This window comes from Rhodamnia argentea, chromosome 11, assembly GCF_020921035.1.
Source record: "Rhodamnia argentea isolate NSW1041297 chromosome 11, ASM2092103v1, whole genome shotgun sequence".
Lineage (NCBI taxonomy): Eukaryota > Viridiplantae > Streptophyta > Magnoliopsida > Myrtales > Myrtaceae > Rhodamnia > Rhodamnia argentea.
In genome coordinates this window covers 3,000,346-3,051,432 of record NC_063160.1, presented here as the reverse complement: position 1 = coordinate 3,051,432, position 51,087 = coordinate 3,000,346, and the positions used below count along the sequence as shown (strand labels likewise).

The 51,087-nt window shown below is 38.3% G+C and overlaps 4 protein-coding genes across 5 annotated transcripts; 2 read left to right on the top strand and 2 right to left on the bottom strand.

Annotated features, from left to right (window-relative positions):
* Positions 1–7,736: 7,736 nt before the first annotated feature.
* On the top strand, positions 7,737–10,537 carry LOC115744068 (L-ascorbate oxidase-like). The gene is made up of 5 exons (XM_030679160.2): positions 7,737–8,142; positions 8,260–8,352; positions 8,460–8,672; positions 8,772–8,960; positions 9,504–10,537. Exons 1-5 carry the CDS (start codon positions 7,888–7,890, stop codon positions 10,467–10,469), a joined length of 1,716 nt encoding a protein of 571 aa, XP_030535020.2. The 5' UTR covers positions 7,737–7,887; the 3' UTR covers positions 10,470–10,537.
* Positions 10,538–27,721: 17,184 nt separating this feature from the next.
* Positions 27,722–33,274, top strand: LOC115744128 (photosynthetic NDH subunit of lumenal location 4, chloroplastic). The gene is made up of 6 exons (XM_030679229.2): positions 27,722–28,170; positions 29,213–29,305; positions 30,557–30,617; positions 30,704–30,772; positions 31,171–31,309; positions 32,848–33,274. Exons 1-5 carry the CDS (start codon positions 27,790–27,792, stop codon positions 31,248–31,250), a joined length of 684 nt encoding a protein of 227 aa, XP_030535089.1. The 5' UTR covers positions 27,722–27,789; the 3' UTR covers positions 31,251–31,309; positions 32,848–33,274.
* A 1,310-nt stretch (positions 33,275–34,584) lies between these two features.
* Positions 34,585–35,890, bottom strand: LOC115744127 (heavy metal-associated isoprenylated plant protein 23). Of its 2 annotated transcripts, XM_030679228.2 has the most exons (3): positions 35,665–35,890; positions 35,457–35,634; positions 34,585–35,323 (listed from the first exon to the last, which is right to left on the bottom strand). In XM_030679228.2, exons 2-3 carry the CDS (start codon positions 35,611–35,613, stop codon positions 35,004–35,006), a joined length of 477 nt encoding a protein of 158 aa, XP_030535088.1. In that variant the 5' UTR covers positions 35,614–35,634; positions 35,665–35,890; the 3' UTR covers positions 34,585–35,003. The 2 variants fall into 2 exon arrangements, with proteins under 2 accessions (XP_030535088.1, XP_048128197.1); XM_048272240.1 differs by having other exon boundaries at positions 35,457–35,890.
* A 9,482-nt stretch (positions 35,891–45,372) lies between these two features.
* On the bottom strand, positions 45,373–50,396 carry LOC115744056 (aspartic proteinase-like protein 1). The gene is made up of 10 exons (XM_030679146.2): positions 49,839–50,396; positions 48,896–49,034; positions 47,958–48,199; positions 47,584–47,811; positions 47,325–47,463; positions 47,182–47,252; positions 46,996–47,095; positions 46,213–46,273; positions 46,066–46,137; positions 45,373–45,829 (listed from the first exon to the last, which is right to left on the bottom strand). The coding sequence occupies exons 1-10, from the start codon at positions 50,141–50,143 to the stop codon at positions 45,546–45,548; spliced, it is 1,641 nt and encodes a 546-aa protein (XP_030535006.1). The 5' UTR covers positions 50,144–50,396; the 3' UTR covers positions 45,373–45,545.
* Between the last annotated feature and the right edge of the window lie 691 nt (positions 50,397–51,087).

The following is a 51,087-nucleotide window of genomic DNA, read 5'->3' as shown; positions in this document are numbered from 1 at the left end:
AATTAGGACTTTGAGAAATCAATTTCTTAAGTTAAATTAGATGTTACTTCACGTTAGGGTAGTTTTTACCTTTATTTTTTCATGAATCCGAAAATACACAAAAATATACCAAAAAATACCATCCACGTTGCATAGCATTATAGTTTAGTTTGCATTATTATATTTTCCTTGTCATGCATATTTGCCACGTCATTATGCCATGTCACGTATTTTTGCCATGTCATTACATCTCACATGTCATATAGGTAGATTGCATTAGCATTGCATTTAATAAAAGAAAACCCAAAAAAAAATTAATTCAAATCATCAAACTAAGGATTTTTCATGAAAATCGGGTACCGAAAGGGCATTAATTGAAAAGTTAATGTAACCGAGTTCCCGAATCCATTTAATCTCTGGTTCGTATGAAATAAAGTATTTTCTCCCGAATATTTTATTTAGGTTTCTCATCTACCTACCATAAAAGATTAGTGGCAGCTCCAATTTAAAATCTTGGCATGTAATTGAACCTAAATTGCGATTCGGTAGGACTTGGGAGAGTCCGAATTAGGTTAGTTAACCTAATTAACCTAATAATCCGTTAACCCGAAAAACCAATTTTTAGGTCGCGACAGTAGTGCACCTGGGACGCCACAATCGAACACCAATACATATTGGGAGTGGACCATCAATCAACCATCGACTTTGATACCATTTGTTAGGAGTGCACAGTAAAAGTCCGATACCTTCACCCGAGGAGATCGCCAAGAGGGAGCTCAAGTCCGAGCCTGTCAATATATCCAATTGGACCCACCTTCTCGGATGTGAGACTTCTTTAAGATAACTCACACATATATCCTAACTAATATGTAATTGGAAAAATGCAACATTCTCCATAAAGAGTACAAAAACACAAAATCACGGAATATGCATGATTCGACCAATCAAATTTGAAGAGAATACACAAAATAGGAGTTCACCAAAAACTCGCTTACAAGACATCGAATTTCAAAATTGGAATGAAGGATCCCGAGCTACGTGTGTGCTTATCGACTCATCGACTTCGAGTGGCATAAAAATAATCGGGAAAGCTTGACCTTATACATTAATGACAAAATTTACCAATTACCACCATCGGAGTGAGAGAATTCACTTACTTGAATCAGTAATATCGCTACCCAACGAGTCATTCTACTCCTCCTCCCTAGTGATGACTTTGCCATTACCACTTCTGTCCATCGCTTTCTCATGTGTATTGCAAGGCAAGCGATAACCAAAGTTCACACATCGTTTTGATTGAGAAGACACAGAGAAGCAGAATGTAAAAATAAGGTAGCAATGGTAACTCCAATTTAGGCATCTATAAGGAAATTATCCTTAAGATTGTTGAAAAAATTTCATATAATATGAAAAATATGAGGTTTTGGAAATCTATTGGAAAAGATGAGAAAGTAAAATGAAATTGTCTGAGGCGTGCAATCACCATCATTAAGGATAATTCGATCACTCAGTGCGATCGATAGGCTCTAGCGGCTATCCACCCAAGATGCAATAGACCTTCTCCTACACTCCGCATTAAATATTAAAAGGAGCATGAACAACCTTATATGTATAACTCAGTAAGGAAAGCTTTTAGAAGAAAAAGAACATCTCTTTCTCAATTCGATGCATCAAACAAGATTGTCTTTTGAAGTTTCATTTGAGAAAGAGAGCCATTAAGAAACCATTATAAAGCCCTTACCAAATAATGACGAGTTTATAAAACAATAAATTAAATGTGATAAAACCATTATACATCCGTATCAAAATCGTTGTGAAATGATGGTTTTCATGATAGTCACAACTACTAAAAAAAATATTTATCAAATACTGCTCAAATATCCAACATCATATTTGTTCCTAGTTTCATGAGAATCTTGAGTGTAATTGAGGGTTTAGAAACATAATGAGAGTTTGAGTGATGCGAGAGTCAGTTTGTGATGTAATCACTTCTTTCATTTAATCTATAGGCAAATCTATATCGACGATTGTAAAAGATCTTGTGAAGGAGACTCTTCATTTTCTTATGTACATATTTACGACACTATCTTAGAATCACCTGATTTGTAATAATATTTTAAGCAAAGTCATTTGATTAGCTTAAGAGATAGATATTAGGTTGCCTTACTGACTAATTTCCTGATCAGTAGGATTTTTAATTAGAAAGTTCTATATAATTTTTCGGTAATTTTTTAGCATTTACCAATAATCCTTATTAGATTAGATACTTTTTTTTTTGTTAGGGTTAATTGCGAGTTCCGTTGGGCGGGGTACTAGTTGTTTTGTTCAAAGTGTCAAGCGGTATTAACCAATATTTTTCGGAAATACAGGAAAGAGAGTAATCTATGAGTTTTCATCCATGAGCGATTACTTGCACCTAAGTGCATGTATAGCGAGTTTACTCATTTATATTACCCAATTGTGTTGAGTCACTTACACGGGGAAGAAGAAATCGAAAAAGCTAATTTTTTCGTTTTTTCAATCCGAACCTAGTCTGTTTTAGCACCAATTCTCTGGGCTTAGTGCTTGTTAGGAGCGCGCAACAAAAGTCTAATACCTTCATTCAGGGAGATCGTCAAGAGAAAGCCCAAGTCCGAGCCCATTAACATATCCAGTTGGACGTATCTTTAATCAAAAACTTAAGCCAATGAGTTGTGAGCCAACTTTGATATATTAAGTGCTCCACACCACATTAATTCTCCAATGTGGGATTTCTCTAACATAATTCACATGTGCATCCTAATAGTGCTCAATTGATTTTACTCAAATTAGGCAAAATTACCTAAAAAGTCCTAAACTCATTGCTTTTGTGCTGATTCAGTCTTTAACTTTTTCATTGTGCCAATTGGGTCCGAAACCTTTTCAAATTTTGCCAATAAAGTCCACGGGGCCAATTTTGGTAGGAAATTATTGATGTGAACGCCAATCGTCCTATGTGGCACTGTCGGCACTGACTTGGATATTTTTTTATAATATTCTAATTAAATAGAACCCCCTGATTGATCATTGTTCACAAATGATTACCGTTGGGTCTATATAATTAGTAGTCGAGAAGGATTTACATTTAGTTTACACTTTTCCACACTTCATTTTCACATGACTTGCGAGGCAATTTCGGCATCATACAAGCAGAGTTGACTTGATTTATTTTAGGAAATGGTTTGGTAAATACGAAAGGATGAAGACTAGTCGAAGCACGTGGTCATGACTTTCTAGGATCCTTATGCTTCGGTCGGTATCAGCACTTTCTTTTTTGGTAGAGGACATCCTCATTACGTTAACTGATCAAATTACTCTTCTTCGACCAAAAAAACAAAATAAATCACATTACTCTTCAAAATTTAGTGCAATATTTATAACTAACATTACCTCTCTCTTAGTTAAATTAATTCATCTTTTCTCTAGTTCACATACTCTATTCATGCTAAATTTCCAAATATAAATATGCCAACTTACCTACATATCCTTTTGAATCAGTCAAAACTAAATTCTTAGGAACGGGGTTCAACTCCCGTGCTCTGCATAAAAGGCAAAGTAAAAGTCAGAGAGAGAAGAGTAAGGGATAACACAGACAAAAAAAAAAAAATTGATTCATAGTCGAAAAATATCTTTCCTTTTTTGTAATCACAAATTCAATTATTTGTTGAAGGTATAATGTTGTTAATTCGAATTGTTCGAAAACAATGAATTTGCTTTTTTGTCTAAGTATAAATGATTTTGATGGAAGTCCGAAATATAATTACAGCTTCTTCGCATCAAAATTTATTTATAGAAAATCAACTTTGTGGACATGGTTCGTAGCAATATTGATTACTTCCTTCATAGTTGAACAATAAAAAAAAGTTTAGTCTTCATCTTTCTCTTTTCCTTTTCCTTTTGTTTAATCTTTTTCTAGTCTTTATGTTCAAAGAATGGAAGGGGAAAATGAATTTAAATCCTGAATTGAGTTTTTTGTTTAAACTTTTGTTTTTGCTCTTTTGGAGGAAAATGTAAGTTGTTTTCTTCAAGCAAGGTTCAAGAAAGAACAAGGAAACGTATAGAGAGAACATACATGTCTTAAAGATGGATCGTTCTTGTTTAGTTATATCTCGAATTTGAAATTATTTAAAGAAAACCCCACTCAAATGGGCGGTCCAATTGTGAATATGTGAAGTATGGGCTTGGAGTGAGAATCGGCAAAATAGGACCCAGGCAGCACTAACGTCGTATACTTATTATCATCAAAATAGGATTATGCGAAATTTGACATGTATCTGAGCTTCTTAGGCTTGTTGATGGACATGTTGGCTCATACCTCATAGTGAGATTAGTGTGTCAGTCGCAAAGAAAGTCATAACGAGATTAGAGAGAAACGGATTTGTTCCTAGTTTTCATGACAATCTTGTAAGGGATAATTTGTGAGCTTGTTGAGAATAATTGAGGGTCGAGAAACGCAATGAGACTTCAAGTGACGCGAGAGTGATTGTGTTGTGCAATCACTTATCTCGTTTCGTTTGGTCGATAAGAGAATCTATATCGACGATAGTAAAAGAATTGTGAAGGAGATTCTTCATTTTCATATGTTTAAATTCACGACACTATCTTAGAATTAGGTGACTTTTAATAATATTTGAAGCAAGTTGTTTGATTAGCTTACGAGATAGATATTAGGTTATCTGACTTACTAATTTCTTTATCATTAGGATTTTGCTGGCTCAAACTTTATGCTTATTGGAAACCCTGACGTTGATTTTGCTGACTGTTGAATTGATAGAAAGAACGCTTCAGGAACCTACCAACTGATGGGCATCATGTTAGTCTCTTGATGCTGAAAGAAACAAAGTACAATAACCCTTTCTACAGCAGAAGCAGGGCCCGTAGCTTTTGGAAGTTGATGTGCACGACTTATTATGGATGAAGCCGCAATTAAGTGACTATGGATAGAAGAATCAAGTGTTGAGTTCGAATGTGACAACACTGGTGCCATAAATTTGATAAAGAATCATGCTCTTCACTCAAGCGCTAAGCACATTAAAATTAAATATCATTTATTTTTGCATTATTTTGTCATGTTTGGTTGCAATCACATATTTCCCCCTCTAAGTGATAGTGTCAACAAACAACAACTTATTTCGTTTCGTTTAATCTATATGAAAATATTTATTGACTGTTGTAAAAGAATTGTAAAGGAGATTCTTCATTTTCATATGTTTAAATTTATGACACTCTCTTAGAACCAGAATATTTTTAATAATGTTTGAAACAAGTCATTTGATTAGCATAAGAGATAGATATTAGGTTATCTTACTTAATAATTTCCTAATCATTAGGACTTTAGATTATAAAGTTCTATATAGATTTAGGTTATTTTTTAGCATTTAGCAATAATTCTTTCTAAATTAGGTACTTTTTTTGGTTAGGGTTAATTGGGGTTCTCCAGGGCGGGGTACTTGCTTGTTTTGTTCAAAGTGTGAAACGGTATTGATCAATATTTTTCAGAAATCCAGAAAAGAGAGTAATCTCTGAGTTTTCATCCGTGCGTGTGTAGAGAGTTTACTCATTTTTAATACCCAATTCTGCCGGGTCATTTATACAGGGAAGATGGAAATGTTATTCCAACACGAAGAAATCGAAAAAGCTAACTTTTTTCGTTTTTTTCAATACGAACCAAATCTGTTTTAGCATTAATTTTCTAGGTTTAATGCTCAATTGATTGTGTTCGAATTAGGCAAAGTTACCCCAAAAGTCATAGACCGATTGCTTTTATGCCGATTCAGTCATAAACCTTTTTATTATGCCAATTGAGTCCAAAACCTTTTTAAATTTTATCAATTGAGGCCATCAAACCAATTTTAGTAAGAAATTGCTAACGTGAACAGCGTTAACTTAGATATTTTTGTAATATCCTAATAATTTTTTTAAAATTTTGAATTTTATTCTCTTTGCTTTCTTTTCCTTATAATTTTGTTTTTTGCCCAAATGCCGGCGAGAGCCGATCTCGAGAGAGAGAGAGTAAAAAGAAATAACAAATAGCTTCCCTACTTTTCGACCCCACTCTTCGCAAAAGTATTTGCATAAACTAATGTGGAGCAAATGTCCTTTCATCAATAAATTACATAGATTCCACCTTTGATCACCGTTCACCGACGATCAATAATTGAGATGGATTTACATTTAGTTCATGCTTTTCCACACTTCATTTTCACATGATTTGTAAGGGAATCTCGGCATCATGCAAGCAGAGTTGACTTCACTTGACTTTGTGTAGCAAAATATTTGATAAATAGGAAAGGATGAAGACTAGCCAGAGCACGTGGTCCAACGACCATGACTTCTAGGATCCTTATGCCTCGGTCGATATCAGCACGTTCTCTTCGAGTGGCGCTTTTTTTTTTTTTTTTTTTTGTTCGTTCGATATTTATATTTAAAACCCGACATCGTGTTGTCCACACTTGCTGTCGCGTCAGATTTTTAATGAAAGAAAGCAGATCGATTTAATCAATTTCAATGTAAACACAACCCATATTGGTAAAACACTATCATATTTAATTATATTTAGAAAAAAAACTCATATCCAAACCGAATGGAGAGAGATATGAGAGGGAGCACGAGATCGAGTGACGGTGAGAAATAATGAAGAGAGAGTCATAGAGGTGGATTGGATTTAAGCAAATTTTGAACCCATTTAACATTCACATATTTTGAACTTTAGACAACTCAATCCATCAACTGTGAATTAAAGTACGAATTTACCGCCCATTTTGACAAGTCTAGTTTCGAGATATTAATATCTCAAAGTCAAGGATTCTTGTGCGACTTTTTCTTATTTTATTGCAAGAGACGGTGCTCCAAGTCTTTTTAAATTGAGGTCAACTCTGCGACATATGGGAGTGTGGGACCAGGACAGGACGTACCTTCTCAAGTTTGACCGAGGCCAATATGGTAAAAGCACTCCTCCTTTCCAAAAAGAGGGGAAAAGAGAACGGTACTAGGAAGCATTGACAAGTCAAACCGCGATTCGGCGAGTTTGGTTTAGCATTTAAATAAACTTTGAAAACATGTAAATGCCTTCAATCTAAAGAGATTTAGAAAAATGCTAATTGTACTTGATAAAATCTCATTTGAAAATGGATTTTGGATTGAATGGTGTTTGGTAAAAATAACATTACAAAAGAGCTTTGAATGCAATTCTTTAATTTTTGATTTAAAAAATTACCCATGGCCAGACCGGCGAAGAAGATAAACAGTAAAAAGGAGGCAAAATCGAAAATATGTGGAATTGATGAGGTTAGTTTTGATAAAAAAATCTCTTAACATTTGGCTAAATGTTGAAAGTCTAATGCTGGTCCCCACCGGTATTGAGCTTTCAGCTTTCTCAAGGTCAGCATTTAATCAAATATTGGTTTAAAGCTGAACCAAATGCTTCAGTATTCTCTCAATCGATTTTGAAAGCTGAAAGTTCTTTGGAAATGCTAAACCAAACCCACCCAAGTCCAATTCCATACGCCGCGCCGGAATTTGATCTTCTGCCAAGCCTTGAGTATTTTAATTGATTGTATTAATTGCACATAGGCATGGCCCTGGTCTATCCTCCCCAGCAAAACGTGTTGACTAGTCCATTCAAAATAAACGACTAAAATAACATAACATATCACAATAGGATATAGTCAACTTGTATCTCTTTGGACATTATAAATACCGATGAAAAGCGTCTTCTGTCTTATCGACGAAGTGCCCAGGACCGTGGCATGTTCTAATACCCACCTCTCCTCCTCCTTATTCTTCTTGTCACATCCTCATTGTCGTGGTCGACCGTCGTGACACAAATCCCTATCTATTCGATCGCTTTTCGGCTAGTCGTGTGCAGTTCGGCTCCCGTGAGCGCGAAAGATGAGTCGACTAATCGCGTTGTTGCTATGTGTTCTAGCGGCAATGGCGTCGGCAGAGGCTAGAGTTCGTCGATACAAGTGGGACGTGAAGTACGAGTTCAAGTCGCCGGACTGTTACAAGAAGCTGGTCATCACCATCAACGGAAGGTCGCCGGGCCCAGCAATACTGGCGCAACAGGGAGACACCGTCGTCGTGGAAGTTACCAATGGCTTGGAGACGGAGAATCTCGCGATCCATTGGCACGGAATCCGACAGGTACGTACATAGCGAACACAGTCAGTACTATATCGTGACTGTCTCGGTCAAGTGTTTGATGAAGATCGTAATGAGAAATTTATGAGACGATGATTTTGGGTTGGATTGAAATTGCAGATTGGAAGCCCGTGGAGCGACGGAACCGGGGGTGTGACTCAGTGCCCAATCTTGCCTGGAGACACTTTTACCTATCGCTTTATCGTTGACCGGGTAAGTCCCTACATAAAGTGCAAAGATCATCGCATGCTTTCTTGCAAGCTCTTCTGAAAGTAGATGACATTATAGCATTTATTTTTCCCTCGTGCTATCTTATGTAGGCCGGAACATACTTGTACCACGCGCATTACGGGATGCAAAGAGAAGCCGGACTGTACGGGTCGATCCGGGTTTCGCCGCCGGACGGCGTGGCCGAGCCGTTCGCTTACGACTACGACAAGAGCATCATCCTCAACGACTGGTACCACAGGAGCACTTATGAGCAAGCTGCTGGCTTGTCCTCTATTCCCTTCGGTTGGGTTGGGGAGCCTCAGGTGATTTTAAGTTAATTTGATTCCCAGCTTCAAAATTTAAACGCCATCTTCACTCATTGCTCGTACTTATTTAATTCTGTTTTGTTGCTTGGATTGTAGTCACTGCTAATTCAAGGAAAGGGAAAGTTCAATTGCTCCAAACTGGCCGCTCCAACCTTAGATCCATCAGCTTGCAACGCGACCAATCCCGAATGTTCGCCGTACGTGCTGACCGTCATCCCCGGTAAAACGTATCGCCTTAGGATCTCAAGTGCGACTGCTCTGTCTGCTCTCGGCTTTCAAATTGAGGTAAACTCTCATCACCTATTACGATTAGAATGTCTCGAAGATGAAAAAGTGTTTACATTGACATTACATTTCGGGTTACACACGAGCGATTTCGTTATATTAGCCTGGAACGTTGCATCCAAAAATATTTAATGGCCTTATACATATGTTAGTTTGATTGCACTTGATAAGTCAAGTTTCTTGGTTTGAATTTTTTAAAAATTTCACAAGATTAGAATTGGGGGAACGGCAACGAAATGTTAATTTGACTATGTGGCGTATGATATTTCAATCTATTAAATGGAGGATTGATTCGAGTCAACGAAAGGGGGGTGGTCCAAACACAGGGAAAGGTCATAAGCACCGATCTCGATGTAGGCCAATTAATATATGAGTGTCAATTTCACGATACAGACACACTTTTTTAGGATATTGTTTGATTTTCATTTTATATGCAATCATAATAAACATGCTTCTTATATATATAAAAAAAAACATTACCTAAGACTTGTCCGTTGGAATTTACAACTGGAATCTTATGACAAATTTAACTTTATTTTGCAGGGTCACAACATGACTATTGTTGAAGCAGACGGGCACTATGTAGAGCCCATTGTGGCCCAAAATCTGTTCATCTACTCGGGCGAGACGTACTCCGTCTTGATCAAAATCGACCAACAACCATCAAGAAATTACTGGATCACCACCAACATCGTTGGCCGCAACGCCACGGCCACGACCCCTCCCGGTCTGGCCGTCCTCAATTACTACCCGAACCATCCGAAGCGTGTCCCGCCCACAAGTCCACCCACCGGCCCGATGTGGAATGACGTTGCGCCCCGATTGGCTCAGAGTTCGGCGATCAAAGCCCGCCACGGATACGTCCACACTCCCCCGCTCAAGTCGGACCGAGTGATTGTGTTCCTCAACACGCAGAACAAGATCGACGGTTACTTCCGTTGGTCCGTGAACAACGTGTCGTTCACGCTCCCGCGCACGCCGTACCTGATAGCCCTCCAGGAGAATCTCCACCACGCGTTCGACCAGCAACCGCCGCCCGACAATCCACCCAACTTCACGAACTATGACATCTACCACGTCGCGAACAACACCAATGCCACCTCCAGGAACGCGATATATAGACTAAAGTTCAACTCTACAGTGGACATCATATTGCAGAATGCAAACACTATGACTGCGAACAACAGCGAGACCCACCCGTGGCACCTCCACGGCCACGATTTCTGGGTCCTTGGGTACGGGACGGGCAAGTTCGACGCCGACAACGACTCGAAGAAGTACAATCTGGCAAACCCGATCATGAAGAACACGGTGCCGGTCCATCCTTACGGGTGGACCGCTCTAAGATTCGTCGCCGATAATCCGGGTGTTTGGTTGTTCCATTGCCATGTAGAGTCTCATTTCTATATGGGCATGGGCGTGGTGTTTGAAGAAGGTGTCGAGAAGCTGGGCAAGCTGCCTTCGGAGATCATGGGATGTGGGGAGACAAGAGGCTTCAAGAGACCATAACCTGATTACTCATACAGTTATCTATATTCGCTACAGTTGCATTTATTCCTGTGAAATCAACAGAAATTATTGTTGTGCGGTCGTTTCCAATTGTACATCTTCACGTTGTTTGCCTCTAGAACTGTAATTGTTGGGTTTATGATCCTAGTAATTGGAGATTAATTTCTTAGATTTGGCTACTAATGACGTTTCCCGATCACCTCCTCTGAATTGTCTAATCAAGGATTAATGATGAAGCTAGCGTGAGGCCTCAAGACTTAACCTAATAATCTCCGGGCACAAGCTCTGACTGCTAAATATTGTTGGCAGAAAACTGATTTTCATGCTGTCTAATCTCCTGTAGCCTCCGATGGGGACGATACTTTTCTGGGGAAGGGTACCGGAAGCGGGTCTTTCTCTGTTAAGTCGGCGAGCGAGGTAATCAATAGGGGTTGACAATCAAGAATCTGATGAGTATGTGGTCCACAATTTGGAAGTTGGAGGGACCTCAACGTATTAGAACTTTGCTCAGGCTAGCCACTCGTAAGCAACTGTTGACTTGAATTGAAGAAGTCTCGCATTGAGGGAGGAAATCCATATAGCTTGAAATGTGTCTCGTGTGAAATAAACTTTACATGTTCTGACTGATTGTCCACTTGTCTTGGAATTCATAAGCGTTTGGATATTAGTTTCGTTTTAGTAACTCCTACAGAGTTACTTCATGTTTTATTAGGTGATAAAATAGATGTAGTAAATTTACTACGTTAAATTTTTGTATTTGGCTTTAGCCCTTTTTCGTAAAAAAAAAAAAAATGAATTCGATAATACAAACTTAAATTCTGAGAATCTAATCCCAAAAATCATATAAGTGGAAGTGTGTGGACTTAGCTTCGCAAAAAGGAAGTATATTGCATGAAAGGGGAAAAACGAAGGAATAGTATATAATTCCACGTAGATGTGTAAAGGTTGACAGATGCACACGGAACAAGCCTTCCCACTTCTGATAATAAGTGGATACATATCTATTCATAGCTGAAATAAGTATACTGAAAGTTCTAAAAATTATATATAACATTTTAATTTTGAAACTTCCCATTTGAATAATTGTGCACCGACATAAGCATGATATCACTGTTAATGACTTGATTTGACGATAGGGCTAGACGGCTCAAACAAAGTTGTGGCTCGCAGCTTCTGACATTGCAAATGACACTTGATTTTGTGGGAGAAGGAGCAAGGTGTTGGTGTCATGTGAAGTAGAATCACCTCATAGTAGGCATATTTCTTGTAAAGGCTTTGGTTAGCATTACAACTATAATATAAAGCATGCTCTAGTCGAATCACTACCAAAATGGATGGCCTTTCGAGAGAAAGTGCTTATCTGGCCATATTAGACTATATTGTAGGGAATTGTAAGGTTATAAAATAGATATGGGTTAGAGAGGATAACACGTCGAACTCGAAGTGAGTTGGTCTAGCAAGTCACATTGTCACCGTTCGGGGGAAAATTACCAAAAATAAAATTCTAAACCTATCGCAAATATGTCAATTTAGTCCTAAACAATTTTTTTTTTTTTTTTGTGAATTGTTACATTTGTGACAGTTCGGTCCCTCCGGTCGCTGTTCCCGGGCCAAATAGGGATGTCAATGGCTAAACTCCCTTCCCATTACCTCTCCGCCGTTCTCTATTTTTTTTTGTTTCCATGAATGAGCGAGTCGCATCTTTTGGTCTTCGAGGTTTTGATGTTCATCTTGGTCAATTTCTTCCATCCTGGGCATGGGATGCTGTTGATAGAGGTGCCACCACTTGTTTGACGAAATGCCAAAATAAACTCTAGGATTAGTGGATTGGATGATGATTTATCGGCCAATCATGAGGAGAATCGGAGGCCTTAGTTGCTGTGATTGCTGAGTTTGACGATTGAGATGTGTTTGATTGAAGATTGGTATATGACTTGCATGTTTTGATGATTTTCATATGTCCTAACGTAGTCTGTTTCCATCTAATGTTGAGACTCGTAGATGACGTTTTCTGGAAAAGTCATAAACTAGAAAGTCAATCTCGACATCTAGATCTTCAATTTGATACATTATCCATCCTAAATGAATGTCATATGATATGTGAAAATCGGCTCGTAATCAGTTCCACAATCTATGACATATATCTTTTGCCAAATTTTTCTACAGTCATATGATGTGCTCGATCATAGCATTTTCAATACGTTTTTCTCTGATTTTATTATCTGTTATTTTGACCTCTGCGCATTCTATCATCGTTGTATGCATAGTTTTTCGAAAATGTTTCTTCACGAGAGTTGTGGAGCATAACCTTTTTACATTATATATACCAGATTATTTGGTATTTTTTTTTTTGGTCGAATTTTTGGTAATTGTTTGAGGTGCTCGATTGTCGGACGTTTCAAACGATTCATTATGTTTCTGATGCTTTGTTATTCTGACCTTTGTGCATTCAGTGGTTGCTAATGCTATCATCACCTTGCACACACTATCGCAGAAAACGTTCTTAATGAACTTTGCAAAAGACATTAATATATTTGATTTGACGTTAATTTCATGAAAATTGTGACTACTCTAGTCGGCCAAAAGTCTGATCAATGCGCCAACTTTTTCCTCGCTTGGACCTGGAATCTGTTTTCACTGACCGGTTTGGTTAAACCCCAATCCTAAAGATTAAGCAGTATTTTTCATTGTTACGCAACTGCTAACGATGTCCAATTATTCTTAATTATCATTAAAATTGGGTAAAGCATGCGGGTTATTCTCGACGCATGTGATCCAAAGGCAGACCCCAATGAACGAATGTATTAAATCCTGATCCGATGATTGTTGGCCCATTGTAAGGCGGTCCATGGAGGGGAAGGTAAGCTTGAAGAGCGAAGGATCAAAGATCGATGTCCAACTAGGTCTAATTCATTGACGTAGCCCCGACTATGTCTCAAAATTTTTCTTAATGGGTTTGTATTACTACCCGACGAGTTGTGGATTTTTTTTTTCACTATCACTTTAGATTAGCTTGCCATTTCATTATCTTGGATGTTTAAATTACGTCCCTACCTTTGGATGACTTGTTTGATTGATTTCCCTACCTTTGCATGAAAATGACACCCGCAAAAAACCAAGTGCATGAACATTTAGCGTGGATGAAAAACAAAATAGGAGTCAAATGGGAATTAACCACATTTTGTGTGATCATTCTTAGAAAAAACCAATTAGGTATCGAAAGGGCGTTAATACAAATATTATTTTAACCAAGTCCCGGAATCTAGAACTCTAATTTCGTAGGGATTAAGATAGTCCTTCCCATCTTAATCGAGTTTTCTAACCGACCACCCCCAAAAAAGTTTAGTGGCGACCCCAAAACAAAACATAATGAAGTCTTTTTTCAAGATGAAATGTCCCAACCGTCACCATAAGGTATGAAGATCTAGGAGTGCCCGTGCCCATGGGGAGTCAACCACTTTAAATCGCTTAAATAATCCTTGGGTTATTTTTCGATTTGCCGATTGTTCACACTTATGGGAAAGTACCTTGAGACGTATCCACCCGGAACATGAAAGGAACTATGATTTTCCCTCGAGCCCGCCCCTCCGGGTTTGGGTCATGACAACGAGGAGAGTCAAGATTTTCCACAACCACTGTCTCTCCTCCGCGCTAGCTCGTTTCTCCATTGCGCCGGTGCTAAACTTGGATATCCGGCCTCAAAGTCGGATATATGCATGACCTCATTCTTTAATTAATAGTTTGGCGTAATATGAGATCACATCCTTTGTTCTTTAATTATTTGAACATTTCCAAATTTGATATGTTATGAAGAACTCAAGGTTGATCATCCACTTTCAAGGTAGCTCTCTTAGATACTTATATGAGTGCATCTTCAACTTGTTAAAAGAGAGTTAATATTTCCATTGTTCATCACTTGTTTACTCACTCAACAAGGCAATGAGCAAGGCCAGCGGGTCATTTTCAAAGAATGCAACTCTAAATCAAGATCCCTGGTTCTACGGGGTCTACTCAATCAATGCCATGCCAAAATTCAAATGACTCAAACCTCTGTTTAATAATAACTCACTCATCAAAACTCATCATTGAATAATTTCTAAAGTATTTTGATGTTTTAGCAAAGGAAAGTCGATGCCAACTGTGTTTTGCCTCTGCTTATCCGACTTTATATCCGCGGTTTACCAAACAAGGGATAGGATATGACAAAATTCTATTTCTTATCCTATCATATCCAGTTCTATCATGACTAAAAATCCCGACAAACAAACGCATCCTAGAGGGTTTCTTATATCCGGACTATATCCAGTCATTTATGAATTTCGCTGCAAACACTAGATATGATAAAAGTTATCATATCCAAAGTTTTATCCGCTTCCACCAAACGCAACCTAAATAAACTTATTTCCTTAGATGGTCATGGTGAATGTTCATTATATGGTTAATTACATAGGGTTTGGATATTTTATGTCATTAGATTAGGAACATGCATCATATAGAACTTGCATTGCATTTAGGATAAGATTACATCCACACAAGTTTCCTAATTTAGAACATCATACTGTGGAATTAGTTAATAGTTAGGAAATTGCCTAATTTGGATTAGGATTTCATACAAATTGTTTCCTAATTTTTTTCTTTTTGGTTAGAAAATTATTTCCTACTTTAGATTCAATCAATATTGACGGTTTAGGCAGTTTTCTATTTTAACTCAGAAAGAAAGTTAAATAAAAATATTGCATACATATCTCATATATTTTAACTTTTATGGCATGTAGTATATTAATGCATTAGTGGTCATATGCTTTAGGGAAATATAATTCATGTCATGTATTAGATCTTATGCATTACTTTTTATATAAATAAAATATCAAAAATATTAGCATTGCATCGTTAGGTCCTTGTCTTTCAATAATGTACTTAGGTCATATTACGTGTCATAAAGTTAAGTCTTGTCATAAGAACATTCAAGAAACATAATTAATCTCTCGCTTAGTTTAAATATTAGGGTTAATATGTGGTTAATCCTGATTCATGTCATTAGATGGCATATAGGTTGCATTTTAAGTTATTACGATAGCTCGCATATCATTTATAACTTCATGTAAGTTCATCAGTGCTTGTTAGCATAGAACTTACATAGTCATGTCATTTAGATAAGAAAAAATCTATAAGAAAAAAAAGACTTAGTTAGGCTGCATAATTTTATTTAGAAATCAAGTTTATGTCATAAAAACATTATTTAGTTGTTAATTAACTTCTTGTTGATTACTGGATAGTAATAAAACCTTGCTTTTGCTTTGCTAATACATTAAGGTTTTTTTCCTCATTTCTAGTAATTTATGTATTTGATTTATTAAGTATTACAGTAATTGATTGCGCACCCATATGATCATATCTCACATGTTAGTGGCGTAAGATCAAAATTGACCAAAATTGCTTGCAAAATTATTTTTGAAATAAAGAGAAAAAGGTACCAAAATTGGTGTTAGATTAATCTAGTATAATCAAGTCTCTTTGTTCATGATCTTTAGTTTTAGAAGTAAAATGTTCTCTTACATTTTTCTTGGGCTTCTAATAGATCCATATAGATTAATTAGTGGCGACTCCTAATTGTGTCAAATTATTTAATCGATCAAACTAAAAGCTCAAAGTTGCAATTGGTATGGCTTGGGAGATTATGCGCCAAATGACAGTAATTGCCTCATGAGAGAAACCGTCATTCCAGTTTAATAATCGATCGATTTTCATTCGGTGTTTTATCTCTGCGAAAATCGCGATTCACAAGATTTATGAAAAGTGAGAAGTTAAAAAAATAGAAGTTATTCCATAAAGGAGTTTTACCATTTGACTTGACAGATAACACTGTTGATGCATAATATTGTATGAATACTTACGAGTACTGCTGCTACACCTATGGAAGAGTTCATAAACACCTGCAGTCTGTGTACCTATGGTTACTCTTTGTACAATATGCACCCGTCTTACTTATGCATGATGGAAGTCTTTAGTTCCATTTAATTCAAGTAAATGATTCAAAACTTCATAAACGGCAATACTCTTTGATTTTAACACAAACATGCATGATAATTCCACAAGTCAAAGCTAGCTCTTATATAATTTTAATTATACTTTAAGATAAAATCATCAGGCTCGATCACATATGAGTCAGAGAGGATAATACCTTAAAATGAGTTGGTCTGGCAAGTCACATGGTCAACGCGCAAAGTCTTGTAAGGAGGTTTCGATAGTCAACTTCACTATTTATTATGTATTTAATATCACAGCTGGAGAATTAATCAGAGTAGATTTGCAATTTGTCGTCACTCAATAATGACGAGTTAGTACACTTCTCTTTTGGTTCTTTCTCTAACTGAAATATTTGTGAATTGACCTATTTGCCCGCATTTATCGGCTATTTGTAATTTTTATTTACGGCTTTCCCTCGAAGTTTAAATAAAAATGTTTGTTGAGGTTCAGAAAATAAACAAAAAAAAAATTGGATGTAATTAGATATAGTGATTTTTAATATCTTAAATGAAATTGAAGGTATATGGTATTCGCAAAATTTAGAAAAAGTCGAAAGTTAAAAAATTAAAAGTTACTCCATTTTTGGAGTTCTAAAATTTGACTTGATACATAGGAGAAATGCTACAGGGAAAAATGTTTCTTCTGTTTTTTTTTTGTCAAAGGGAAAAATACTTAAAGAGTAAGTAATATTACCACTATTGTTATGCACTATAAATTCCCCCTCTTTCATGGCCTCTTAAGTGTTAGGGAAGATGGGTTTTTAGTTCGGTCCGGTCTGATCCTAGTCAAGAACCGGAAACCGGACTAGGAGGACCGGTTCCCAATTTCTGGAACTTGGAATCGGTCCACTTGGTCCGAGAACTGGACCGGACTGGTGGACTGGTGGATGCTGAGTTCGTCGGCCAAGTCGAAGGTCCAGCCGAGGAAGAAGTCGGAGAGGATTACCATGGGAGGTTGGGTTGGGAGGCGAACCACCTGGTGAAGGGGAGGCGGGGAGCGTAGATGATGAGGACGTTGCCAAATTGACCAATGTCGCAGACGTTCTCGATGCCCGACGGGAGTTTGGGGTTCAGCGCTCTTCGTCTACGTGAAGATGAATCCCTCTTATATCTGACCAAAAGAGAGAAACAAGGAGCGAATATAGAGAGCTACATAGCCAACAAAATCGATTGTATCCAACTTCAATAACAATACATTAGAGAATCGATCAGCAAAATCACTTTCAGCAAAAGGCACAAGCAGTCTAGAGTAGATCTAATCTGATGACCAAAGAGGGCTCCTACCACCACTACCGAACCCCATAAAAAACAAAAGAGAGACGCCTATAAAACAGAAGGAAACAAGACAGTAAACAGAAAGGCTAGATCTTTTTACATTGAAAGAATCGAAACCCCCGACAGAAACCGAACGAGAAAAGAAGAAGAAGAGCATGTCTATAGCGAGAAGAGACGAGGCTGCCTATGGAGGTGGGGGTGAGAGGGATCAGCGTTAGATGTTCTTGACTTTGGACCAGCCTTTCTTGCAGGAATGCCCCACGATATTGAACCTCTTCTTGAACAGGACCTTGAGCTCCTGCGCTCTCTCCTTCACCTGCTGCGCAAAACCTGCCATTGCAGCATTCCTTCTGCGAGAGCACAAAGAAGATTCACTCTTCGGCGTAAGCATTTCAGTGAATTGGTTCGGTCCAATCCAGTTCCCATCCTGGAATCAGGAACTGGACTGCCCGTCACCGGTTTCAATGTTATGGAATCATCCAGCGTCCCTGGGAACTGCCCAGAACTTGCCGGTCCGGGCCGTTCCTAATTCGGGTGGTTCCCGTTGCACACCCCTACAGTAATTGTTTGTGACGTCATGAATGCAATTAAATGCTTAACACCATCACTCCTCATAAATAATCCTTGGTTTTAACACATACATGCATGAAATCCTCACAAGTCAAAGCTAGCTTCTATCTGTCTCTTTCTTTCTCAATTGTTCTTAACTTTTTAGTCTTCTTTGGCCATGGATATCAAAAAGATTGAGAATGCAACAAAGCGCCAAGTGACATTCTCGAAGCGTAGAAGTGGTCTCATAAAAAAGATCAAAGACACCATGATCTGTTGCGACATAGATGCTGCATTGGTCACCTTCTCATCCACTGGTCGCCTCAGCAAGTTTTGCAGCCGAGACAGGTTCTATTCGATTCAGATTATAGAAACAGGATGGCGATTAGTTCACCTAATAAGAAATTACCTAACTTGCAATTGGTTGATTCTTGATTTTCAAAATCTGATTTTTTTTTTTCCTTTCGTTGTATGGGTTTTAGGATTGAAGATGTGCTTCAGCGATATCTTACTTTGCCCCCGGAGGAAAAACATCGGTATGATGCTCCTGTTTACTTTTATCATGTTTTTTTCTCCATTTTAATTGATAGAATCCCCTTTCTAACCATGTACCTTTCTTTTGTTCTTGATTGCGTGCAATTTGCAACACAAGATCCAACAGCAACATAGACCATGTTGAGGTACATTTTCCGTAGATTGATTGTAAATTTTTGTTTTTTATATGTGGCTGGTTAGTGCTTGTGGATTGACTTAATACCCAAAAACGAGATAAAGATGAGTTAAAACTGAGTGATGTAGGAGAAGGTGAAGCAGCTAAGGCATCTTAGCGATATCAAGGGTGATGAGAACAAGTTGCATTACCTTAATAATAAGTCTCTCTCTCCCTTCTCATATTACATCTTTTACATTTTAATTTCTGTGCAAAACTCATTCCTTAATTACACTGTACTTTCATGTCTACTGATGCTGCCTATCTTCATATGATATCTCACTACTACAAGATTAAAAGTAAGTTTTCATTCACTTCATATCATGTCCTTGATCAATTCTTAATCTAATTTGTCAGAAGCAACTCCATGTATAAATGATGATTGAAAAGTTAGGTTTTTTTTTTTTTCCGTAGCACAAGGAGTTACAAGTTAAGAAGTCAAAAATTGAACTAGAGATAACGGACGCGGAATTGAGGTAATAGAACTTGATATATGATGATTTTTGTTATTTTTGCTTTGATTCTTCTCAAATTTAATAGTACTATCATTTCTAATGGTAAACTTGATCTTATGTGAAGGAATTATGAGCCAGATCCAACAAAAGATCCTTCACTTGCTGAATTGGAATGGTGTGAGAACCATCTGAAGATAAGCTTGCGACGAATGATTGATCGAAAAGTTAGTGCAATAAGCATAAATTTTCAAATCCTTTTATTTTTCTTCATTAAGGTTGCTTTGTTCTCACTATTCTTACATAAATTGTATCAGAGAAAGTTGCTCAATAATTTTCCTTCTTCGTTGTCTGAAACACCAAGATTTCAGGCAAGTCCTCCATCCAAAGCTACTCATATTAGCATGACCTGAACAAAAGAACATCAAAACTTTTATGAATGTTGTTTCTGGCATCTCGATTCAGAGGGAAATGAAAAACTATCAGCAGTCATTTCCCCGCGAAAATGACTATGGGAAGAAGTTATACTCAGGGACGAATCACCCAACCAGTGACCACAATTTAGGGCAACAAGATGCATGGATCAACCCATCCAGGTAAATTTAGCCAACTTCAATCACAATAGTCTTAGTATGCCTGGCATTATCCTAGCATTGTTGGGGACTTAATAGAATGGATTTAGTTAAACTTATCGATGCCATTGCAAAGCAGACACAATAATTTCGATAGGGCGCCAAAACCACAATATGGTGCGCCCCAAGATTTGCAAGGAAATGAGAGCATTTTCAACAAACCCACCGATGTGTCCTTTATGAGCTTCCCATCTGTTCAAGAATCATCTGCTGGTGCTCTGTTCCCTCAAGTTCAGGCACATGGTCCACATAGTGATGCTCCATCGTTCAACGTCCAGCTTCATGGCAGGACAAGAGATGCACTTGTGCCCATTGGTATAGTAGGCCAGACATATAATTCAGTCTCGGTAAGAGAAAGGAACGTCATGATATATGACGGATGCTATGTTATTTTCTCAAGTTGATCATTCAATTTGCATTGGAGATCTGGTCTCGTTGTAGAAAGCTGTCTGCTTACATAGCATACATTGAGTCCAATATTGTGGATTCAAGTCAGCACACGTATACCTGATCACCCGACTGAGCCCATGAAGCCTGCCCTTTCATGGACAATTTTCCCAACTGTTAGGAAACTTTCATCATCACAAATCGGAGCCTAAAGAAAGAAAAAGAGACTAACATCCTCTTATCTATATGAACCTCGCAATTCTATCCACAAAAATAAAGAGCAGCAGATACTATCAAACTACTTAGGTTTCGATGAAAAACGATTGGCAATATGATATTTCCATTAAGACATTATGTGAGTCTGTTTTAAGAGTTTGCTTCCGATTTATAAACTCTTTTCCTTTGCACTTGCGAAGTGTAACTAACATTTTGATTCAGAAAAACTCAATGGAGCAAACATTGGGAATACCATCATGTCATCTCCCGGTAAATGTTGACAACTTGTTTTGGCAAGATGGTCCTCAATCCAATGCTACTGATAATATGGATTGCAATGCTCTTCTGGAAAATGGGAGGTATGTTCTCTCACCACATCATGATTCATAACAGCACTCTTTGTATTCCAGAAGAATTTATTCCCTATATGTTTGGTTTCATCTAATTCATAGCCATCCCTCATTTGTTAATGGAAGCAATGATGGCCATCGTGCTGCTCTTTATCATGGGAATCCATCACCTGAAAAGCTAGAAGACTCGTATTTGTTGAGTGAACCTACTTCTGCGGTATGGAAATCATTTACCTGTATGATGTTGGTTTCATTTGCCTGAGCATATTTTTTTTTTTTAAACTGTAAGGGTATGTTTCCCAACCGTAAACTCTTTTCCTTTGTGCTTACGATGAAACTAACATTTTGAGTCAGAATAACTCAATTGAGCAAATATTTGGAATACCAACTTCTCATGTTCCTGCAAATGTCGACGACTTGTTCTGGCAAAATGGTCGTAATTTCAGTGCTAATGATAATCTGGACTTCACCACTCTTCTGGATACTGAGAGGTATGTTCTCTCACCATATCATGATTCATAATAGCTCTCTTTGTATTTTAGAAGAAACAATTCATTAAATTTTTGGATGTTCACTTCAATGACTGATTATTTTGATGTTGATTTGTTTTGTTTGCTTCATTTCACTAATAGAACTGAATATCCCTCAGTTGTTGATGGAAACAATGATGGTCGTCATGCTGCTCTTTATCATGGGAATCCATCACCAAAAAAGCAAGAAGACTTGTATTTGCTGGATGAACCTACTGCTGAGGTATGAAATTATTTACTTCTGCATGATATTGTTCTAATTTTCTTTTTGCTGACTATTGTCTTGTGTAATGCTTAACAGGAGCAGGGAAATATGGCACAGGAAAACTTGCTGAGGACTCAAGAAAACCCAGAATACTGCAGTTGGGAATGGGATGGCTATGCCCTAGCAAACTTTTCAATTCAGACAAGTTTGAAACAATGTTTTGAGCCCTTATATATGATCTCTTTTGGCCAATGGGCAAACTGCCAGATTATCTTTTTCTTTAAGACTTCGAATGAGAAGAAATTGTCTTAAATCTGGGGTTATGCATTTGACTAGTGAAGACATAGACGTCCACACCTGTTTGGCTCCATTTCGTATTTAAACACTGAATTGTGCCCTCAATTTAAGTAATATCTGTTTGGTTGCTTTATGGCTTATTAATTATGTCCTTCCACAAGGACAAATGGTTAAGGATCCTTCAAGTTTGTTATGGAAAATTTACCACTTGAATTTTTTTTTTAAGTGACTGATCTCATAAGAAAGTGCGTACCTAGCTATATGTAATTATACCAAAGCCTAAAATCGTAAGGCTCTCTAAGAGATAAAAGTAAAAGCGGTCAATACATTGAGTGAGCGAGTCGGGGACGTGACATTGTCATCACTAAAAAAATTTTAAAACTATTGCACTTGTGTCAATACAATATTAAACATTTCAATTGTATCAATTTAGTCATAAACCTTTAACGATTTATCAATTATGCCACGTAGGATAGCCGAGGTTCAAGTCAACGATTCCCCGCCAAAATTGACCAAAAGGACTCAATTAAAAATTAGTGAAAATATTTTGGATTCAATTGGTGCAATTAAAATGTTTAGGACTGAATTGCCTTAATTGTAATAGGTTTAGGACTTTTTTTTATAAACTATCTAATAGAGAAGGCGAATATGTTATATGAGAACTATGAAAAATAATAGCAGAAGATAACAAGTTACACTTCTAATAGTAGCAGAAGCATAACATCTAAATCAGGTGTGCGTTCTATTGTTTAACGGATGGTGATGATAATGAATAAGTAATGTTAACAGAGAACATATAGAATATAATGCAAGTAGGTATATAGTGGTTCGGCTTTATCCTCAAACTTACGTCCACTCTTAACACTAACAACCACAATAAGGTTGGAATCCACTAGTAATCTTCAAGACTAGTTACAATCAACAAGTATCGCATTTCTAATATATCACCCCATCAAAACTCACATATTGTTATCACTCTTGTACACTTGCTTTTATGACTGATTACAAACATTAGCATTACAGAAACATTGACATCAGGAATACACGGCAAATATAAACAAAAACGTAGCAAAGAAAAACATTCAAAGCACATGACTCGACTTGTTCATTTCCACCCAACCTAATTATTTATCTTTGACTCAATCTATAGTCATCCATCCTCGAATGATCATTCCCCATTGCAATCTTCAAGTAGTCGTTCCTTATATCTTTGCCAGCAGCAGGATGTCATTGAAAATTGTCAGAATGGCTCTTTGATATCATCTATGTCTCTTTAGTAAAGGTCATTTCCTAGAACAGTGTTAGTGTACTTTTGTCAGACTTTCTCATTAACGCCAAAACAAGCCTTTTCATTTCTCAGTCCCAAATCCTAGCCTACGTTACAACCCTTGAAAGTCTTTTCAGATAATGGCACTTAAATTAACATAGAATTGAAAGATTTTAAATATCACTCGAAGAAGTACGGACAAGATTGTTTCTTTCTCATTTTGCAGGTTTCTTGACTTGCAAACCCAGAGCAGATGATGATAATCTTCATTCAAATGCCTTGACTAGACGGGGAGTTCCATTAATAAACCCTAGACCTAGCCCTCGTTACGGTGTTGATTAAGACCTCCCGATCGGCTCGATCGTTCCAATTACGAGATTACTCGGACCCCCGCCGAATGCGATGATGATAAGGTTTAGTGATTCTTAAATCCTACGGTCGGGATAAGTAGATTTTCTCGAGAGTGAGAGAAAGTCTTTCGGAATGAAGTCCCTCATTCAAAGTACAATCCAGGTATTCACAATGTGATAACCACCTCGAATAGAATTGGTAATACAAACTTGTCCGAATAATTATGCATGAACCCATTGAATTGATGAATTTCAGCATGTACTTCCATATGTGTTCTTGGTTGCCTATAAATGCACATACCTATTGCCTTTAATCATGCTTGACGAGTAATGTTTCCTCGAAGACCCAAAAATTCCCGACAATCAAGCCGCTTTTTTGAAGCCCCGAGATTCGTTCAAACATTGTCAAATGTTCTTTTTAAAGGAATGAGACCCAATTCATCGACCTCGCTTGCTTTCATAGCCTGGGCCCTGGAGTCAATTCAATGAGCCTGGTGTGCTTCAATAGCTCGGAGTCCCAATTCATCGACCTAGTGTGCTTCAGTAGCTTGGAGTCATCTCAACCGACACAGCATGCTTCTGGAGCCCGTGGCCACATAATTCACCGGCGTGCTTACATAGCCCAGAGTCAATTCACCGGCTTGGCGTGCTTCTGTAGCCCAAAGTCCCTCCTATTTTTTTAATAATCCCTACTGACTCTTGGTAATGCCCATGAAAGGACAGTGCCAAGTCGGCAACTCGACTCGCTTAGGTTGTCCTCACTTTCATTAACTTCGGAATTATCTGAGTTAAAATGCAGGTATTCCTCCACCCTTATCCTAGTCAGGTGTTCGAAGTACATTCCGAACACCGAACAAAGCGATCCATACTTCAAGGTGTGAGCTTGAAGTATATTAGCTATTGTTTGTATTTGCATCTCATTTGCATTTATGTATCATCTCTATTTGCATAAAAAATAGGACTGACAATCCCAAAAAAAAAAATAATGATAACATGCATCGCAATGTCAAAATTTATCTGACAAAACGGACTGTTGTATTGTTGAAGAAAGGAGATGTGTTGGGGTATGATTTTTCGTCTGAATATGTTTTCTCTTGTTGGAATGACATTTTAGCACATCTGCCAAATGAAAACACAAACCTTTGGGGAGATCTGTGCTTTCCAAATTCTGTTCCAAAGTTTACAGGAAGGCTGGAAGTAAGTGGAAGCCTGATCTGTGATTGGTTTCTGCTATTTTGCTCTAATTGTGTTATGGGCACTCTTGACAGTAAAAGAGCCAAAAAGTTTTACTTTCCAAATTAGCTTGTCTTTTTTTAGGAGAGGGCTGATGGGAATCGATAGGATTTCCTCTGTTAACTCCTCATCAAAAATACTTCTGAGTGTGTGTTCATCCCACTTTGCTTCCTCTTTTGAGATCAAATCAGACACATTCAGCGGATCATTCTTGTTTGCTGGGCCACTAATCACACCCCTCTTCAGCCAGAGGTCTTCTCTTATGTTAACATTTTCCCTATTGCCAATTGACCATCTCACTGTCCGTGGGCTAGGGTTTAAGCAAAATTCAAACCACAAAATATGCAAGATAATTATTTTTAGGTATAGTTTTCTTTAGGGTCATTAATTATTCTGAAAATCACAAAAATAATTCATCTTTTCTATGTTATCATTTTTGCCATGTCATGTAGATTGCATGTTAGTTTCCATTACATGTTGAATGGTATGCTTAGGTTAATTAATTTGAACATCATGTAATCAATTTAATTAGACCGTAACATAATTTGTACATTAGTATAATTTAATTGCATGCCATTTAGGTTCGTCGTAGTTAATTAAATTAATTTCACATGCATGCTTAAGATAGTTTTGTAATTTAATTCATGTCATTACATTAGAATAGAATTCATGCATTGCATATAGATTAGTCTCTCATTTTTTTTCATAAATAAACAAATTGAAAAAATAATTATGTAGCGCATGCTCCTTGTGAGTATCTTGATTTCTGGATATTCATTTACTTGATTGTGCACCCCCATGATAACCTTTGTGAGTATCCTGATTTCTGGATATTCATTTACTTGATTGTGCACCCCCATGATAACCTTTGTTAGTATCTTAGGTTAAAATCAATTAATATTGCCTAATCAAACTTTTTTTTAATTAAATAAAATAATACCGAAAGGGCGTTGGAGTAATCTAGCATGATCAAGTCCCTAGACTCATAATCTTTGATTCGTAGGAATAAAATAGTTCTCCCGCTATTTTATTTAGGTTTCTAATTAACGTACCATAAATGATTACTGGCGACTCTTATTGAAAATCTTTGCATGAAATTAAACCTAGGTTGCAAATTGGTAGAGTTTGGGAGAACTCGAACAAATTAGTTAATTTAATTCATTTGGTAATCCATTAACTTGAAATTCGATTTTTTGGTCACAACAGGCTTGTCGATTGCGCTTCTCCTTTTTTAAAAATTTTCACTATACAGATATTATCGTATTGCATTCATATAAAAATCATGTGTACAAGAGTAAGAGCAGCACCAGAATCCTAATAGTGAGTGGAGTAGGCTTTGTGAATAATCCAAATCACTATAAATTGTTGTGGGCTATCTTTTCATTCCGCTCTTTAGCTGATATCCGAACATAAGCATCACCAAATCTTTGATAAAAATCTACTGAACCCAATTGCCAAATGTAATGGTGTTGATTTTCGCAAAAGTTTTGTAAACAATCTATTCACCCTCTCAAAGTTGCATTGTTAGTCCCAACACATCTGCATTATGGCTTGTGTGTATATCACCTAATACTATTCAACTAATACGCATATTAGTAGCATTTGATTGTCTCTATCATCGTCAAAACGACTTTAGGGATTTTTCCCAGCAAAAGTAAGCTACATTACCTAGATGATAAGGCTCAGTTTGTTTTGTAAAATATGAAATTCATTTTTGTTAGCAATACAAAGACTCATTTTAGAAAAATGCATTTCAAATCATTCATGTTTCGATAAACACATAAAACTAAGTTGCATTACTTGAACAAGAAGCTAAAGTAGCTTAACACGCTGGGAAGATGATCCGACTGGATTGTCGAACTTGTCTTCAACATATGATCACGAATTAGTAAACTTCCATGTCTTGTTATTTTCTTCTTTGACTAACGTAAGATCTTCGTGAAGCGAACGTCTTTGGCTGCACTTATCAGCTACTTCTACTTGTGACTTTCATCTAAAAGTTCACAATTTAAATTTCGTTTTTAAGTTTCAAAGATTCTGAAAGAGATTTTATAAATTTATACACATCAATATTTGGACATTATAAAAGATTTGAAGTGTTTCGAGTTAAATAAAAGTTAAGATGTGATTTGCAAGGACCTGCACGGAAAAAACATAGAACAATAAAAATGCTGCGAAAGGCATCTAAACAATAGATTTTGGGGGTTGAAATGTCTGGAAAGTACATGCAACATAGCATTCGCAGCCAGCTTTCTACTTAATATTACAAGCTCCTTGACTCCTCATGGATCAAAAGTTATGGCTAGTTTATTGCGGGCTGCCTGAATTCTTGTCTCGGGCCGACCTTCCGCTTATCTAAACGCTTGAGAAAGCCTTCGACAATTGCATCATAGTCCAATATTTACTACTTACTTACGACGATTTCCTCGATATTGAGAAAAAGTTATGCATAAAGAGTGTTCCATAATTGCAAAAATAAAATGGGGAAGGAAAATAGCACCTTATCAACCGTTAACCTTAGGTGACGACACTAGCGAAGCATAATACATAAGTAAAGTTTTAATTTTGAGCACCGATAATACACTTAATTAGATTAGTTAACGCGCCGAAAATCGCATTGATTAATCAATTATAAGTATATCTTTTGAGTCGAGTTCTAAATATCGGTGGTATTAAAAAGATATAATAAAGGATTTTCACAACTTAAAAAAGTGCCTAAACCAGATTGAACTATTATCCAATCCCAAAGGTCCCTCTTGCCACTTGGTCTTGAGATAGCATCATCTTCTTCATCGCTTCTCCTCCTCCTCCTCCTTCAGAGCCTGACCAAGAGCGAGCAAAAATGGCGATCTCGACACTGACGCTCACCACTCCAAAACCCCACAACCCCTTGCAATCCCTCACTTCGAAGCACTCCCCCATTTCGAAGCCTCCTCCCTTCCCTCCTTCCTTCCCACGTCCTTGTTCCTCCCTTGCCAACCACGCGAGGGTGTGCGTGGACTCGAACTCCGCGACGAAGGCGTTCCCGTTGAACGTGGGTATTGGGTTTTTGGCGGCGTCTGTTCTGGCTCTGTGTCCATTGGATGCCGGCGCGACCAGGGTCGAGTATTACGCCACCGTTGGCGAGCCCACGTGCGAGCTCAGTTTCGCTCGCTCTGGGCTTGGTTTCTGCGACGTCGCGGTTGGTTCGGGCGAGGAGGTCCCTCGTGGTGAGCTTGTCAATGTGAGTGAACTAATTCATCTTGTTGTTTCTACTTGGGTTGGTTTGAATCTGCATTTCATTCGCAAGGCCAAATTTATTCTAGGGTTAAATAATAATTGTGTAATTTGTCAGTATTGGATGGAACTGTCGCAACATAGAGATTAGATGTGCTTGCTTCTCTTTAACTAGTGTAACTGTCTGCAAGATGGATGCCATTTTGTGTTCTTTCACAACTCTCTTCCCACTTGTTAGTAAGATTGAGAGAGAATAGCTCTTCCCACTTGTTATTAAGATTGGGAGAGAGTAGAAAACAGAATTCATAATTTAGAGAGAGAGAGAGAGAGAGAGAGAAGTGATTTAAGCCGTTCTTTCATTTGGTGTAATCACTTAAAGTTACCGCAGATTCTTTCCAGCTTATGGGTTGAAAAGGGGTTGACCCGTCGGTGCACTTGGCCTTCTTCCTCCTCTAATTTACGTATATCCATCGACTTATGTGGGGATGTGAAAGGCATATTGACCCAAGAAAAGAAAGCGTTAGTTACAAGTAAGTTAAGTTATGAGCTCAAAAGTTACAAGCTTTAGGGAATAGGTCTTCACAGGATTCCACTAATTTATGATAGGGGTGATACAGGACACAGTTAGAAGGTTTTACGAGGTTTTTCTTGTACCTCAGTTAGAAGGTTTTGTGCTTTAGGATGATAGTTGTGCTCTATAAATATACAGAACGCAATTAATGAAGAATGCTGAACCTTCAAGGGCATGCCAATGATGATGGGAAATCTCTTGAATCTTTCTGTTCATGGTTCATACTATGGGGATGAGGCCAACTTTGAGTGATTTTAATCTTCCATACCCTTTGTTAAAATTCCAGGCAGTGTGTATAACATCAAAATCAGGCTCAATGTTATTTATGTACAGTCGTCTGTCGGTTTATCATGATCGGAAAGAACTCAGTTTATTAGGTTACAAGGTGTTACGTTTCCTTCTATTGCCTTAAGGCAGAAAAAAAGTTACTCTATGCCCAAAGTCTTCCTCTATAATGCCATCTTTGTTTATTGTGCAGATTCACTATACTGCACGATTTGCAGATGGCAGAGTCTTTGATAGCAGCTATAAACGCGCTAGGCCTCTTACTATGCGTGTTGGTGTTGGAAAGGTATGAGAATTTCGTCTTTTTTTTCTTGAGCTTCTTTTAGTTTTAAATCATTGGTCGTCAATAGGTTGTTGAAGTGACTGCTTAGTTGGTTTTAAGTTCAAGGCAAAGTTCTTTAGCGATGCTCACTTGGCACCAAAAATTTTCATTGTGCTGTTCTCTTACCATCAATCCCATTGCTGTGTCTTCTTACTGTTATTGCGTAAGTTGTCCTTCACATGATAACATATTTTGAACTCAGAGGGGATTGCTTGAGCAACTTCATATATGGTGTACTTTGCTTCACATGTAATGAATACAAGGTGGTTGTAGGTGTGAAGTCAAAGCCTGCTGGAGAAAGGGCAGTTTTTCTGGACGTATAGTCTATTATATCCAAGATTAACTATCGGTTAGATGATAAGGACACATTCCGATGCGATTTCTTCAAATGCCATCTCAAGTTCCAGAATTCTAATTATTTTTCTTTTCTTTGTAATTCATGCTCCTCTTGAATGTGGATTCTGGTGTCACATTGATGACAAATCCAAACCCACTCTTCCTCTTTGGAGCAGCTTGTCAAATCGGTTTGATAAAAATTTTCTTCCTTCGTCAAAGGCATTCAATAATGGATGGCTTTGATAATGAATGTACATGCCATTATTTATCCAGATTGCACTCTATTAGGTTAGAAGAGCTTGATTGTCTCTGTTAGTTTATTCTTTTTAGTCCTTATTTATACAGTAGAAAAGATTCCCCCATTGATGGTGCAAAAAGATGTTGCTCCTGTCCACTTTATGACTTATTTAAGGCTTCCTTAGATAACTTCGCATCAATTCCTGAGCATGGCAAATCGATGTACAAATTTCTATATTTCGATGATCTATTTCAACATGTCTAATATTTCTTGGTGATTTCACTTGCCTCATCAAAACCAAAGTTCGTCTTGTTAATTTGTACTTTCAAAGAGAGTAAAATATATCTGTTCTTTATGCAATCAACCGTTAGTACTAAATCCTTTTTGCCAAATTATGTGGTCATATCTTTTGATGTAAGTGATAAGGTTGAAATACATGACTAGGACGAACATGGGCAGAGGGAATATGGACAAGAAGCACAAAAACTCTTTGCGTCTTCATTTCTTGGGCTAATCCCCTGTACCTAATTTGAGTTCCTCTTTAACAGAAGAAATGTCTCTTTAGTGATGTTTGTGCCTTGAGGAAATAGCATGTCATATAGGAGGCTCTATGTAACTGCAATTCTGCTCTGGTTGCCTAGGTAATCAAAGGACTTGACCAGGGGATACTAGGAGGTGCTGGGGTGCCACCAATGCAAGTCGGTAAGACATTGAAGGCAATGTATAATTTTCTTCAACTTTTATACTTTTTTTTTATTGGAAAATATAACCCTGCCGAATTTCCATAGGTGGTAAACGTAAGCTTCAGATTCCTCCACAGTTGGCATATGGGCCAGAACCTGCAGGATGCTTTTCAGGTGACTTTCCAAATACTTGCAGAACTAAGCATTACATCATTTAGTTACACCAAGAGATTAAAGCTATTTTCCTTCAAGGAGCGAAAATCGGCTTATGTGATCAAAGGAGAGTAATACTGGACAGGGAGTTGTTTTAGTATTGTTTGCATCTTCTCTGTTTCAATATTGTTTCTGTTTGAGGGAATCCCACTCCATGCCTTTTTTGTTTTTCTGATAAAACAGCATAACTGGCCATTGTAAGTTAACACCTTATCCGACTAGTTTTTGACTAGTACATGGCCTTTTAATGCTTGTGTCCAAATCATGACATCTTTTTGTTGGTATTATACTTAAGTATATGCCCAAAAGCACATGCCTTTTCATAAAATCATCCAACAGGATGCCCATTTTTTGGATAGGTGACTGCAACATACCTGCCAATGCGACTCTCGTCTATGACATAAAGTTGGTGGGTATCTACTCGGGAAATGCAAAGTGAGGCCAGTCCAAGTCCCCTGCATTATAAAGTAAATATGAGGACATTGAAGGTGTCTTGAGGTCAGTAATCCTATTCTTCTTGCTATCAATTCCCTCCCTCTAAATGAACGCCCGATGCTATCAATAAAGGAGCCTGGAGGTTAGATATATTTGGATTATTAGTACATTTACAGCTTAGATAGCTTTTCCTATGTGTCATCGGGAGCCAAAATGTAAGGACATCAACTTAGCCATTTCTTGAATCGTACCATTTGTGAGAAATGGCTAGTCGAGGTCTATGCAACGAATTATGCTAGGGTGGAATGCAACAAATGATGCTAGGATGGAAGAGCTAGGCAATATTTGGAACAACTGCATTCTAACTTGCATTTAAGGCTAGAATGCTGGACATGACCCATTTGCACGACATGAGGTACATACAAATTGCAAAGAGAACGCCCAAATATGACCCAATCCGACACACTTAACTTTATGTTAACACGAAATAATACAAATTCATCGTATTTCAGTTATTCAGGATGTGGAATTTAAATTAAGATGTTTTAAGCCGATACAAATTGACTCGAATTACAGACACGAGACACGCCAAACTGAGTTGTTGGCCGTACTTGCACTCTGATCTTGAGGTGGTATCTCATTTATTCAAGATCCTCTTGCTGCCAGGCAATCAGTCTTTTGTCGGCTAGTTTCCCCTCAATTGTTCACTTGTACTGGAAACGATTTTCCCTTTTCTGGTTTCCTGATCCTAAAAGCATGCTCGGTCTATTGTTTTGTGTATGTAAAATTTCTGATTTTTCATATTTTAGGACAAGAAAATCCTGAAAGAAATATAATAAGTTTCTTTTCATTTAAGTTGGAAGACCAGAAAAAGCTGCATTTGTGGATATTAGTTCTACAAGACTGTTCTTTTTTTTTTTTGGGTTAATAAAGAAGGTGTTTGAAAAATGATAGACAACTACAAGACTGTTCTTTTTTTTTTTTGGTAAAAGTCTACAAGACTGTTCTTTAGTTTTCAAAAAACAGAAAAAGCTGCTAATTGGTTTATTACCAGTTCTCTAATTCCCATTGAAAATTGCAAGTGAAAAATGGACAATTCCTTCCGATTGATGGCAGGCTTTATTTTTCCATTTGCATTCAATGGTCTTTTCTGTTTAAAAATGATTGTTGAAAGCTTGACATTTACCGAATTCAGTGGCATGGTGAAATGAAAAGCCCATGAGTGATCTTGGTGATGTGAAGGAGATCTTTGTATGGAGTCATACGTGACGTGTTTAATATTTGATGCTGAGTTCATTCTCCGTAAAGGCTCTGGGCTCACACGAAGTACTGAAGTTATGGCTCTAGTTCCATGAATGCATGTAAGAGGATGAGGTAGTCTAGTTGGCCCTGCATTTTGTGTCATTGGTCATAAGTCCTGAATATCCATCAGGCTACTTCCCTTGAATTTCTAAACCTATTGCCTGACTGGGTGACTGATTTGTTAAATCTGTTTTAATTAAGATGTTACTTTTCAAAGGCCTTTTGGGAAAGAAATAGCTTGATGTTGCACATTTTTATTTTGTCATCCATTTTGAGATTTCTTGCTTGCTTGTGATTAGGTTTATTTTGGAAGCAAAGAAGGAAATCTGTCCCACAATGATGAGAAATGTGATGGAGACAATCGATTTTTTCACATTAACAAACATAGAGCCTATGTCTCTCACCTGTCACTTCTGTCCAGAAGAGAAATATGACGATCCAGGCTAATATGTTTCTTGGCTGGCTTGGAGCCACTAACCCTCCATCTTCATTGCCTTGAATGGTGCAATTGTCATCCTGGTTGATACTTTGTAGTATGCGGTACATCTATTCACATGAAGAGCAACTTGAGTTTTGTAACGAAATCAGCTTCTGCACTCTGGATGTATTGAAAAATAAGTGTTAAGATGAAAGCTTCATGTTAAATTGATATATTTCCACGTTGACGGTCAACCCCATATCTGCGAGCTTAAGCGGCAGGGTTGCTCGTGTATTAAGCATTCTATTTAGCCATAGTGCATTCGTAGAGTATGTGCCTGCATATGCACGTAGATGCAACTTATGTAGATGATTGTCATTTTGGCTTTTCTCGAAAGATTTTGATCCGTTGGTGATATATGAGACATTGTGGCGAGAACGATAATTTTGACAAGTAAGAGCATTGTCTAGGTTTTGAACTAATTGCCGGGAGTCTTTTTGGATGTTAAATGCTGCTAAAAGTTCTGATTTGTACCCATGTTGTCAAAAGGGGTTTTGAGACTTAAGAGAGTGGATCTTGAGATTTACTGTACAACTTCCCATGAATCTCTGCTGTCTTCGCAGTGACTAGTCTTTACGCTTCCTTTGGCTCCAACAAAGTGTCCTGAGAAAAAGAGAAAAGCTGGAGGGCAAAAGAAAGTTTGATTGATTGATTCTTGGGTTTGGTTCAGCGGGACATGAAGAATGTGCCCTTTTTTTTTTTCGCTTTTCCTCTAGCTCCTATTTGGAACCAAATGCGTTTGAAATAATTCGAGCCATTCCCATCTTCCCTGTCTTCCTGCTTTTGGAATTTGGTTTATAACGTCTGGCCTTGTCACTTTCAGACAGATCCAAGACTCGGTAAGAGCTGATTAAGCTGACCAAATGTCTTAAAGATCACATTCGATCGAATATTTGCACTTGCATACATGTCGCAATAGATAACTTTCAAGTAGTTGTAATTATGTCCCGAATGTTCTGTTGAAAAAGCGCACAGCAGAAGTCCGATATCTTTAGCATGTTGAGATTGTCAAGAGAAAGTTCAAGTCCGAGCATGTTAACATAAGATATAGTTAGACTTACTTTACTCAGAAGCTCGGACCAATGAATCGTGAGTTAATTATGATATATTAAATGCTCTACATCACATCTACACCGATTCTCCAATGTGAAATTTCTTTAACATAGTTTACTGGCATATGCATTGAAAAATGATTTTTTTTTTAATCGAACCTTTTTTAATCTCTTTCGTTTCGGTGAGTCTATTTGAACTCGTCAAATAATTGAGTGAAGATTCAATGGGACTCAATGGGGGATTACTTCTCGGTCTCTTTATACCTAAGAACCAGCACTAGGTGCTGCAAAAACGTAAGCCAGATCTGGCTGATCATGCCATTGGGTCAGAGCTAAAACATAGCAACCTACTCAGGATCACCAAATTTGCATCCAGCTTGCACAATTTCCCATAGTGTCCGGCTCCAGCTGTGGGACGAAATCAAGTCATCCAATCATGGAAATTGGAAACGTAACATCACATCATGGCAATAAACGACAAGAGGGTCAAAAAAAAAAAAGGGGGAAAAACACAAAGCAAAGCTCCATTGCATACACTATCATTTGCCACATTACATGACCCAAAAGGAGCAATAGATCCCTACAATTCATACAGGACAACATAGCCATTGATAAAGTACAAGAAGAAGAAAGAGGAGAAAAGAGTTCAAAACTCAGCTAGCCTACAAAAGGGCACAACCCTGGCTAAAACACTCTCCAGATTCTAAGTTACTAATAACAAAGGTGGATACATAACGCTAATTTTGACGCTCATTAACCCAATTGTCCTCCCACTTTTGTCTAAATCTCGATACCCGACTATACACCAATCCGAAATTCGAATTCGGGTCTGCATACTCCTTCCTCCTCTCACATGATTGAACCGCAAACCGAACCGCGGGAACGGTTAATCTCGCAAAGCAACAGCGGACCTGGGTTCCTAGTCCTACATGATGGAGCAAGCATTGGGGTTGTCGTCGCTGAAGAGGGTCATGTAAGGGTCCTCGTGCCGGGCCACGGCGGCGGCGGCGCTCTGGGAGGTGGGCTCGACCTTCCTGACGTGGCCGGGAGGGGCCTTCTTGTCATAGGACTGGGCGTAGGACTGGGCGGCGTACGGCTGGTGAGCCACCACGCTGTAGGGTATGTAGGGCCATATCTCCGCCTTCTTCCCCGTCGACTTGGCCCTCTTCAGCACCTTGTTCTGGTCAACGTACCCGCTCACCGTCACCTTCTGCTGCTTCCTGTTAATCTCCACCGTCTTCACCCCTGCAACCACCATTGAACACCCCCCCAGTTATTACATACTCCCCCCTTGACAGGACAATTCAAAGTCGACAAAAACCCATCTTCTTGAAAAACAGAGTAAGTTGTCCTGTAGTCGAGACTAATTTGAACTCACCGTCTAAAGAAGAGAGAGCCTTCCTGACCTTGAGTTCACAGCCATCGCAGTCCATCCTCACCTTCAGCTCCACCGTCTGCAACTGCTTCCTCTTCTTGTGTTTGTACCCGCTGCTCATCAAGTCAGACAAGTACTCCAAAGTCCCTGCAACACCCATCTCTCTCTCTCTCTCTCTCTCTCTCTCTCTCTCTCTCTCTCTCTGTGTTTTGAAGCTGAAAGCCTCGGACAAAAGTTCAGAAAAACAGGGGAAGATGTTGATGGGTCCTTGTTTGGTCAAAGAGGTGGGGATTTCAAGGAAAGCCCTTCAAGAGAAATCGGAGAAAACTTCCCTCCAAAAGAATTCTTTTCTTTGCCTCGCAACAAAACCAAGAAAGAGTGCTTCCGAGGCTGTTCTCTTCGTTTACTTGCCTACGAGTATGAGGATGTTCCTCGAGAACAGGGGCACAGTTATATAGGCTCTTGCGATGCGCACCAAAAGCATTCTTGGGTCGGGACCCACGAACAGTAGGAGAGCGACGATGATGCATCATGGAAGCCCCGATATTTGCTGGTCTCCGACAGAGCTGTCTTAAAAATATTTCTTCACCTCTTTACACAACGTTCTTGCACAAAATTGATTTCCCCTAGTTTTACACGGCCTAGTTCCCCTAAAAAACCCAAAAAAAAAAAAAGTCTATAACGGTAGGTCCATTTCTAAATTTATCTCGAATTTTTCTTTTGTCTCAGAAAAAAAACCTCAAATTTTAAGTTTAGACTCAAATCTGCCCCAAACTTTATTTGCTCGGAAAAAATCCAAAACTTTAGGTCCAATTCCAAATATATGCCGAACTTTGTTTTTTTTTTTTTTTTTTTTTGGTCTAAGAGAAGAATTACCCATTTTCAATTTAATCTCAAATATGCCCATATTAATCCTCTGTCCAAATATTGTCTTTGGTTGTCCTTAAATTTTATATCCTAGTACAGTTTCATTTTGGGGAATTTCAAGAAAAATTATCGGGATAAATTTGTTATCGACATGAAAATGTCACGTCGATTCATACATATTGTCCCATTACTTTGCTGATGCGGATTTGTTATCGACATGGAAATGACACGTCAAGTTGGAACTGGATCACAGACGTAAATTTGAGAATAGATTGAAAGTTTGTAATTTTTTTTTTAGATAAAACAAAATTCAGGACAGATATGGGACTAAACCTATAGTTAGGGTCTTTTCTGAGGCCAAACAAAAAAATTTCGGGACAAATTTGGGACTAAACCTAATATTTGAAATTTTTAGGGAATCAGTCCGTTTTATGTGTTCAAAAGATGGGATTTGCTTATGGAGGAAAGTTTTCACTTGCTACGCCTCCTTAGGAGGCAAGTAAGAATATAAGAAACGTGCCATTGGACCTTCTTGGATGGTGCCCTTATATTCTTTTCATCACATTCACATGCTCCTTACTTTTTTCTCGTTCTTTGGATCTGATTTGGTGTGGTTGTCGCTGAACCGAAAGTGTGCCTTAGTAGCTTAAATGGTCGTGAAGTAGTTTCGTAAAAATTACCACGAGACATTTGTCAAATGGAAAATGATTTATTGACAGTATTGTTCGGGACAGTTTAATCTCAACTATAAATCCACACATTATCACCACGTGTTTTACATAAAACGCTTATTGATTGGGAGATCGTGTGGTTAGAAATAACCGACTGTCCGGCTAATAGCTTCCTTTGTCAAATACTTTACAAAAAACTACGGTATTTGTTTTGGATTTTTCAACCTAAGGCCATCGTACATGTCCAGCACTAATCATGGTTGAATCAATTTCAATGGATAGACACCGAGAAAAATTTCGTAGATTCGCAACTTCGGATGAATTGAATGCAAAATATCATCACAAAATCCTAGATTACATCTATCGTGATATCAATACTTCAAACTTCTTTTCATGTCACCAAAAAAAATCGTCAAACCTGAATCGATGTGACAAATACATCATCCGTCATAGTTCCATCCAAGATGGCTATTAAGCCTACATGGCGTTTATACGAACAGCGGAGTGCCGACGGAGCTAACATGAATTCGATATTGCTTTAGTGAATTCGAAGCGACGCCCGTTTCCCCTCATCATTTTCACCCACATGAGATTTTTATTTTTTTTTCATGGAGAAACGACACCAATTGTTTTGGCTTCACTAAAGTTGCATCGAATCCATGTCAGATCGTTTGCCCGACGTTGCCCACGTAAGTTGCCACTAGGATTTTTAAATGGTTGCCTTGGACGAATCCGCGACAACGGATATTACCGCCATGCCGGTAAAAGTCCGGCGGTTTGTTGCCACCAAAAAACAAAAAAAGAAGCTTGGACATTAGTGTCTCAATGAGTATAATTTACTTTTTTTTTTGTGCAATTTTTCCATATATGACTGTACGCAATGAATTGAAAATTGCAATTGAAATTTTCACTTTCCCTCCATTATTATTATTATTATTATTATTATTATTATTATTATTATTATCTCTGGAAGTCAAAAAAGAAGGAAAGTTGCAGACAGAGAGTAGGTTTATAGGGCTACGTTCATGGAAAGAGACTTGCTCCCAATCTGCTAATAATGGAGCGGCCTCCCTCCTCTAATGAACACTTTATTTATTCATCTTTGAATAATAATAATAATAATAATAATAATAAAAGGTGGGAAAGCGACGTGAGCTGAAAAATGGTTTCCAACAGGCGAGCGCCACGTGGATCGATCGACGGTGGAGATTGATCGAGGAGCCGATCTGGAGTAGCTGTCTCCCCTCCGATGGGCCGCCTTTGGTTCCGACCAAGTCGGTGGGTGGCCCCGTGGGAAGCTGATGGCGCCAAAAAGTGTGTGCCAAATTCTTGAATCAGCTTGCGCGATGGTGTAGACTAAGCAATGGCCGCGAGCACACGGATGAAGATCCGAAATCATGCTAGGGCCCTTTGGCTTTAGGCCTTCACAGATGAGATGACCTTAACCCAGAGTGATTTACATGGAATTGGCATAATTTGAACGGATGGCATTCAATTTCCCGAGCTGAAAACACCGAAAGCACCGTCCCTAGAGGTTGAGCATGCAATTCAGCGACTGATGGCGCGAATCCTATTCTCAATAGCTATTTATGGTCGGAAATAGATTCTTCTATTTCTATTATCCGGACGAGTTTCTAAGCAAAGAAACCCGTTTGATAACTACATAAAATTTGTGTTCCCAAATCATAAATTTGTTTGATAACAACATAAATTCTTTAGGATGGCCAGCCCACAGACAATGAACCGAAGACGGACAGCCAGCGACAGAGACGTGAGAGAAAGAGAGAGGGAGACCGCATGTAAGAGATAATCGAGTGAGCAACGAGAAAAATTCTTATTTCTGAAACGATCGTTTAACGGCGAACTTACAAAAAAGTTCACAAGGGCGTTTTTTATGGAAGTTGAAGGGAAAAATTCTAGCTTTGAAATTCTCCTAATGGAGATTACTTGGCGTGGACCGGTCAAGTGTATATTATACCATTTTGCATAGAAAGATGTATAGGCAACATTACAATATAAAAAAGGAGCTTTGAAACCTCCCATTCTTGTTATTATACTGCTCCAAGGTTCAACAATTCGTGTCCATCAACTTTCTAGGTGGGAATTTGCCAAACGAAAACAGCTGTAATATTTAAAATTTTGCCAATGTCTCTCAGGTTTGAAATTTTGAAGCTTCCTAGGCTCCTCCTCCTAAGTTCTATATTTCTTCTCTTCTCTTCTGTTCAAGTGTGTATTAGCTTGCATGCATATGCATCGGTACATGTAGACTCGCTTCATCCCAGTCGTCGGATCATGCGAGTCTTGCATGAGATCCATGCTATTCGATGGTTAAGATGGAGTGACTACCTCACATGTTTCGATTGCATTCAAGAATCCATAGGTGCTCTGGCGTAAAAGTAGAACTCGACCTTGGAAAAAAAAAAAAAAAAAAGAAAGAGGGTAGCCGGAACCGGCGACTTAACGAGTGAAAGGGAAACTATGAGTGTCGACCCGTGATCTTAATTAGTTGAAATTACATTAAGTGAATGAAGCCATCCTTTAGCAAAAGAACAAGCTTTTGCTTGTAAGCTGAAGAAACCAATTAAACTATGTGGGTGATTATTGGAGTTTTAGGTTTGTCGCCTGCTGAATCTTTGGGTAATAAAATTTTTATTATATGGTCAAGAGAAAAATATATGAATGTGTAATTGTCACGTAGCTATCGTGGCATGGTTGATCCCCACCACCATTATTTTCAGGAGAAAAAAGAATTGCCTTTTTTATGAATTAATAATTATCCACCGAACCCACAACTTCATCCACTAAGCTTTCCTATTTTCATTTCAATCATAAACTTATTGCAATCGTGTCAATTCAGTCTTAAACTCTTCTTTTTTTTTGCCAATTTAGTCCTAAACCTTTTGTAATTGTGCCGATACAATCCATCCAGCGATTTATAACCGGAAAATACCAGCGTGGAATCCTAGTCGGGGCCGGTCGGCGATGCCGGCTCTGACATGGACATTGAAGAGCCAAAACGGCGTCGTTTGCTCGTTTGAAAAAAAAAATCTTCAAGAAGTCCCAAACAGCGACGCATGTCAAAAAGATCTGGCACGTTCATGATTTAAAATGAAATCACATCGCCGATTCAACTTGACATATATAGGAACTGTTTAATATGTGTACGGTCCTCTCCAAATATAATGCCCTAGAAAACGACATGATATGTATGTTTTAATATGATAAAATCGTCAATAAGATAAGTTCGCTTCCACTACAATTCGTAGTTCAATGATCTATATCTTCGTTTATAAAAATTACACAAGCCCTTCCCCATTTTCCCCATTTATATTATCTAACTCCATGATTCATATGGTACTGTTTTGCTTCAAGATTCTACATTTTGCACCCTGAAAATTTAAGAAAGTATGCATTCTCCATACTTTCAGGTGCAAATTACATTTTTTTTTTTCGAAATCTTCATAGGCATAATATGATTTCTTTCTTTTTTTTTAACAAAAAGGAAGGGAATTCAAAAGTAAGAGAAGGTTGAGGTAATTCTAATCAAATTAGTTTGTCCGAAGGACAAAATACTAGGCACGATTTTACAAGACCTCTCTTTACATCGAGAAGTTGCTATGTGTGTCGGATGTATCACGCGACAGTGGCGCACAGAGAAACAAGTTAGTCATAAACCGAAGTTTTCGAAAATTTGAAAGTAAAATTATTCAAGCTGGGTATCCGGTGAAATTCCAATTAACACGATCAGTATTTTTATTGCTTAAATTGATGCAAAAGTGCAGAGGCGACCCATAAGCTTCACCTTCACCTGCTACGACAGTGAATTCAAGCTCCTCTCTTTTGTACTTTTACTCAGATTGGGAAAAATATCGGACACGAATGAGATTTTGCAGATCTTGAAACAACCAAAGAATAATAAAGTCAATTTATGCAATCACGCAACCCCCAACTTTGGAGTGACCATTTTATGCTTTTTTCATTCCCCATCAATCTTAGATTATTCTCCTTTTTATCGGTTTCGATAAATCAAATTCGATACCGTTGTTCACACATTAACGGTCGCAAAAACGTCGGGGTTGAGTTTAGTCGGTGTTTGTGCCAACCTAGTCATTCGTTACCGCGTGATAAAGACTTATGAAGTGAAGGGGGGTTGATCTAACTCATTCACATGTACGCGTTTAAGCATACTTAACTTAATATGTTGACATGTTAATTTTACATTTGAACGTCTCTCTTAAGTGTCTGAACAAATTTTCTTATGTACTTATGTATGAAACATCATTAATCAGATGTATCAAGCACGTCGTGCAGTGTATGTCTATATACAAATAAATGTATCATACATTTAAATTTCAAAGTTTGGACCCAACTAATGAGATGTCATATTCGAGTTAGACATAAATTGATTGACAAAGAGCGAATTGCTAACCTTAGATATGGAACCCATCAAATTTCCATAACTGAAGGACTCATAGTCATGAATTTTTTTTAAGATACGTGGATACCAACGGTTAAGATTTGTCAAAAAGTTTGAATCTTTTTTCCAATGAATAGTAAATGGCTGCTGCATATGGCAAGTTGCCATGCTTTTCCCCCCTTTCTTCCGTTTTTGAGGCGCCTTTGAATTTTTTAGTAACAATGGGCGATGGTATTCTACCTGGTAGCAGGGGTCTTAGTTTTTGCTGGTACAGAATCCCGTGCTACGAATGAATCTAGTCACCATCTGATTTAGCTCTTTTTAGCATGGAAATGGCTTAAGCAAGCAAATGACTCGAGTTCTATCGACTTTATTTGATGGGTACCTTTATTTCCTAAATTATCATTGGAAAAGATCTATTTAAGCTTTGCAGGATCATATTGGCAGTCCTAATATTCAGTGAACCTGCACCAAGTACTAGACATGGATTGCGAGTAAAAATTGGGAAGATACAAAACCTTTCCAGCTGGAGCTAGCTGATATATATAACTCCTTTTGAGTTAAATGTAAAGGCTGATCAATGGCAGTCAAATTCAGCATTCACAAAGAGATTTTGAAGGGGTTCACCAAAGGCTACTAACAATTTATTACTTCATCAATATTTATTCTTATCACTATCACTTAATAAGCCAAGCCGAAATGCCATAATGTATAAGTGTTGCAATACCAAAAGTCAAGAAACACATCCCTCTTCTTTACCATTTACTGTAGAAATTTGCAAAACTTGGTTACATTACTATTCGATTCGAAACCCCTACTACATCAGCCTATACGATATTTGATGTAGGGTTTGTAACAGATTTACATGGGCATCGAGATGGATGGAGGGATTGTTTTCGTCAGCGCAACAAAATATTTAAGACTTATTTCACTAAATTGATAAAAAAAAAAAAAACAAATTCCAAATGTCTAGACAATCTAAATATCAGACATACAAGAGAAAAAGTTGTAAATCTATGCTATGCCGTCCGTCACAATAGGTACTACAAAAGGAGGCCGTTCTAACCATTGCTTTATCTTTTTGCCCATTGAGTACATAATTGGAATGGAAATAAAGTGGTGACAGAGTCAGATGCATGCACCCTTTTAACATGTCATCTTGCTTCATTATTCATGTTTCTCATATAATACTTCATTTTTCCCAAAAGAGTATCCGAAAAGGTTATATTTTCTATTTTTTTTTCGAGAGAGACTTTCTCCGATCATACTTTTGATTGATGGGTTACAAAATTATGAGTTATGCACATCACCTACATATAAACTTGACTAAATATATAATAAGGGATGTTCAGATTTACAATTTTTCAATTAAGAAAACTGATTTTTTTCGACCGGGATTGGGAAAAAATGATTCAGGAAATCATGAAACATGGCAACTTACGAATGATGTAAATTTGCAGTTGATAGAGTAGTTATGAATTGGACATTAGGTTTCTATTTGTATACACATAGATAATATGCTTGGCATGCCTTGACCAATTATTACAAGTATAATCTAACAACATCTATTTACACCTCTCACTTGCTCTTTACTTTAAAGGATAGATCAATTCTAAGCGGACATTATCCATTAATAAACCCATTCTCATGGGATGTTGCGGTCTGGAGCCCCAACGGGTTATTTGAGGGCGCAATAAAAATTTGATACCTCACTTTCAAAGACCATGAAGATAACATATCTAATCAGACCCACTTTCGTTCTATAAGTTCGTGCCAATGAGTTATGACTAACCGATACACCATCATTTTAGTTCGCTATTGTAGGATTCTTTCGCTTATCATCCTCACACATGCACCTCAATACTATTGCCTATAGAGATAATTAGATAAATGGTCCTTAAACTTTAGTCCAATGTGCAATATCGTCCATGAACTTTTAGTAAATGTTTAGTCTAGTCCCTAGATTATATGAAAATGTTCAATGCCGTCCTTCCATTAATTCAAGTTCAAGGATTAAATAAAACAAGTATCAAAAGTTTGAGGACCGCATTAAATAGATTAAAAATTTAGAGACGGTATTTGACATTGAGCTAAAGTTCGGGGATCACGTTAAACATGGCTCTAAGAACCATTTGGGTCATTCTCCCTTTGCCTGTAAACCGGCCCTTCGTCCCGCCGCTTCTTTCAAGAAGTATTGCCGGTAAGAGCAGATCATCAATCACAACATTGTGATCGTCTCACGTCAAATTCTTATCTACCCTCGCTCGGGCCGGCCGGATTCTAACACTCGAGAATTTTAGAATGACAAAAGAAAAGGTTTGGTGAGGAGCGTGAAGGCTGCAGTTTGGCAACTTCTACAGCTGCTTTCCAATCAACAAAGAAAGCACAAAATAATATTCTTCCCCACCGCAACTTTTTTTTTACTTCCATACGTGCAAGGCGGAAAGTAAAACACGACGAGGAAGATCAATATTCCCAAGACACTTTTTGAGTGCGCAGTTGCTCTCTTTTGTTCTTGGAGGCTTGTGTGTCTTGTACAAAAGGCGAAAAAAGCCATTGGAAATGTGTAGATTTCTGAAAATGTTAGGATTGTGCACCTTCTTCAATCATGCAAGTGCACTTCCCTCTTTGAGACCCAATAATTTGCTCACCTTATAGCATTATTAACGTGCACTTTGATGCATGCATACAATGTGGGAAATAGCACATATATTTGTATAATGTGAGCATGTTTGACAGAAGATAAAGTGCGTTTAGTTCAGCTTTGGGAAAAAGTCTTTGAAAAAATGCAAATACGTTTGCGCTATAGGGGTTTTTCAAAATGTAATTGTGTTTGATAAGAAGTCCTTTGTAAAGCAACTTTCAGTTAATAGTGTTTGGCAAAATTCTTGTTGCAAATGACTTTGGTTACATTTTTTTTTTCTTTCCATTTTTTTTTAACTCAAACCCTTCACCAGTTCCAGCAAAGGGCTCAGGCCATCGACTAGAAGATGAATAATAAAGAGGGCAAATCGAAAGACGAAAAAATTGATGAGTACAGTTTTGGAAGAAAAAATATTATTTAACCCTAGGAATAGCCTTCCACAAATGCTAAAAGCCCAGGCCCAAGTGGATCTGTCTTGAGTTTTCAACTTTGCCAAGGCTAGCATTCAGCCAATGGGGTCCAAAAAAATTTGTCAAACACCCCATATTTTCCCAAAAGGGCTTTAGAGACTCAAAACCCCTTCCCAAAGCTGAAAGAGATCGCTCGTAAAGTTTGTTTTGACATGTGATTGAAACATTGCCACATATTCCTCATGATCGAAAGAGTTTATTGAGCCAGATTGTACTCATAGATGATAATCAATAATTATCGGAAAAAAGCCCATAGGACATCAAGTCTCAAGGAACAGTACGAAGTGCCGAGATCCTTCATTCCGAAACGTGTTTCAGGTTCTCTTCCTATCTTTCTATCTGGAAGAGTGTACGAGAACTGAGAAGTGGGATGAGGCAACGGAACATGCGCATTTCTAGACCAAGTGCACAAACCGAGCTCCTGAGTTTAACATCAACCAACTGTCCATGCTTCTTGTGCCCTTGGATACAATGAAATTGGCTTTGTGGGTGTTGGAGCGTTCGGCAACTAGGTAATGGGGATTATGACGCTGGGTTTGTGCTTGGTAAGGAGGGCAATTTAGTTTTTTCCGTCATGCAGTTTTGTCTGAGAAATCACGAGCCAGTATCTGACAGATTCTAATGACATCAAATTTTTCAAAACCATCATCCAGCTCACTTACAGTTAAGCAAATGATTAGAATGGGGGGGACAACAAGTCTTCTGTTCTCCAACCACCATTACCATTTTCTTCAGCTCCTGCCTCCACCAGAACAACCTGAGCACGAGTGAGTCCCCCAACAGACGCAGAATAAAACCACAGTCGATTAAAAAATATGATGAATAAGGACAATGTGGAAGACACATGAGATGGAAGAAGACAAGAAGGAATATTTATAAGACATGCCAAATATACAATAACATTATCAACCACCAGCCCAGAAGAAACACAAAAACCTGACAGGCAATGGTTGACAACGACAAGCTCCCCATCCCGACTACTCCCTTACAAAACTGAGAAAAATTTACACGTAAGACCCATAGTCAGCGAAGTGAATTTTGGTCTGCGAGCGAAAAAGGTTTGTTTATCTGCAGGAAAGTGGCAAGAAAGTGCAAGAGTAGCAAAAGTGGCATTAAACTGATTAAACGTAAGTGGGATGATGTGCGGTCCTCTGAAGCAGCCGATGGTTTGGATAGCGCTCTCCCAGCCACAGCAGGCGCCACCGCATGCCCTCCCGGAGCGCTCTGTTGCGCGGTTGTGGGTAACGGGTTCGGGGATCTGCCATTTGGTGTCAGAGGCATACTCCGACTGTCATCTAAATCTTGGCCTGCACAAGTTTTCCAATGGATTTTATGCAAGTTATAAGTAGTAGTATATATATAAGCAGCGCAAACCTAACCAGCAAGAATGTGGTTTGAACAGAAGTACCACGTTGTATAAGGGAAACGAGGGGCAGCGAAAAGAAGACTTGAGGTTACTACTGGTAGTAGCAATACACGCTAGGTAAAGAAGTGATGAGGCAATTGACTAAAGATGATGAATGAAAAAAGCCAGAGAACTCACAGTTTGAGCGTGACCAGCCTAACTTTAAATTTTCCCGGTCAAACACCATGCGGTATCCCATCATAAAGTTCTCTGCATGGAAATATTATGAGTACATACAGCATGTAAAGTATGAGAAAGAGTAGCATGAGCAGAGGGAACACTTACGTCCAATTGTTCCGATATCTCCATCAGTTGGCTGTATGGCTAAACAAAATCCCACCAACCCCTGCAACCCACAGAAACAACCGGATTTGAGATCTTATCTCCATGGAAACCGAGAACTGCAGTTCTGCTGTAGGGAGATGATCAAGCATTCTATATATTGTGTTTTACTGATACATTTCACAATCTACAATTCCCATAGGCATCATTTTAACAAGCATTGTTATTTATCCCAAAAAGATTTCTCAAAGGACGGTCAATCTCACATTTTCCATATGGAAATTTGCAAACGAGTACAGGAACTTGTGACTATTACAACAAGATAATGGTTTTCAATGCATTCACTATACCAATGAAGTATGTAATCAAATTTTGAAAATCAGAACTCATACAGTATACTTAACAAATTGCCACTGAGGCATTTGTTAACAAAACCTTTTCAATATCTTGACTTGTTCTCATTGCATCCTACCAAAGCAATCCTACACCCATCAAGACACATAACCAGCCTTCCTCCAACAGAAAGGCGGGGTAACCAGTAACATACGAATCGTTGAGTGAATTACGATGAATGAACACCAACTTTTTGCAGTGCACCAAGACTTTCACGAGTGAAGTTGGTGTTGCAGAAAGTAAAGCCCCAATTGATCAGACACCACCTTACACCTCAAATGCCCAAACTTGATTGATGAACATAATTTATTATTCGTCTTGTTCAATGAACATGTGATATATTGCGAATCTCGTTTAGACTGCCTACCATCACGAAAATCGAACAATACATACCTCCATGCCATAAACCTTGAAAACAGGATCATAGACAACGAAGCTGTTGTTTAGTGGAAAAACAAGCGAAAGAGAGGGAACTTTTGGCTTCTCCTTTGTACTGTCGAAATAAGTAGAATGTCAATCTACAGAACATACTTAAGAAGGGAGAAGCAGCATTTACAACTCATCCTCAAGCACATTCACCTGGGTTTGTAGCAATACTTCCAAGGGTATCCTTCAATGCTAGAGTGAGTTACATTTACTCGCCTGTCAAACTATCAGAAGACATCGAAATTAATTATTGAACTTCACATAACCACAGAGGAATAGAATTTACGTATAAGTACCTCTTGGGTAATTGTTTCAAAAACTCCATCGGGAAGAAATGTGAATGACGTGCCACTATCCACAAGAGCACTGAAACTTGTTTGCTTAAGACAAGAGTTTCCAATGCAACATGCCTCAACCCCAACAATGTACGTCTCGCTGAACCAATATGATGAGTTAATCATGAGAAACATCATAAACTAAACATCAACATGATATCATGTCTTGTAGTGTACGTTATTTACTAGCCAAACATCAAAAGAGAATTCTAATACGCACTAATTCCCATTTGAAGGTAGAAAAGCTGTATATTTCTGGTTGGCTGGGCCCTGATCCCCAAAGAAAATCGTCCCAGAATCATCTTCATCAAAGCACAGTGAAAATGAGTTGGGAACCAATCCTCCTTTAGCAAGAAAAGATGGAACAGAGATCTCTCCAAGCCCCAACCCCATCAGACCATCAGGAGCAACACCATCCAAGTAACCCCCACTCTGTTTCATACCACATCTGAGTTCAAAAGAACGTGGAAAAAACATCACAAATGATTAGGCCATGGGCAGAGTTCACATTTAGTTGCTACCAGAGACAGTGCAAACATTAATCGAAATAGAAAAGCAACTCCTAAAAGAGGAAAATCAGCAAAAGAAACACACCCCAAAATGATTGGAGCCAATACAGAACTATTTGATGCCTGGCCACTGCCTGACGCAAGATGTAGTACATCTTCCACCAGTAACCCAGAAGTTGATGTATTCTCAGAATAGTAGTTAGCAGTGTATGGACAGGATTCTCCAGGACTTGTACAGTTTGGGCCCAGTTCACATAGCTGATGGCTGCAAGTTATGTGCTTGCTGCTGCTGGAACCCAATGGATTGTATTCGTTCAGATCTCTATCCTGCACAATAGATTGCCCCAAATACAAGGGAGCACCTGCCAATCAATCATTGGAAATAAGTGCTAAAACTGTTATGAACTTAGACTGGAACTTCACTATCTCACGACTCCACGAAAGCAAATGTTCAACAAAGAACCAAACAAATACAACTGCTTGTGGCTGGTGAGCTGGTACATGTATTAGCTACATTACTGCCATGCTTCTTAAATCAAAGTTTGCCTTCTAATAGCATAAGACCCTGTAAAGTCTTCATTTTTCTTCTTCCTATGTTATGGATACAGTCTTCTATTAATGTCCAACTATCTTGAGCTTATAAGCATCGTTGTGAAATCGAAAGGGCTCCGATACTCAATCCTTCACCTGAAGTTTATATCTTACCTCAACAGTACAGAATGCTTCCTAACTACTTTCAAGAACTTGTTCTTTTCCTAATGTAAAACTTACTATTCAAGGGCAAAGCAATTACTACAAAGAGAAAACCGTATTCTTTCCTGATAAGTATTATACACAGATACTGCAAACAAAATAAGAACATGCTGACACCTGCGCAGGATATAGTTTGCTTATGCCTACCCTAATAATAACCATAAAGACCAAGAATTAGTAGAGAAAACAGAAGCCAAAAATCAAGCCAAAGACAGCGTGGAAAATAAATGTATGGTACTAGAATTAGAATACAGTAAGGGGAATAACTACCAGACTGCTATAGTAGCTGGCGGACAGAGGAGCACACTGTACACATTCGCATGGAAGCCAAAGAAGATCACTCCCAGCATCCAATGCAACAAGGAAAGAAACACTTGGACTACCTACGTCAATCCAGGAGTAGTGTAGCCTGAAAATTGGAAGCTACACTGAGATGCATGAACAATAAGGGTCACAAGGTACTGTCTCATCTGAGACTGACACAAATCACATTAAATGGCTACAAGAGCCTTTAGTGCTCAGAATATAAAGGAGGGGCAACATTAAGCACAGAGGCGGGCAGGTTAAGCATCTGCTTAAATACCAGAATTAAAATAGAAAACTCAACAGCTAATACCAACATGGACATTTTCAAGTTGTAAAATTCTTTAGATGGCATTCTCAATTTGTCTTCTTTGTTCATCAATCCTCATGCTACGCAACGTAAAAGTGCTCTCCAATATAATTCTAATGGTTCGAAGCACCAGCACATTTCCCAGAAAAATTTCCAGAGTAAGAGTTAAGAGTAAGTCTTGTCAATGAAATATTTATAGATAATCCTAACAAGCTACTCAACGTCTCATCGTCCTTCCCCTTTTTGGTCCCTGAACACCAAACCCATACCAAAATTGTCTTTCGACCAGAAATTCAGAAACTCATAGACAAAGTAAGATAACGTAACAGGGAAAAGGGAATTAATCCAAGAATCAGAAATTCAGCGAATAAACCAACAGTGCCGTTCAAATTATGCCGATATGAATCTATTCAGCAGTAAAATATGTCATCTTATAATAATAGAAACGATTTAAATATACATGGCCACAACCATGGTCCATAGAGCAGACTAATGAGTCAACACAACGGAAAGCTAAGGCTACACAATCACAAGCGGAGAAAGAGACGTTCCTTAATTAAAAAAACGCAAATTCAAAGAGAGAAGGGATGCAAATCTGACCATCCGAAGTCATTCCCAAGCGACATCGTCTTACTCCCTTCGGAAGGGAAAAGCAACTGATAGTGAGTGCCGAGCTTCATGTTCTGCCTCTGGAAATCGCTGGCCACGAGTAACTGGTAATACTCCATGCTCTTCTTCTCCGGCCACGGGCCAGTGGCGTTCGAGACCCCGCCGCTGGGAGCCCTCAGCGCCCTCACCTCGTCGGAGAACCGGTGGATCAGCCGCGAGGAGAAGGTGACCGCGGCCGCCGCTTCAACAGCGAGGCAGGACAGCAGGAGCGAAACCGGCAAGAAAAGGGTCGCCATTGCGACGACGACGAGAGCGCCGAGGCGCAGCGATCGGAGGCTAGTGCAGAAGCCGAAACAGGCCGAGATCTAGGGTTTCTCGAGCTCGACGCGCAGCTGAGCTGCGTACGCGCAAATGCTAACGATGAGGGAATCTAGAGAGAGAGAGAGAGAGAGAGGAGATGGATTGAGCTGTGAGTGAGCACGGTGGTGGGATGGTGAAAGTGGGAGCTTGCGAGTGAGCTGAGGAAGAAGAAGAAGAAGATGAAGAAGAAAGGTGGAGGTGCGCAGTGCGCACCGTTGGAGCTGGGTCCGTGAGCGCGCATGTTATGGCATCGGAATGCGAGCTGAGCCACGTGGCTTTTAGTTTTATTGTTTAACGGTAACTCCGAATAGCTCACGGCGTCACGCAAACAAAATCACCAAAAATCTTAAACTACTCTATATAACAACCCGAGATAAGTACACCATGAATATCATAATTTATGAACTGCATTCAAGTGAATGCCATAACTTTTAAAATATTCACTTCAATGCCATAACTTTTAAAATATTCACTTAAGTGCCACGTCGAAGAAAAATCGTTCACTTAAGTAATACAAAGAACCTTTCCGTGCCACACGTCATCTTTCCGACGTGTCACGTCAGCCTTCCGGCGTGACATGTTAGCTTTTTTGGCGTCCACGTCAACATGGCACTTAAGTGAACGTTTTGAAAGTTATGGCACTCAAGTAAACGCCGTACAAAAGTTATGACACTTTTAGTGTACTTTTCCCTAACAACCCCAATACAAAAAAAAAAAATCTAGACATAATATAATTACCTTAAATTTTTTTAATATAAAAAACTTCAAATTATGCATACTGTTATATATATATATATATATATATATATATATATATTAAATATTTTCTTATGGCATAGAAAATCTTAAATTTGTACCTACAGGACATATTTACCTCAAA

Excerpts from the sequence above, each read along its gene's own strand:
- LOC115744068 (XM_030679160.2), top strand. The coding sequence starts at position 7,888 with ATGAGTCGACTAATCGCGTTGTTGCTATGTGTTCTAGCGGCAATGGCG. Across the intron at positions 8,673-8,771 it reads GTTGGGTTGGGGAGCCTCAG|TCACTGCTAATTCAAGGAAA; the intron begins GTGATTTTAAGT and ends CTTGGATTGTAG. Across the intron at positions 8,961-9,503 it reads CTCTCGGCTTTCAAATTGAG|GGTCACAACATGACTATTGT; the intron begins GTAAACTCTCAT and ends TTTATTTTGCAG.
- LOC115744128 (XM_030679229.2), top strand. The coding sequence starts at position 27,790 with ATGGCGATCTCGACACTGACGCTCACCACTCCAAAACCCCACAACCCC. Across the intron at positions 29,306-30,556 it reads TGCGTGTTGGTGTTGGAAAG|GTAATCAAAGGACTTGACCA; the intron begins GTATGAGAATTT and ends CTGGTTGCCTAG. Across the intron at positions 30,773-31,170 it reads ACCTGCAGGATGCTTTTCAG|GTGACTGCAACATACCTGCC; the intron begins GTGACTTTCCAA and ends TTTTTTGGATAG.
- LOC115744127 (XM_048272240.1), bottom strand. The coding sequence starts at position 35,613 with ATGGGTGTTGCAGGGACTTTGGAGTACTTGTCTGACTTGATGAGCAGC. Across the intron at positions 35,324-35,456 it reads GGCTCTCTCTTCTTTAGACG|GGGTGAAGACGGTGGAGATT; the intron begins GTGAGTTCAAAT and ends TGGTGGTTGCAG.
- LOC115744056 (XM_030679146.2), bottom strand. The coding sequence starts at position 50,143 with ATGGCGACCCTTTTCTTGCCGGTTTCGCTCCTGCTGTCCTGCCTCGCT. Across the intron at positions 47,464-47,583 it reads CTACCTTCAAATGGGAATTA|CGAGACGTACATTGTTGGGG; the intron begins GTGCGTATTAGA and ends ATATTGGTTCAG. Across the intron at positions 46,138-46,212 it reads AGATATCGGAACAATTGGAC|AGAACTTTATGATGGGATAC; the intron begins GTAAGTGTTCCC and ends ATTTCCATGCAG.